The 72,089-nt window shown below is 31.4% G+C and overlaps 5 protein-coding genes across 12 annotated transcripts in view; 3 read left to right on the top strand and 2 right to left on the bottom strand.

Moving 5' to 3' along the window:
* The first annotated feature begins 8,578 nt into the window (after positions 1-8,578).
* On the top strand, positions 8,579-19,009 carry LOC109537973 (battenin). 4 transcript variants are annotated; one of them, XM_019904985.2, is made up of 9 exons: positions 8,579-8,672; positions 14,998-15,285; positions 15,558-15,676; positions 15,733-15,891; positions 15,946-16,083; positions 17,324-17,522; positions 17,583-17,732; positions 18,351-18,491; positions 18,804-19,009. In XM_019904985.2, exons 2-9 carry the CDS (start codon positions 15,094-15,096, stop codon positions 18,930-18,932), a joined length of 1,227 nt encoding a protein of 408 aa, XP_019760544.2. In that variant the 5' UTR covers positions 8,579-8,672; positions 14,998-15,093; the 3' UTR covers positions 18,933-19,009. The 4 variants fall into 4 exon arrangements, with proteins under 4 accessions (XP_019760544.2, XP_019760543.2, XP_019760541.2 ...); XM_019904984.2 differs by lacking the exon at positions 8,579-8,672 and adding an exon at positions 12,375-12,550; XM_019904982.2 differs by lacking the exon at positions 8,579-8,672 and adding an exon at positions 14,737-14,939.
* On the bottom strand, positions 19,004-26,436 carry LOC109537972 (actin-like protein 6B). 2 transcript variants are annotated; one of them, XM_019904981.2, is made up of 7 exons: positions 26,351-26,436; positions 25,881-26,066; positions 21,347-21,659; positions 20,814-21,027; positions 20,236-20,493; positions 20,083-20,178; positions 19,004-20,019 (listed from the first exon to the last, which is right to left on the bottom strand). In XM_019904981.2, exons 1-7 carry the CDS (start codon positions 26,373-26,375, stop codon positions 19,852-19,854), a joined length of 1,260 nt encoding a protein of 419 aa, XP_019760540.1. In that variant the 5' UTR covers positions 26,376-26,436; the 3' UTR covers positions 19,004-19,851. The 2 variants fall into 2 exon arrangements, with proteins under 2 accessions (XP_019760540.1, XP_019760539.1); XM_019904980.2 differs by lacking the exon at positions 26,351-26,436 and having other exon boundaries at positions 25,881-26,214.
* Positions 26,437-26,654: 218 nt separating this feature from the next.
* On the top strand, positions 26,655-35,978 carry LOC109537971. Its single transcript, XM_019904979.2, has 10 exons — positions 26,655-26,746; positions 26,804-27,389; positions 30,404-30,484; positions 30,585-30,725; positions 30,815-30,994; positions 31,942-32,028; positions 32,106-32,237; positions 32,553-32,729; positions 33,113-33,208; positions 34,827-35,978. Exons 1-10 carry the CDS (start codon positions 26,729-26,731, stop codon positions 35,882-35,884), a joined length of 2,556 nt encoding a protein of 851 aa, XP_019760538.2. The 5' UTR covers positions 26,655-26,728; the 3' UTR covers positions 35,885-35,978.
* Positions 35,979-37,749: 1,771 nt separating this feature from the next.
* LOC109537961 (laminin subunit beta-1) lies at positions 37,750-56,934 on the bottom strand. 4 transcript variants are annotated; one of them, XM_019904963.2, is made up of 17 exons: positions 56,764-56,934; positions 45,488-45,558; positions 45,360-45,425; positions 45,109-45,234; positions 44,603-44,855; positions 44,376-44,544; positions 44,039-44,320; positions 43,556-43,976; positions 42,135-43,494; positions 41,801-42,075; positions 41,519-41,743; positions 41,216-41,415; positions 40,992-41,088; positions 40,524-40,715; positions 39,306-40,437; positions 39,106-39,247; positions 37,750-38,847 (listed from the first exon to the last, which is right to left on the bottom strand). In XM_019904963.2, exons 2-17 carry the CDS (start codon positions 45,546-45,548, stop codon positions 38,389-38,391), a joined length of 5,460 nt encoding a protein of 1,819 aa, XP_019760522.2. In that variant the 5' UTR covers positions 45,549-45,558; positions 56,764-56,934; the 3' UTR covers positions 37,750-38,388. The 4 variants fall into 4 exon arrangements, with proteins under 4 accessions (XP_019760522.2, XP_019760521.2, XP_019760524.2 ...); XM_019904962.2 differs by lacking the exon at positions 56,764-56,934 and adding an exon at positions 53,387-53,612; XM_019904965.2 differs by lacking the exon at positions 56,764-56,934 and adding an exon at positions 53,040-53,325.
* Positions 56,935-63,376: 6,442 nt separating this feature from the next.
* LOC109537902 (kinesin-like protein KIF21B) overlaps positions 63,377-72,089 on the top strand; it is a 22,735-nt gene continuing 14,022 nt past the window's right edge. Inside the window, exons 1-2 of the mRNA XM_019904837.2 lie at positions 63,377-63,749; positions 63,811-63,865. Coding sequence (XP_019760396.1) covers positions 63,828-63,865 — 38 coding nt within the window. The 5' untranslated portion in view covers positions 63,377-63,749; positions 63,811-63,827. The remainder of the gene's footprint in view (positions 63,750-63,810; positions 63,866-72,089) is intronic.

Raw genomic sequence — 72,089 nt, forward strand, 5'->3', positions numbered from 1 at the left:
TAATTTGTATGTTGAAATTCACGTATTGCAATAGAGAATTGTATTGATTTGAAAATGTTTACAACTACACTACATAAGATTATGCATTTAAAAATACACTGGTTGTTCTCTGTATATTAAATTTGCTTATCAATTATTGTATTTCTTTATGTAACATTAAAAAGATATAAAACTATTTGATAATATTTGTGTTATTTGAGTTTTTTTGCGCTAAGTGTCGTCTTTTGAAACCTAGTAATGTTCTAAGAAAACTTCGAAGTGACCTTATTAGCCAACCATGAAAGTAGTGAAATAAAAAAATATTTTTTTACTTGAGTTTTGGCTTCTAAAAATGGTAAGTCATAAATGTGGCTTTGCTACCGGATTATAATGTTGGAATTTTCAACATATTTTTATGTTTTTATCGCCTTCACATGTTTGATTCAGGCTTTTTAGCTTTTACGTAAGTGCTTGCGTTTATGTTATTGTTTCAAAAATAAGTATTGGTTTCGTTTTTACATATATTTATGGATAGACATAAATATTTTTTGTTTAAAAATTCTAAAATGCAATAACTCTAGTTTTATATGTATCGCAAACATTTATCGACACTATAATGTCTATAAAAATTATTAACTAATTAAATTAAAATAAAATTCTATAGAAACATGCAAAATAGTTTCTTGAAGGTTTACACTACCGCGAGGACAAATGTTTTTTTGAAGATGCCGTGATTACTAATATAGTATCTGACATTCCTTATCAAGGAACAATAATCGTACAATGATTATCGGGATGTTTTGCAGTAGGTAATGCGACTTTAAATCAGTTTTTTACCTTAGATTTTGTAGTAATATTACACCATCAAAGTTTAAATAATCTTTTAGCGACAATTTTTTTAAATCTCCTTATCTCTTCAACCTCCATATTTTGGGATAATTTTATCCCTACCAACCGAATAGCCACTCTAAGCCATATTCAGCCTGCATCATATTTTTAGAAAATTGGGTTTGCTGTGCTGTTGCTATATTTTTTACCTTTTTTAACAAATAAAAAGTATAAAAAATATATTTTAATACTTAAATAAACCCATGCTCTGAAAATTTTTACTATTGTTATTCTTTTTACTTGAATTAGGACACGCCCATTAGAAACTTTATATATATTTATACAAATTTAAACGATCATATATTTCTTATACTACCCAATTAATTGACAAAATATAGGATAATATAATTTATTAAATAAATTAAATAAATTAGCTAACAAACTTGTATAAAAGTATATATTGAAAATTTAAAGAAGAATAGCAATGGCATTGAGTGGAAGTAGAAATGATTCACTAAATAGTTGAAATTACCGTAATAATTAAAATAACCCTGAAACAAAATGTAATGAACCTGTAAATACCTTTATCTACCAAATTTTATTAATTTACGGTGCCGATAAGAAGGAACACTTCTACCGGCCCAAATCCAAAGAAATAAAACTGTAAACAAATTTGTATAATAGATAATATTTTGTAGGTTACCCTTAAAAACACAATACACGAATTACTACTGGAAATAAACTTCGTTCGTACTCAGTTAAAAAAAAATTGAAAGCAAATAATCCTTTTCAATACTCTACATTGACCCCAGAAGCAGAATCTCTAAAATCAAAAGAAGACCGATTTGTTTCAGCCAAAACGGAGATAATAAGTATAGGTACATCTAGTCTTTAAACTCAATAAAAAATAGAAAGATAATATAATCAAAATTAAAGAAATCCCATAAGAAATTACTCGAGCTACTAAGCGAATACTCCCTAATAAAGCATTATTAGAATTCAATGATTATCCTGCCAATATTAAAGTAGATAGGTATAGACTTTAAATATTGCATCTTTGATAATAATTTAATAGCATGTGGAAAGGCTGTAATAGCCTAAATTGTCCCAAAAAATTTACTTCATCTGGACCTTTTCGAATATGAATATGCCCAGGGTCAGAATGTTCCCGCTTTGAGCTTTTTTGGAACTTTTTACTGAATTTTTGAATGATCGTCTATAATACGAAAGCTTAAGCTTTTCTGGAAAACACATTTTTATTCAACTAAATTTGTTACAGTATGGTAAAAGTATTAGAAAATATAATCATTTTATTTTTTTAAAGTACCTACTAGTGTTGTCCACAGGACCGGATTCAAAGTTCTTCGCTCTTATCAGCTGTGTTCTGCTTATAAAATTCTCATGCAATACCATCAAGCTTTAATGAACGTTTGTGCCGCAAGGCAGTAAAAATTTTCAATACTGTTAATTTTGACACGTTTTTTTCATTTCCAAAGTTATAAATTTGTGTTAATTTCTACCTACACATTGTAGTCTGGCAAACCATTGTATGGCATTTATCAACTGCAGAGATAACCTTAAAAAGTGAGCTACTCGCAATTCTCATTCCATAATAGCCTTTCAACTATTGAGGTGATTCTGTAACAAAATAAAAAGTGTTTAAAAATGGTGCGAATTCTATGTATCCCGTTTGTAAAGAAATCTCCAAGAAAAATTATCTCCAAGTGTAAATCCATCAATAAAGCTGTGCATATTCAAATGGATAACAAGGAAGCTGAAGACACGCTGAAGAAAAATCACAATTTGGGAGTTGCAGAAGTGAATGAAGTTCAGTCCTCCATTCCATTTAAGAAGTGGTTCAAAAACAGTTATTTTATATACACTTTGAAACAAGTTGCTGGGATAATCTACCTTTTCACTATCTTATACATGATGTATTTGGTATTGAACGTGTTGTTTCGAGTCTGTAAGAAGGATATATAAGTTGCTTAATATGATTTCGAAACTTTTGAAATGATGACAAATTCTAGATGTTATAAAACTTGTTTGAAAATTCTGTTTTGAAAAATTCGCTATAGATCGGTTCTCGAAATGTCTACTTATTGGTGATATATTCATTTTGCTTATATCGTGAATAAACTATTTACTCAATTTTACTTGGAAAAATGCCACTTTAGTATTGTATAAATCATTGTTCGCTTTTAAATATTTAGTTGAAATCAATATTTTGCATTATTAAGTTCACTTGCTTCTGGGTCTAATAATTTTGCAAGTTATGTAGTTGAAGTTCACGTTAGATTGCTTATTAATCTTGAATTGTATAAAATAATTAAAAAATCAAACGCCCGTCTGTTCGGCAATACAGAATATTATAATAGTTGTACAACGATTGAATGCTTTCCCAAACCTTAATTGTTTAATTAAAGTTCTTTAGTAGATTTTGGATTATGCATTAAACACCAAAATAGTTCAAGATTACAACAATTTTATTACTGTATATGAATAATTAAAAATACAAATTTACGGATGTTTGGCAAGATATGTTCTTTTATTACAGTTTCCACCCTTCTAAACACTCATATTTCTCTTCATGTGAAAAAAGGGTAGAACAACAGTGTTTTTTGAATATTTAAGGATATTGAAATATAAAACCTTATTTCTCGTTGTTTTAGTTAAAAAAAGACTTACACAATACACAATTAAATTTTTTTTTTGTATATTCCTTATTTGGTCGCACACTTTTAAAGGTTTACACTTTTTTCATTGTTAGAGTACAAAATAGCTATAAACTTCATATCGAAATGTCTGTTATTCAAAAAATTATTTATTCTTAAAGAGCATTCGCTATTTTATAATTAGCTTCGTTTATGTTCAAATTTAGTTCAAAAAAATGTTCAGAATGAGGCAATCAACATTTGCGCTTGAAAGCTATTAGAAAAATTATTCCATACACAGTGACTTCAAAAAAATCCATTAAAACACGTTCATTACAATGATAAGGTGTGATTCTATTTGCGGAAATGCGAACAAAACTCAATTTTTCTTTTAAATGGGGTAGATAGGTAGGTAAGCGCTAATCAATAGGAAAATAAAGATTTTCCTATTGAAATAAAATTTAATTTGGCTGCTTTCTTGAAGAATAGAAGATTAAGACAGTTTTGTTTTACGATTATTATAGAAGAAAAACTAAAACATATTTAAAAAAAATCTTTATCTCTTGCGAAAAGGACTTCTTTATCTATCCAAATCCAAATAAAATGTTATTGAATCGCGTTACGAATGAAAAAATTACATAAACTTGTATTACAACATTTTTCGTAACAGGTAAATTGTTAATTATTATAATGTTAAATTAACCGATTACTATTATAATATTGATTACTGATGAGTAATAGTAAATAAAAGTAAGATAAATATTGATCCGAAAACGTGGACTAGACTTTCTAGAATATCAAATTATCGTTTTCTCTTATGAAAAATAACAATTTAACGGTGATTCTTTATTGGATAAGACAGGAAAATGCACACAAGTTAAAATTTAAAAGCCACTATGACTATTAGATTTTATTGTAAATATTTTAGGCTACTAAGAATTAACTGTTAAAAACACTTAAAATACAATATATTTTGAAGGAACGATATTTATCCAGTTATAAGTATAATAATAAGTATATATATAAGGAATTATTTGAATATTAAGTCGTAGGTAGGTCATAAGGCAAAAGTTTCATAGCGTAGCAAAGAAAATCAAATTCAAAATATTCACTCGTTATCGCATAGGGAAATTTGCGTCATGCATATAAGCCATTAAATGCTTTCCAATAAGGTTTCTATTGTGTTCAATACCAGACTTACGAAGGAAGATAAGACTATATTTTTCTGCTTCATAACAGCTTTATTGAGTCGAATTATCCATTACTTTATCTTCAGTGCCATACATTTGAAAGTTAATGATTCTGCAAAGTTGTAAGGTGCAAAATATTAAATTTTAAGTAGCAAGAAATATTAAATAAGAAGTATTTGGACATGACTTAAACGAAACAAACATCTATAATTTTGGCTTCGCATGTCTTTCAATTCAAAGATGTTTAATTGGATCGTCTGCGTTGTCTTTGTTCTGAAAGTATAATAAATTCATAATTGTGTTGTATTTTGGATATGTTTTTCACATATGAATTTGACGATGTATTTCTACTGCACTATTTGAATACTGACTACACTTTCATATCCCATTTTGTACATATTAATAGGCAGCTGAACATATGCTTTAATTTTGTAGTGGAATAATCCAGTTTTATAGCATTCAGTCTGATTGTCTTACCAACGAGTCATTGGTATACACGAATATTCCTCAGTTCTATACGAATTGATTCGCGTTTTACTTCAATTCTGCAATCGTTACTGCCTTTTAGCATATAAGGGTTGCTTAAATTGCCAAGTAACTGCTTAGTAGAGTAAATGTATAGGTAATTATAAACCGCATCAATTTTTTTGATAGTATGGAATATTGAATATTTTTGATAATATGGAAAGAAATAATTACCAGCTCCGGTTTAAAAAAAATCAATTTGCATGTTCAATGCAATTCGAAGAAATTTTTTATCGAACTTGCACTGAATAGCACTGCTTATCTGCTGAGTACAGAATTGAAGTTAAAGCTCGGTCAGTATCTAGAAAATAACAAAGCGTGAATCAACGGCAAAATCATTCACAGTTCAAAACTTGGAGATTTCGAGAACAATTGGCCATTGAAAGTGAAATCGTCAAAAATGTCGAAACATATTTCTAAAACACTTTTCAAGCTGCAGGTATTCTTCGCAAGAAAGGAATTAGACGAAACGCTCCGAACTCAAATTGAGCTCGAAGAAGGAACCAGAGATGTTTTTCGGAGTCGCCGATCTGAGTTGTCTAACTCTAGGCCCATTTGGAGTAACAGAAGATTCTTCATAATTGCCACCTGTGGTATTTTTGCTACTTTAATTATAGCTGTTGTTCTCCATTATATTAACAATTAAGAAAACAAATTTGTTTACTTGCTTTAGTGAATAAGTAGGATATCTTTAGTGTATGAAATCGATCATCCAAATATTTTATTTTTAACTGAAAAATGTAAACTTATTTTCTATATGTTTTTAAGTTAATTAATGTGCTCACAATAACTAACTGTAATTGTTATTAAATAAATAATTATGTCAATGCCTTTTATCAGCTACATAGAATAATTTAAGCAAAACACCAAATAGTTTAACAACGAAAAGGGAGTAGAATCAAGAATGTGAATATAGAAATTATTCTGATTACAAGGGTCCGATTAATTTTTGAGTGCAGATCGATGTTTTACCGATCGATACCTGCTTTTTGGAGTTCTTCCACAAGAGTTTTGAGCATTTTCAGATCACAAAAACGAATCGTTCTATTCTCAGATTTATTAATTAGTTATATTAATGTCTTTAGTTCTATGTATGCTAAAGATATTCTTGTACTTTGCTGTCTGCGAAAAAAGCCCTATTACAGATACATATTACGCATACATATCTTTACCACAAAACGTCTAAGAAACCCAAAATTTAAATCGATTTGGAAATTTTATGTCAGTGATTGCACCTCAAGTGCTTCTACTTTGTCCAATTTTTATTTTAGATTATTTCTCTCTCTTGTTTTGATCGTGCTATGTTTTGAATAGTCATAATCTTGTTGGCAATGAAAATTATTATTTTTTCGACTTTTTTGTATAATAGAAAAATAGATTGCGATGGTGAACTAGAAAATAGATGTTTTGTTTTTGATAAGAAGATATTATACAGGAAATATTGGGTTTTGGTGGATAAATTCAAAATAGTTTAATTTAACTGTAAAATTATGTTGCATGTTCTAATTATTTTTATTAACAGCCGATATTTTATGCAAAAGTTGTCTGTTGTTGTATTATATGCAAAAGTCAAAAATGCGAGGAGCTCTAAACCATCAACAATGTGAGCATCGAATTAACAAATTGTGGTTTAAAGTGTGTATATTCTTGTGTAAGTAGGAGTTTCATTCAATGTGCACACATCAGTCCCTATAATTTAATTCAAGCATTTGAGAAACAAACATAAGACAAACTATGTCGTAATTGGAGAAAGTTTATATGAAAATCGGCAATATAAGCATAAAAGGCAAATAAAATAAAGCTTAAAAAATACGATTGTTCGATCCAATGTTTATGAAGACCGTGATAGAAAAATATTTTTCAAATAATATTTTTTTGCATAAGAGGTAAAATTATTAAATGATGACATTGTGAATGAAATATAAAGAAATGTTCGAGATCAGATTAGGGTAATCGTAAAGAAACAATCGGGGACTCGACCCATTTGAATCGAGTTGGATTCTTCAGATGCCAACAAGGAGTACATAAACTACGTATCTACGAATTTAAAATACAGCTGTAATTTTCTTAAACGTTCATTCTTATTGTTTTTGAGTATAATAAAATTATTATTTTCGTTTTGTTGATTCGATTCGCTTACATTTTATCCAATATTTATTTTCAGGCAGTAAATGCATTATATTTAATTTACTCTGAATCTGATGTGTTGCTATAATTGTTTGCAGTTTATAATATTCATTTTCTACAAAGCTGCATGTCCTACAAAGCAGTATACTTTTTGCAAATTATTTAAGCAACAACTCCAATCAAAGAAATATATTTGTAATTTAGCTAATGGCTTCTATCACCTTGCCTAGTAGAGATACTGCATAATTCAGTCCTTCGAAGTATAGCGTGGTGCTGACTGATTTCAACCCTTTTATAATTCATTTAAATGGATTGATTTCAGATGTCAAGAGACTCCTTTCAGCCGAACTGGTTAAACGTTTTCAAATGAAATCCATTGCACTGGCCAGTTTGAAATACTTTTGACTTTGATGTCATGTTGAGCCCATCACGATATTATATAATAAATATCTCATTTCTATGTCACGTATAATTTTTAATACAAGTTCATTTGCTTTTGAGATTCAATTTACACATTTGATAAGTGTTCAGTTTTAATTATCATAATCTATAGATTAAATGTAAATTACTATATCAATTTTTATTGATCTATTGATCTTATTAATCCAAAGCAAAGAATGTTCGTGATTTATATCTACCGTGTGTTTCACTGATACATTACAACGGTAATGGCCAAACTGTTCGTCAGCGAAGTTCCATCAAACATTCAAACAGCCTGTAAAAATAATATAGTTGCCATAGAAAAGTTACTTTTACATTTATAAGACTTCAAGTCCATATTAGTTACTTAAAGTATACCAATTATGAACAATTTTTCTGAAAGGCTCAAAAGGAAATTATTATTATTTTTTCGTTCTATTAAAAACTTTTTACTATTTTTTATTGTCCATATCTGCCGAGAAATTTGAAATATCGACGTATCATTTTGTTTGGTATATAAATAACTAAAACAACAAGCTTTAAATGGTCTGAAAAAACTCTTGTCAACAATAGTGGACTGTGGTGCTGAAGAATTCTTCCGACTTTTTCAATTGCTGAAACGTAATTCATCTTATAACACTATGTATATTAACCACCAGGTAAAAAGCTCCATACTAATGCACATTTAAGCCCGGAATAAAGATTTTATTAATTTTATTACAGGTTATATCAAGTAATGCAATTAGCTCACAAACTGATTCACAAATTTTCAATGCCACAAACTGTTTTGCAACTAAATGAAATGTCAAGCATATCGAGCCTAAACTTAAAAATCAATCGAAACAATTGACATCGATTATTTGTTGTTGATCTTTCGTGCCGGAACTTTGGGATCACTAAAATCATAAATTGTGCCATTGTGTCGAGTCACTCAAACAGTGTTCAAAAGGTATCTTACATATCGATTAATTTTATTGATTATGATTAATTGAAATTAATGCCAAATAAGCACGAATTTTAAATAATTTTCACCTGTTTGCTAATATGCCGTATCAGAATTTTTCAGTTTCTACTATCACATACTTCTTAATTATTGCATACAAGTATTTTCAGTAAAGCAGCAAATTTTGAAACATTTCTTAAAAACGCATTAGTACTTTAACTGCTCAGCGTAGATTTAGTTTTGAATCCATTCATCTAAAATTGCAAATACATGATGGCTAATAATTCCGTTGATTAAGTACAGAACAAAAGTTACAAAATAGTAACCACAATAAATTGCGAGATTGTTCCAAATTTTAAGCCTAATTAATGGATTTAATAAAAGGTCTTTTAAAAAAACAGATTCTAAACAATATGCCATGATGTAAAATTCAGCAAACAGCAAGCTCAATTAAACGGATTTATTGTTCTTGAAGAATTACACTTAGTTCTTGTGCCTTAAATTAAATATGCACCTATCGAGCTGTGTGTTTGGCGTTATTCTGCATCTATTATTATGCCGTGTTCTAATTTAAAGTAATTATTAACATTTCGTAATGATTAAGGCAGTCAATTTCTACTGTTCCACTTGCCTTTGCGACTAAAACATACATATTGCAATCATTTGTGGTTTTAACTAATTTCAAAATCATAGCACAGTACCATTACCAATATATTTGAATTGATTTCGTTTAACGCAACAACCTAAAAGGGAAGTACGCGTTTACATTTGCGTTTAAATGATTTGATTAAAAATAACTCTTCTATAAAATTGAATTGTATTTTTTCAAAATAGAAGCGGTTTTTAAATAGAGATGCCTACATTTCGAGGCATATGTACATATTAAGCCAGGAAATTGTTTATAGTAAAATTGGAAATACAGCACAAAACTTACATGATTCTTAATTAACCCAGTTCTCTTGATAATGATTGATTTCATGAATTTACTGTTGCAAATGTTCGATTCTCCTATTTAAAAATTTTCTTTTCCTATTAAATCTTAAATTGGTGCTTTAATATACACAATCGCTTCAGATGAGCTCTGAAAAAGTGTTTGAAAACGTTTCGGTTTTAATCAATGCTACTCTGAAAAATAAAAAAATGGTCAACTCAGTACTACTGTAGTTTTTAACTGTAGTTAATTTGCTATTAAATATTTACTTGCTCCTAAAGCCAAATTTAATTGAGTGTCTGTTACATTAGAAGATATAATTAAACATATGCTCGTTGGCTTAAGACTCCGAGTTACCTGGCTCACATTCTGGTTGCTCAAAACTCAGTTTTTTTAATTTATTTTCTGAATACAGAACTTGATAAAATATTTCACATACAAAATATGTTGCAAAGTGTTCGAATGTCCGGTTGACGAAACCAGTTTCTGTCCCGACGAAAAGTCCCACTATCAAAACTGTTAACAATTTTCATTTGGCATTTGGCAAATTTGAAACCATGAATTTTTTCTCTATTCTAGCAATTGCTTTGCTTTAATCTTGATCAAATATCCTGTGCGATTAACTCGTGTTGGTAATAATCGGTCCATATTTTTTCGAGGATGAGGCTGAAAATGTGAAAATTTAATGTGAAAAAGTGTGTTTTTGAACGAAAACACATTTTTTCAACCAGACAGCGCTACAAGCCACACTGCAAAAATCTCAATAAATGCATCGAATGTTTTGTTTCCGGGACGCATTATTTGTCGCAATCAGAATTTCAATTGGCCCCCGCCTCACACCCTGCGACTTACTTTTTATGGGGGCACCTAAAAAAGTTTTTAAAATTTATCCACCCAGGACAATCCCAGTCCTCAAACAACGAATTAGAGACGAGATTGCAGCAATTCCTATCAATTTGCTGAACAGAGTTATGCAATCTTTCCAGGATCGATTGCAAAAATGTATAAATCGAAAGGGAGGTCATTTCACTGATGTAAAATTCAGAAAATAATGTTTTTCCATTTATGTATACCAAATGGCTATTCTTTCACTTTTTATTAATATCTTAATTAGTTAATAAAAAGAAAATTTTAAGAAATCTTTCCGTTTCATTGCAGGGCCCGGACTGTTCATTTCATAAATATTTTATTTCACGGTCCTATCTATCTGCAGAAAAAAAATGGCACTTGCGTAAATTTTTTATTTATTTGTCGATTGCTTTACGGTAAAACTTAACGATTTCTGAAAAACTATTTTTTAAATAATACTATTTATAAAATAAATAAAAGTTTGTTTTCCTTCTCGTAAGCCATTAGAAGCCACGTTTACTTGGTCATCACATTTGACTTTTCAACTTTTACCTCAAACAGAACTTTTTTAACATAAATAACTTTCATTGACACTGTTTTTGAGTTACTTCAGAGGTAGTTAAAAAGCTCATTTATATGCTCAGCAGGGATAAGTATATTTTCTCAGAGAGAAAAAAATAGACCAGATGCAACCTGAAAATATTTAGTGCTTAAGTTGAATATAGACTACAACTAGAATATTCCTTCAAGACTGGATCTGATCAAGGATTATATAATTAATAAGTAGTTTTTTTATTATTACTAATTAACTGATGTAATGCGTCTTATCAATCAATGTAACTTTTAGAAATATCTATATGGGTAGTCCTTTTCAGGTTTTTTTTAGTTTTTCGATGCTACAATATTTTTTTCTTTAAGAAGATGTATACAATGTATCTATTTAGTGGATCTAAGCATATTTGATAAACCTTGTAAAATTACCTTCAAAAGGTACTAAGGAACAAAAGAGTTAATTTTAATATTGGGACACATTAAATATTTTTTGAATAAAAAAAGGGCATTCCTAATTAAGCATACCATAACAATAAATTAATTAGATTCTTTCGTTGACTCTCTCCTAATAATTATGATAAAGGCCTCGGAATTTACAACCTTTGGAAAACTTAAATACGTCGCACCAGACTTTCGAACATATATTGTACCATATGTATTGAGCATGTTTTATTGCATATCTGTTAATGTTCAGGAGAGCAGTAGAAAATATGTTCTTTACATTAATATAGCATATATTTATTACGTGAAATATATAATCGACTTGAGTAGTAGAGCACCCAATAAAGAAACATTTTTTAAAATATTAGATCGAGTAGATATGAAAAAATGTAGAGCAATTTTGAAAAATTTGTATCAATTGAAAATATTTTATCAGTAATTTTTGCACAATTGCTTACTAGATTGATTTTGATTGTTGCTTTTGCTTGAATAGTCAATCAGCATAGCTTTTTTCATCAACTTCTACGCCTTTATAAAATAGTTCATCGTATTGAAATAATTTGCTGATTAACTTGCTTATCAATTTCACATTGTAATAAAAAATGATGTATTCGAATTCGCTGATTGACCATGTCCAATGAATGGAGTAAGTGCTAAATTATGCATTCATTATTTAGACCTTTGGAGTGAAGTTGTAGGTAAATAAATTGGTTTACTAATTGCTGTTTTGTTTTCACAATTAATACTAAAAGCTGTTAAATGCTTAATTGTTACAATGCTGACTAAGTACTCAATTTATATTAATGTTGAAAGCATTGATTTAAGTTTGAATTGAAGCACATACTGTTATTACCGACACTAACTAAATTGTTAACTATGCAATTTAGCCAGCCTTTTGACAAATCAGCTTATACTCTGCCTTGCTGTTTAAAAAAATTAGAATGAACATCAACTTCAGTATTTGTTAGTGCTTGGGTATCGTGTGTGCTTGCTGAACGTACTGATATTGATAAGTGCAGAACAGTTTTACCATAAATAAGCGTTTACATCTGCTGTACTATGTTTATTTACGGATTATAATTTTCACTTCTAAAGTTTTCGTTCGGAATTGGTAAGTTCTCATTCATATATCGCTATTGCTTCTAATCACGCTTAAAATACGCCGAGTGAATTGTCAGTGATTAAAATTTAAATACGAGATACGGGAACAATGATGATAAGTCAATACCAGACTTTGAAAATAAACACGTATTTATTGCGATTTTTATTGGTATCTTGCGAATTGTGGTTGAGCGCATCAATGTGGCGCGATTTTCATTAATCTGTTATTACGTTGTATTATATAGACTGCGTCATATATTAACTTAATATGTTGTATTTATCTTCAATCATGTATTATATTTTAATACAACTTTTCTTTAATTGCTCGGTTATTATTTTAGGTAAACTTCTAATCATAAAAGATGGATTTTCAGTAAACTTCAAAAAGTTTTTAGTCACATTTTATTTTTTAAAAACATGCAATATTACATGCACAGGATCTAATGCATATGGGAATCCATACTCCATCCATATTACAGCCAAGTTCGAACTGTCGAATAGGGTAATTAGCTCGATTTGAAATGCACAGGACAAACGGGCAAACATGGAACTTCCATTAGCATCATAGAGTATTTATGGATTCACGGGTCATATAAAATTTTAAATATGGTGAAATATCAAACTGTCAGAGCCCATTACGTATAAGCGGTACTTGATTTAAACAAAACGTATAAATTGCATTTATATTTTAAGGGAAGTTTTGAGCTAGCGTATGTTGACAACACTAATTCGAAATGAGATGTGGAATAATAGATGTGTGCGGTCTGCAAAGCTAATGTACTGTCCAGATATATGTTATTTATTGCTTATAGTTAATATTCTGCTGCTTAAATATCAACATCTGTTGCATGTAATTGAGTTATTTTCAATTAGAATTCCCCAATCATTTAGAAAAAAATAAGATCACAGTTATTTTCTATTATTTAATTATTATAATAGTGTTACGCTTCGTAAAATGTAGTCAGTAGGTAGTTGAAACTGACAGTAAGAAGTTCTGGAAGCAAAACCTAAATTGGCATACAGTTTTTTTGAAATGCTATGAAACATTTGGTTAAAAAAATAGAGCGCCGCATATTGTGGTAGAGAACAAGGACATTTTCAACTGCAACCTTTCGTGATAAGTGGATAGCGTGAGGTCCAATGTATTGGCCAGCCGGATCACCAGACTTGTCACCTGTAGACTTGTTTGTGGATTTGGATAGAAACTTGCGGGCTGAATCCAAAAATCGTATAATTGACGCAGCAAATTGTTTGCGCCTCCAGCTGAACGAAATTCAGATTTCAGAGGCAGCATTCCATGTAGTATATTCCATAAGTAGTTGCGTGTATAGAAAACTATGGTTATCACTTTAAACCGTCTTTTAGTTTTTCATCTTTTTCGTTTTTCAATCTGTTAATTAAATAACTTTACTCTCTTTGAAACAAAGGCGTATCAACTTACAGTTGATAGAAACTTTTTTTATGAAAAGTAGCAATTAGGTCATATGGACTGTTATCTCAGTCTCTGCTAAACTTTGTATAGTATATGCGAACTAACTTGGACCAGCATTAAAGTAAATCTGCGAAATGTATTTTAAAAAATGTGTTTTAATTAGTAATTTGATTTAATTAATTTAACTGATCTGAATATATTTAGTTTATTTTTCATTTATTTAATAATAATTTAATTTTTTTAATTACGTATGTTCAAGGTAAGTATGGCGACAAAAAATTAGGAATTGAAAACTTACGCTTACCTATTCATTACTATATCAGAATCTTCAGAACTTGAGAACCGGCCGGCCGCATATGGATTTTAGAAACACTTGATTATACCCCAATTTTTCGGTTTAACCAAGTAACTTCGTAAAGGCTATAGGTACATATGGAAACTTCAACTCAGCTAAGCCGCTGAAAAGATTGAAAATATCAAAGATACGGCTTCTTTTAAATATGAACTTGTACACAAATGTTTTGGTTTTTCTTAAACCAAATAAATTTGGTATTTGAAAAAATTGCAGTTATCATGAAAAATTGACGGGTCTGAGTAATACCTATGTGAGTCGCAGATAAGTGGAATTGCCTTTTACTTTTGAAAATTCGTAACTCTCTCCTCTCTTGAGGTCCGTTTGAGAACCGATTTAAAAGATAGAAGCCAGGCAATGTCTAGACTGGAAAAAGTAAAATCAGATTCACGTTATCATATTGTTGATTATTTAGAAAAGAATATATCGCAAGATAAAAGACCACTTGTCGACATGTAGTTTAGTTGTAAATATAGTAGATGAACAATAGGTCTAGAGTGCTGATTGCAGTTTTCATTAAGCAGAATATCCCGTTTATAAAAATGTGTAAGAGTGAATGATGGTTTATTTAATCCGCATGCAACTTTGCTAAATCAACCAAAACAGCCTTGTCCAGTAATTATAAACTTTTTCCTTCTTCTTTGCTTATAAAAAACGTATTTTGTCTTTTCAGATTTCGCCGTTAATATTGCTGCGATATGAAAGCAGCGGCATTATAAATATACCTAGTTATTGCTTAAATAAAATAAATTTTGTCATTCGACAAAATATGGACGCTCAAGAACAACCGGAAAAGGTGATCCAACATCTCCCCATTGATGATCCAGCTATGGCCCAAAGAAAGAGAAGAAATAAAATTAGATCTTTGGTTGCGTACTGGATTTTGGGATTGTGCAACAACTATGGATATGTAGTTATGTTAACTGCCGCTGATGATATAATTGGAAATACTGAATCTGATGTGAGTCCACAAGTAATTAAAAATGGTAGCAAAATCAATGGAATCGATAAAATCTACCACACGTGTATCAAATTTCATCGCGTGATCAACAAATTCAATGCTTTAAAAGTCGCGTAATTTTGCGCAACCAATTATCGCATTACATTTTAATTAGCCACATTCATTGGCTGGTAAAAGCAAATGTAAAAGCTGTTTTGTTTTGGATTTTTTTACTTTATGAATAGATTTGTTATTTTAAAACTTTTGATTTAATGACTTTTACCCGATTTTAGAGCACAAGCAAAGTAAGAGAAAACTGCAAATATTTGTCAACTGGAGCTATCTTGTTAGCTGATATATTGCCCTCGTTACTGATTAAATCTGTTGCACCTTTTATACCCTTTATAGTGCAGTAAGTACATTTTCAACTAATAAATCAGTTCAAATAAAAGACATACTTTTTTGCAGTTTAAGAGTAGCATTATGTGTCTTGCTTTCTGCCTCTGGGTTTATTGCTGTAGCATTGGGTGGATCCCTTTTTATATCAATTTTGGGAGTGATTCTTACCTCATTTTGTTCGGGACTAGGAGAGGTCACTTACCTTCAGTACAGCTCCTTTTACAAAAAGTAAGTCTTGTGCATTATCCTTTTTTAAATTCCAAAACGTTTTTTTATTTAAAGAAACGTTGTTTCGGCATGGAGCTCAGGAACCGGAGGGGCAGGCGTAATAGGTGCGCTTTCTTACACACTTTTGGAACGAATTGGTATGCAAACTACATTGCTAGTGATGCTGATTATCCCAGCTATGACCGCAATTTCGTGAGTAATGTAGTATTACATTCAAAGTATACAGTATCAAAAATCTCTTTGCTGCTTCGAAAAAATGTATGTAGTAAAAGGTCCTTAAAACAACTTATTTGCAAATTATCGATGTACCGAAGGTATTCATTTTTTTTTCAATAACTTATTTATAGTTATATTATAATATTCATTAATATCTTAATGAAAGTTTTATATTTTTGTATGCAATTTAAATTAATAAAAATGTTAGTAATTTAACGAACCATGAAACTGAAATCTAAATATTGCTGAATAAAATGCTACAATGCTGATGATAGGAGCTTGACAATGCGCCAAATGGGAATAATGTGATTCAGGAATTTACTGCGGAATTTCTAAGATTATTTTGAATATTTTTAATAAATTCGTCAATTATGAGTTTTCTAAATGGGCAATTTTTCGATTTCGTTGTTGGGTACTCATAAATTGTCACTATTAGATACATATTTGATACCTAAGTGGATGCATTTGTTGCAAAATGTTGCAGTTCTAATAATTTGGAAATTATTTCTTTAATATTCCTTATTCCACAAAAGATTGATTTTTATGCGCGGTCATTAAAAAATGTCTAAGTATCTTGTTTTTACTATAAAAACCGGTTCTAATACTTGAACTAAATATTAATGAGTTAAAAAGAATACGTGACTTACAGTAAAAATTAATTTCTCACTTTACAAATGTCGTGAGCACTGTACGTCTTTAGGCAATTTTAAATTAAAAAGTTAGCTTAAGAGCTTAAAAACGAAAAATTTATTTTATTTTAGGAAGTATTACCACTCACCGGTAACTCCCAGCCTTGCAGTTTCTTTATATTTAGTTACAATGGGATCACTTAATCGGTAAATTGAAATGTGCCTAACTTTGAAGATTGAAAGATAAGCGTATTGGACTATATTAAAGAAATACATCACATATGTCTAAATATTTAGAATGCAAAATTTAAAAATTAGCGAACTGATTCAACAAATCCGGAATTAAAAATTTACAAATCACGATCTAAAGTCAACACCCATAAACAGTAGATAATAACAAATAGTTCAAAATAATGTGTTTTTTAATTTAAGAATATTAGAATCCAATCTCCCACATCCATTGATATTTTTTCACTTGCACTTTTACATTTCGTTGAATTAGTTTTTACGTGGGTTTCTCCAGACTTCCCTGAAATTTACCAACAATAACTGGCGAAAAAATAGTAAATTAACACCTTTCTGTCTAGATTCTGGATTATTTTACCAAAGCCATCCGAAGAAGATATAGCTGAAGCTCTAGAAATTCAAACGAAAATCAACGAAGATGAGTTGAAAAGTCCGAAAGAATCTTTCATTAAAAAGATAAAACTGCTACCAGGTCTAATGAAATATATGATCCCGTTTGGTCTCGTGTACCTATTTGAATACTTTATTAATCAAGGAACGGTAAGCATATTCTGGACGCCTATGAAGATGAAAAGGCGACTTTATTGTTCTTGTTTGCAGTTTGAAATTATCCAAATCCCCAATTCTTTGATAGCTGAATCATCACAGTATAAGTGGCTACAAGTGACTTACCAAGTAGGCGTATTTATATCCAGGTCATCTGTAAGCTTTTGGCATATAAAACAAACATGGATTATGGCAGTATTTCAGGTATAACTCATTTCATAAGCAAGGTATAACAGTGTGCATGCACCAAATTCATATCTTCATTTTCAAAAGTGGCCCCTTTTTACCTCAAAAAGAAGAATCTTGTTCACAATTGGTCTTTGCATCCTGTACATCAATGAAGCCCTTTTAGCAATAAGAAAGTCCATATAGCTAAAGGAACAAATAACAATGAATACGAAACATTTAATAACAATCAAAGCGTTGTGAGCATCCGCCATCTTCTCCAAGGTCCATCTTAGTATCTGCAAATCTTTTTAATAGACAATTAATATGAAGGTACTTTTACATATTGGTAATCCATTATTTTTCAGCTATTTGGAAAATTCCGTATCAGGATCACACTAGTACTAAAAAGTATCAATTACGGATTTCCAATAAAGCACAAATTTTAGACAAATAAATTAGCCGTTAATCCGTACAATACACTTCCTGATGCCTTTTACATTAAGCAAAGTTCACTTAAAAATAGATGAAAATCATATATTTGGAACAGACTGTTCAAATACAGTATGTTCAAACATCATGAGAAACTCGAAGCGTCGAAATTTCAAGTTTCCTATTTTTATTACTTGTGTTTCTTTAAAATAATTTTTGTTTCAGGCCATAAATGTAATAATTTTCACAACGGAAGCTATATACTATTATATACCAAGCTTCTATATAGTGGTGGCTTTGGTTTTATGGGAAGGACTCCTAGGAGGCTCTTCTTATGTAAACACCTACTATAGAATAGCCCATGAGGTAAGTTCACTAGTGTTGAATTAATCACTAATTGTGGTTTCCAAATCATTAATTGCAACCGGAAGGTAAAATAAAGGCACATTTTTGACGGCTTCCATTTAGAATGCGTTAAAGTCGGATTTAGATTTTATGGTTTAATAGAGACGTATTTTTTTTGTCGTAGCTTAAAGCATAAATAAAAATAAAATGTGTGATACAATAAAGCGTACTCTTATGAATCATTGCAACTTTACATAGCAAAGGATTTTTCTATTCTACAAACGTTAATACGCAAATTAAAATGTACTATAAATTAAAAAAAATGTTTTTCAGGTTAAACCGGAGGATAAACAATTTTCTATGGCGATAACGGGATTCGCAGATAGTGCCGGGATAGCATTGGCAGGCATGTTTGCTATTTTGGCACATAATGCAATCTGCAATACTCCTCAACCCAGCTAGTATTACATAAGTTATTATCCATTCACATTTTTGTCCATGTTTCACGAGTAGTAGAAAATAAATATACACTATTTTTATTAATTTCTTTATTGGCACATACCGAATTACATTCATACCTAGATTAAAAAATATGGCAAGTTCAAAAAATAGGAACCTTAATTTACCGTAGATTAAAAATATCACACAACAAAAAAAATTTTGAGATCTGGACATATTCAATCCGAGTATTAATATTTGAGAGACTAGTTTTAATTTAAAACATTGCTAACCTATCAAGTTGATTTTGTTTGTCGATAAAAAATATAAACAACAACGTATTAAAACCGATGCAAAACAAAAAATAGAAAAGCTTAGATTAACATTAAAGTCAAAACGAATAAATACAAGCGATTTAACGATTATGTAAATTACATCGCTTTCTATGATAATGATGTAATAAATAATGACGAAGTAGCTAATGCATCCTTATATAAAAGTGGCACATAATTTGGCAAATATGTCGTTTAAGTCTACTAAGTGGTGTTATTTAGATTGTATATATGCTTAATATCTCTCACGTAAATGCGATCAGTCAACGTAACAAAGGCATACGAGATACGTCTTATTATGTTAATACTTAGAAGGAAACGATACCTGAAAGGCATTACTAGTCAAAAACAAAATTGCACAATTCATAAATACCCTTTTAAAATACATAAACATACTAATAAAAATACTAGTAAAATACATAAACTAAACAAATACTGGCTTGCTTCAAATCTACAATAGATCATCAAAAAAAATCAAACATATACAGAATGAAACAAGAATTGCGGCTAATTCGAGAAAATACAAACAAATAGTTATTGTCAGAAAAAATAAAATTGAACAAATTGTGGTTGTACAATTTGTTCAAATTTACTGACTGTTTGCAACTGATCTAAAAACATTTTGTTTGCACTACAGCTTTGCCCCCCTCCTCATATTCTTGCTTGGATACCCACATTTGTTGAAAAGACCCTAGTGAACTTAAAATAGAACCTCCCGTCCAAGCCCCGAATCTTCGTTCTGTTGCTCCTGGTGCACTAATTACTTTTAATCGCATGCTCTGTAATTCAAATACAAAAATGGTTAACAGGAATTTGATTCGTACATAAATTTATCATCTTACAGGTGGTGTTTTTGCGGCAAGGTCTCTGGTTAGTCTTTCGGTAAAACCCTGAAGACTAGAATTTCCTCCCGTTACAACAACATTTCCATACATAGACTAAAATATATTCAAGTCATAGATTTTTAAGATGAATAATATATCTATAAATCTCACCGGTCGGATATCGATATCACACATTCCCACACTAGTCGTAACTAAAGATCCTACTCCCAAAATGGGTTGAATACCAGCTTTCGCCCCATTTGAAGGATTGAAGAGGGGCTCAGGAATTTTAAACCTTTCTATAGCAAAGTCTTTGTGAAACCCATTAGGAAACTCGTAGTGAGTGGTTGGCATTGTTTTTACAATATCTTCATCATATGAGCTGTCGGCAACTTGAAGAATGGTTGCCTGGAAGTCCTGCATCACTTCCTACAAATCCAGGACCGTTTAGAGGAGCTTCGAAATATAATACTTACTTCTTTATCCAAACACTTAAAAATTAATTAATTTAAAAACAGTATGCGTTACAAATGTGAAAGTTTAACTAATGCCAATGATATCGAAACAAAACCAGTAATAATACGATTTGAGAATGTTTAATTTATTAACGACTGAGCAACGTACGTTCTTGATGCAAGGGGATCTGGATACCATTAGACATTAACAAATAACTTTTTATGTATAGTTCAGAAAATCATGAAAGGAATAACCCAAAACTATTTAATTGGTAAGTCAACTGAATGAAGTACCTTTATCATATAGGCAAACCACGAATCCGTTAAATTGTAAGGAACGTCCCGTCTTTGCCAGTTTGGAGCTTCCTCCGCTCTTCCTACTTCTTTCGAAGCGACAAAGCTGGGCGGTACTAACTCCACGCCTCTTTCTTGCAAATATATTCTGCATTGTTCACTTAAGTAGTCGCCTCCAACGGGAGATTTTACAACCGCTTGAGTTAATACATAGCTGAAATTTTGGTTAAAATCTTTCATAAGTTATTAATTAATTAAAACTACACCGTTTATGTGTTACAAGTTAAGCTTTTCCTAGCTTGAGAACATAGCTAGCTGCTCCCTAAATATAATAAAATGCTGCCGGATGAAATGTTTCATGCAGTCTCATAAATAGCAAATAATTCTTAACGTATCTCCATTGATTGCTTACTACTCCATACATTGGAGACAGAAGGATTGTAAAATACACTTTTATATTTACATAATACTTCAAAACCAATAATAAATAAGCACATTTTATACTTGTATCAAACAAATATTTATCTTCTTACCCATCATGAACGGGAACAGCTGAAGTATGTGTGGCCCCACTATCCAATACTAAGCAGGTGGGCCTTCCATTAGCAAAAGCAGCTAAGCTTGCGTTTTTGGCCAAATATGCTGCAGGAACGCCGTATTTCTCGAACATTAATTCAGCCATTTCTTCTCTTTTAGGGGTAGTTATCCAGGGAGGTTCCGTTAAAAGAATTGGGTGGTCTCTAGGGACAGCTCGTAGGGCGGAATAGTAAATATAGTCCAAGAAATTTTCAAACATGTCCCAATTTTCAACCATGCCATCTTTTAGAAATGTACTCAACTCCATTTCTAAAGTGCAAAAGGTCACTTATAGCCGAAATGCGCATTAACATAGTATATGCGAAATGAAAGTATCATATACAATTGATTGTTTCATTTTGCAAAAAAAACATATTTTGAATTGGAAGAATGGCTAATAGTCTAGCCAGATTAGACTTTAAAAGGCCTGCCACTAAATAGATGAAGATAAAGGGCGAAAACCCGTTTTTTGCGCATTACTTTTGAACCGGTCGCGCTATTGGAAAAAAGTTTAATATTTTTTTTCGAGTATTAAAAATTCGTACAATATAAGACACTTTTAACTAAATTAAAATCCGTCCATTTGCTTACTCAAAACGAAAAAAGCCGCCGATTATAGCGTTTTTTTTTTAATTTTCTGTAATACATTTGGTTTTGCTTCAAAAAATCGGACTAAAACTTTTTTGGAGATCTTTGTACACTGGGGAGGTGGAAAGGAGGAATGAACAAAAAGTTACGAACATTTGTAGTTAAAAAAAACTTATAAAGTATACAAAGACATTGAAAAAAAGTTATAGTGATATTTTTTGAAGCAAAACTAAATCAATTATAGAACACTTAAAAAAACGATAAAATTTGGGGCTTTATTCGCTCTTTAAGTAAACAAATGAATGGATTTTAATTTAGTTTGTCTTATATTGCAGGTATTTTTAAAACTACAATTTCTTTAATTATTTCAACAATGTTGACAGCCGGAAATCGCGCTCAAACTTTTGTCCCAATATTCGGACATCCTTCCAAACAACTTCCAATAAACTTTTACCTTCATCTATTTAGTAACCGGAAAAAATCTAATCCGACTGGACTATAATATGTGGTTTATGATCTTAGATTGATCCATAGCGAGTTTACGATGGCAAAACAGTTGATATGTAGCATATAAAATACTCAACATTTAATCTACTACTAAACTAGCAAGAAGGCGATAATGACGAAGAACTGAAAGTTGAAGATATCGTGTTCGAAGAAAGTGATTTGTATGATAATGCAACATATGTGACGAATGAGATAAACAAAATCCATGTTGAGGAAGACATTCTTCTAATGATGGAATTTGGATGTCAATACCGACAAACAGCCGCGAGTTTATAAACCAAGCGTACAAAAATGTATTTCCATCTTCCTGGCTAAGATATAAATTGAATACCAATCAAGACTGGTTCAATTTAGGAAAAACTAAAAAAATGTAATCACAGAACTGAATGTTACACTAAATACACAATAAGAAAAAACCTTTGAAGCCAGAAGAACCCACTTTAGCTCTTATTTTCTTCTTCCCATAACCGAAAATCACTTTGGGGAACTAATTTAAACTCTTTCTGAACATCTTCAAGCAATCTATGCTCGATCTTATGATGTTATGAATTATGAACATTAATTTACTAGTAATGATAATAAATTTTATGACAGTTGTGGCGTTTATATTAATTAATAATTTTTGCAAGATCCGATGAAATTAAAACCACCTGTTAAAAATTAAATTATTATTAGTTTATTCTAGCAAAAATACTATTTTGTCATTAGTCACTATTTGTACAAATCTTCTGCTATACTGTAAATTTCCCAACGATTGTGTAATAGTGAAGCGTTTTATGGGTATAACTTCAAAGTTATAATATGGAAGTATGATAGTCACTACTATGGAAACAACTATGATTTCAATCTAATGCATGTAAATGGTGTGGATTATTTTCCGCTAATGGTTTTGCTTGAATTAGAACATTAAATAGGAAGACGGTTCTAAAAAATGTACCACTGAGAGCGGAGTTCTAGACAGTAAACTGAAGGACTTTGGAGTCATATTAGTGGCACCCGTATATCTCAATAATGCGCGCATTTTATCTTTAGACTGCCTGTAAAAATTGTGTACCAGATTGCAAATTACCGACAAAAATTGTAACGAAGAGAAAAACATCCAAAAGTAACTTCGACTGCAACCCGATGCAGGATGTAGGCACTTTATTTTCAAATCCTTGGTTATATGCTACAATAACAATTACGTATATTCCGGACGAGTTGAAAACGTTTAGTGTCCATTTCGATTTTCCTTTACATTAGTTCTGTTAGAAGTTGAATTACGATATTTTTGTTCGTGCCGTATACGTTTTAGTAATTCTCCAATGAATCAAAAATCTTAATAAATATATAATACATTTTGTCTTTTCTGTCGTATTGTCTAAATGCATGATTCTGCGACATAAAGATAAATTAACTAATATTGATAATTTGTGTACCTTATACAATATATAAATGTAGCTTATACATTTGAAGAATTAGAACAGGGTGTTTCTAAAAAGTGCAGCAAAACTGCTACCACAAATCTCGGAGCTCGCAAAAATCGTTTTCATCTTTCAAATACAACTTTTGTGATATATCAAACAGAAAGCTAACGAAAAATAGAACAATTAATATGTCGCATGTATTGGTTTGGTTTAGTTTCGGTTAAAAGCAGTTATTTTTAATTGCTTTGTGTTGTTGATATATCCCGAAATAAATACATAGTTTAATCCTGATTCCTGATAAATCAAAAACGGCTGCAGAAACCAACTTTTACCAGGTCTACTATGTTCCAGTAAATATGTTGAAGAATAACAATCTTTAGGTAAAAGAGAAATATGGCATGGCTTATAAGTTATTTCGGTATAAATGTAAGCAAAGTACTGCATGAATTGCCCTCCATATTTTATATGGATATTTTTTATATCTTTTACTTTTGGATTGAGATACGTTGGATTAGACTCACATCATATTTCAGCCTCAGGAATTTGTAGTAACATTTTTCCAAACTTTTGGAGTGGTCTAGACAGGGTGTCCCACTCGGAATCACCGCAATTCATATATGGCAAACAATAATTAGGAAAAATTTGATTGGACCGTTTTTGATTTATTTGAGATTTTATGTCCAAAATTACAATTGCAGGCACTAGAACAATTATTAATTTTTGCTATAGGGAATTATGTGTTATTTAAGTTGAGTGGCATTATTTGTTGAAAAGGACTAACTTTAATAGAATTTTGATAACTATTAATAGAAAGTGTAAAAAAATTGTTATCAATTTTTCAAATGGAAATGCCCCACTGTGATAATTTTATCTAATTTAGTATTCAAAATAAAGGTAAGTTTGTGTAAGGTTGTGTGTTTAGTGATTAGTTAAAAGTGATTAGTTTTCGAAATTTTATCAATTTAAGGATTCCATATGGATTTTAAATTTTACTCACTTTGTTAACAAGTTACGCATAACGTATAAAGTTAACTGATAATAATAATTAAAGATACTGCAGTTTCGTCGTGGCAACTGAGAGTGACTGGATTTTTCAAAAACTAAACACTTTTGGAGCAAACAATATTACACAAACTTACACTTATTCTTAATACTTAGGGTTAAAATCTTCAGTCATTTAAAAAAATTGATTTTGGTCGGTTTTCTCAATTTATTTTAGATACATTTTTGTATCAACGTTGCATCAATAGTTTTCAAAATGTTATCTTCAATTTTTTTTTTAGATTGATTGAATTGAATGAATTGAAACCTATTGACTTCCGTATACTGTCCAATTTTCGAATTTCCCTTAGTTATACTTTGCCATATATAGACCGCGGTGGATAAATTCTCCACTAGAAAACTAGGAAACTAGATTCGAACAACTATATATTCGAAACAAATATCCATGTCTGTAATGTTTAATAATAGTGTTTTTGTGTTTCGTCTTTTCTACTATTTTGTATGTATCTATTTTCATTTTTCTATTTCTATGTAGTTACACATATGTATATCCGCAATAGCAATGAAAGGGACGAAATCAGTAGCACAGCCATCTGCACTCTGTTTATTCACAATCTATTAATGCAGCAATATATTAATACAACTTGTCTAACATATTGCCGTGATAATCACGTCTTAAACGTCTTAACGTGATAAAATTGGTGACTGATGGTTTTTTCACGTGATTATCACATTCAGTGTGAGCGGGGTTTCATTTAATTTGGCAGATACGACACTGCTATTGTAAAAGTTAGTTATTTAAATTGTGTCATTTGTATGCATAAACTAATCCTACAGTGATATTCAAATTTTCCATTATTTTTTCCAATATTTGCTTTTTTATTGCTTAGAAAAAAAATCATTTTTTCTCATTGGATAACCATTAGGTACTTCAAAATAACTGCAACTTAGTCATTTTTTTGCTCACCCAGTAGACATAAAAACTCACCTGGTCTCCAAACATGTATTGCACATAGTCCAATGTTATAGTGTGTAACAGGAACTGAGACTTCATCTTCTGAGTCCAGCCAAACACCCACTGTTGTAGGTATGTCCACTTTGGGACTATCTTCACCTGCGTATCCAGCTCGAACACTATTGTGTCCAATATCAAAAACCAACGCTCCAACTTCATCTAAAATAATAATTAACTGGAGTTTCATTTAGTGTGGAAATGTTTATTGTGGTAAAATGTATCTATATCTATGTACAAACATATAATAAAACAAAACTAATTTTCTATGAAACATTCATAAAGCTGACTAAATATAGCGAACCATAACATGTACCTACACACTGTACTTGGAGTAGACCAATAAAAAAATTACCTTCAAATGTTTTGCAATGAAAATACAAATAAGCAACATAAATAAAAATGTTTGGTTATAATATAAATAAATGAAGAATGTTTGAATTTACCACCACCATATACTGCTCCACTCATTTTTATTAGCAGGATATATTTTTTTGTTCCATTTAATACATTTTTGAAATCGCATAAAACGCGCAAAAATACACCGGCGATAGTGTACCAAAACAAGTGCAGATCTATAGCACACAATAGCACAGAACACAATCCAGCCTTTAGAACGTTAATCGAATCTCTACTTTAAATTACATTAACAAACTAGTTGTCGTTTAGTGTGTGAATAATAGTGATTTATAATTTTACTATTTTACTGAGGTTACCAATTTATTCCGGAGAGCAAAGAATAATTTTCCCGAAATGGCCAATCGGTTCTTTCGTGATTATTCGTCGAATCTTTGAGGAGGGACAGTGGCGCGAAATTCAAAGTTATGAACAGATTTATCGAAGTTGGTACAAATCTGATATGGTTATAGGCAAAATGTTAAATAAAACTCAATTTTCAGAATTACTGCCGTTTATGCCCTAAAGCATTTTGCTGCAAAAATTGTCGTTGTAAGCACGAAACTGATTATCACAGCGTTATATCCCAGTGTGATATATGCATATACGGAACATTCGTTTTTGAAAATATTGATGAGAATATTCTTCAACACATCAAGGAAACACATTTGCCTTTAAACTGCCTTTATTGCAAGCGAGTGTTCAGCTGCATAGAAGAAATTATCCAACACAAAAAATGCCCTGTTCATTATAAAAGCGATTCACCAAAAACTCCACTTTTTAAGCCTCCAGAGATCTTAATTTCAGCTGATGATCAGGACAGTCCGATTCTTCAAGAACTACAAAGAAATCAAGCCTTAAATTTCATATTCAAATTAGCAACGAGTACCCCGATGCAAAATACAGAGACAGAAAACTTTCACAAAAGCAAAGATGATGCTATTACACCATCTGAACGTTTTCAAATAAGTAATAAGAGCATAATTAAAAAAACGCAAACGTTAAGAAAATCGGATGAATCTTCTAAAAGAAGGGTTACTTTTAGTGAAACTACTGGAACAACCCATTCAATAGAGTACAACAGCCATGGTAAGGTCATCTACGATTTTAATGCCCTTTTCTTATAATATTTTTATTTTGCTCAGATGGCATTATTAATAATATTTTTGTAACATTTCAAAACTTAAACTGCATAAAGGTGCATTTATTTCGCAAACATATCTATGTGGTAAAATATTCGGATCTTTTGAGAATGATTAAGAAAGATCAACTTAAATACTTAAATGTGTACCTACATTTAAAAATATAGTTTTGTCACAGCTTAAATATCATGATATATAAGCTGTGGTTTTATATCATCCACTCACGATCTACATTTCCATGTTTTTTATAACAAGTCACTAAGCATTTCTTAATTAAAAATTTAATTTTCTGTTTAATTTCGAAAAAAAATATTTTTGCACATTGCATTATATTTGTATACATCTGTTGCATTTTTCGAGTGAAAGATCGAAAAACCCCGTTATGCATTTTGCGAAAACATCAGCATCAATAATTATCAAATCGACGCTGAATATTGATAAACAATCGTTTGACTATTAGTTTTCTCTTATTTATTTTTGAAGTTTCTAAAGTAAACATCGACTAAACTGTGGACACGTTTTATACACAAATAAAACATTTATTTTATTTTATACAAAGTCCGATTTTTTAAGGTTTTGCATACAGATATACTATAAGAGATCAAAATGCTTATAAAATAAGCAGCAAAATTGGCTTGATATAACACAAGCCTTAAACAGTAATAGAATAAGAAATTATGATCCGGTATATTACTGAAACTGTTTAACCTACCGCGTAATAAATTAATGAAAGCTTCATACTCTAACTACCTTCAAGAGCTATAGATAAAACACTGCAACTCTAGAAATTTCAAAAAATGGTCACCCATTTTCATTGTGCCTCAATTATCTTCTAATTATTCAAAAATAGTACAGAATAGTTTCATAAACACGTTTGTTTTGAAGTATGTAAGATGAAAAACACATCCAGAATAAATCATTTATTAAGTACGAGTAGGTACTACTTTGTCATAAAAAGAGACGATTTGAGCTGACTTTTATAAAAAAATTGTTTGCTCCTCCGCTATTAATTATTAAAGATCTGTGGGTTTTGGCAAAATATCTGGCAATTTAAATCGGGCAAATATATCGGGCACATAAAAGTTTATGTTGCTTTCGTAAGACTCATGTTTCTATGAAACAATAGCGTTCAGCCATAAATTCTTGAGTATCTTGGATAAAAAACTTAAACAATTCTTATAGTTGCTGATTCTTTTAATAGCTCAAATCAATTCATTGAAGTTTAATTGACTCACTATTCCTACTAACTACATTATCGACCTATTTGTTAAATATCGGAAGAATCATAGATTTAGCGGAGCGGAAAAATTGTATATTTTGTTACTCATTTACAATGTATTTTTTTAATTATTATTTTAAAGCAACGCTTTTCTTAATTCCGTCGGATAGATGGATTTTTGACCATGCACTTACGAGGCACTCTGTATATTTAAATTTTGTAGCATTTTTCAGATCAGTTTCAAGAATCCAATTTTACATAAAATTCATGAAAAAATTAACAATTTTGAGATTAAAAAGGAGCAGTTTCGTACGTTTCCACACTAACGTTTACTATGGTCGACTGCCAAGAATTTCTAGCAGTTATTTTAGAAAATCAGCGTCAGATGATCCATGTTAATTCATCTTCTAGATGATTTATCTCCTCGTATATGAAATATAGCTAACAATGAAAGTCGAACTTAGGTTTGCATGGTATTTTTGCATTGTCAAATCAGTTTCTAGATTCCTAAATTTCATTAAAAAATAAAACAATTTTGAGAAGGAAAAGCAGAAGTTCCTTACTTTTTCACACTATGTTTACTACTGGCGTATGTAAAATTATGCGAACTGTTATAGGAGAGTATCAAAGTCAGAATTGTTGGCTGTTAATTCAGTTCCGATTTGTTTTAACCCCTCGTATATGAAAATGTAGCTGACCAGATCAACTGAGCTAATGCGAGCGTCGTAAAAAATTGAAACTAAGGTTGAACTGACCAGCTGAAAATGATAAATGGCTCAGTTATTAACTTTTTCAAATACCCATATTAAAATAATTTATGCCTCGTTAATAAAAACTGGAACGTTAAAAACAGTCGGACCTATCTAAAACTCATCTGTTATTTTTTTTAAATGCCGAATTAATTTTTACGAATAACAAAATCAAACATTTCAATTAAACTGAAATATGCAATACTATATCCAAATAACAAATAAAATTATTTGCGATATATTCAACATGCAACAACAGACATTAAATAAGTTATATTTAAATGGAAGAGAACAGTTATTGGATGTTTTGGATATTCAAACGAAATAGTAAAGTTAAAAAGTCTAATCCTATAGATGTAGAATTCGTACTGAGCGTGATATTAATTGGTTTTCAATTATTTAAAAAAGTATTACTTTTTTAAAGACTGTTTCATAAGTACAAAAAGTGCTAAATTAACTAATAAATTAAGCATAGAATTCGGCAGGTAGTTTCAAGGATATATTATTCAACAAATCTAAAAACGATTCAAAACCCTTTCTATTTGACAATGGGATTGATGTATTCCCGTTTTACCTGTAATTTTCGGTTGTTAATTTTGTTATATTTATTTTATTTTGTTTGCCTTTTATCAGCTTCTATCAGCAAATACAATCAGAACTACTTAGATTAAATACCAGCTCTGTTTTTTCTGTATCCTCTCTTTTGTTCTTTCTTCGAATGTAATTAACCTTGATTTATTGTTCTGGAATTACTTGAAAGACCGTAATGAGGAGAAAATGAAGTCGTATAAAAGTATTTATCATATCAGTTATACCTTTTCCTGTTAAGTAAGTGAACAAACTTACATTATTCCTAATACAGCCTATACAGAATACAGCGCTAGAAGCAAACCATGTCAGAACACCAAGAGATGTCTAATCCGAACGAATCAATTTTCTAAATTTATTTTCAAAAATTTAAAACAGCTTCAATATTACATTACATACTTTCAGAAACCGAACAAACATATTCAAGTAAAAATCCACATATTCTTGAGGACGAATCGGCCAACACTAGAAGTCTATCTACCCCAGGTAAGGAATATAATTTCTACTCAATATCTCGTAGTTATTGCTTTTGTTATTCTCATTCAACTGGATATTGGGTATTGCGTGATTTTTGCGCCATTTCTAGATATGGCAATAAAAGCAATTCCTGCTGATGAGTTTTATAGTGCAAAATCCGAAATCAATCAGTCATCTGTAAAAGTACAAAAATCAAGATATGACGGTAACAAGACGTCGGTGATGAATCTAGAAGATATTTCTACTCCGGGTAAATCATAAATTAATTTGAGACAATTGTGTAACTAAGTGATTTCACAAAAATGTATCAATTAACTATGGCTATTAACGATCTTTTAGTTTGCATCCCAAAGCAATCTGAAATAGTGCGTTCACAACTGGATATCTATAAAGATGTTAAAGTAAAAGATGCTGGTGCGTCCAACCAAATACATAGCGAAAGTGATAATGACCTTCCTTCTGAAGTCAAGCAGATAATTAGAAATAATAACGGATCAGAAATGGAAATTTGCTCACCAAGTAAGCCAAGATTATATTAATATTGTTAAATTGCCAATAGATAGTATATTTTCTTTCGTCACATTTGCGGTATAAAGGGTAACAATATAGGTGTAGCACAATATTTTCGAATGTTTTAAGGCATTGCTTAGAATTGTATTTCTATGTTTCATATCGTGTACAGAGTTGGTCCGTACAAATGTAGTCTAATATATAATGTACAAGTCTAAATTGACAGCATCTGGTGAGTTTATTGTTTGAGATACGCAATAACTCCAAATACGAGAATTTAGCGACTACTCTTAAATCACCAGAAAGTATTTTTTGACCCGTTGACAGACTTTTCTCTTGTGATTCCAAGTTTATATACTTTGATATTTGGTTCACGTGTTTTATTATTAAAAAATCGTGATTATAGTCTTACCAAATCCCAGTTGATCTTTCCAATTCTTATTTATATGACCTAACAATTAATTTACAGATTGAAAATTTACAAGTAGAGAACGTGTTCTTGGTCACTTTCGACTCATTTTCTGTAATATTCATCTAACTTCGATAAAGCATTACAAATAGACTGGGGATGGTTATTCAGAGGATCAAAAGTGCTTTGGATTTGTGCTCTTAAATCCTGCAAGTATTCACTTCTTATTTGTCATATTGTTGAAATGCATACAAATTATGCACTGATAAAAAATATTTGGGGTGTTCCGTTCGAAACCCATCAACCTATCAACCAGATTTTTTTTAAACTGTGCCATGTACTTTTCTTTAACCGATTAATAGTTTCTGGCGATCCAAGAGTAGCTATATCTATAATTTTTGCTTAAAGTATTTTCGGCCCCCTAATAACAAACTATCCAAAAGCTGTTTAAGTATACGGACTAAGCCTCTTCAAATCCAAAGAACTTTCTAGCCTAAAAACATCCGAATCACCCAGTACATGTACATGTTGATCAAGTTGATTCCAGTTTCAGAAGAACAGAAAATGGTACCAAGTTTAAGTGCTAAATTTCCCAAAACCGAGCTGTCCGACTCTGAGAGCCTATATACGCCTAGTAAGTGAATAACTTTTACTTTAAAATATCTTGATTGCAAGAATTAAGTTAAATCCATATTTTTTCGGAATCCTTAGAGATGGTTTTACCAACCGAGACGTTTTACAGTGCAAAATCAGAGGTCGACAAGTCCCCTACAAAGAAAGAAAATTCAAAATCTGAACGCAAAAAAAATTCTTTGCTGCAATATGACGATATTTCTACACCCGGTAAGTCAAATTTATTACAGATGCATATACAGGTTTTTTTCATATTACGTGAAAACGTGTCACGCACATTACAGATAAATTTAAACAAAATAATGGGCGCTGTTAGGCTATTTCTCTAACACTTGCAAAACTATCAAACGAACATCTGAAACTATTTTAAAAACTTCGATTCCATAACTCAAGTTTTAAAGAAGTCCTTTGATTATAAACTTATCCTTTAATATTTCAACTCAAAGTGTGCAATATGCGAAACATCGGGAAATAGTTTTCCCAATTCAAGATCTTGCTGTAGAAGCTGCAATAATTTTATTGTAGTATGCGCTCCTAAGTCATATCAAGGAGTTTCCGCTAAAGTTGAAATTAAAGAAGCAGAAGATACCGAGTTAGATATTGCAGACCAAACAAGCTGCAAAAGTAGTTATTTCCTTGAAAAAGAAGCCGAACATGCATCTACTAATATTCACGAAATATCAATGGAATTGTGCTCGCCATGTAAGTATCTAATAATTACGTTTGTTCCAACGCATCATTCAGTACCTAAATGTGAAATTCATACCACATTGTATACTTTCTGAAGCTTGAGAAATGCTGCTAGAAATTTTCTTCAAAGTGAGTCAGTTTATATTTGTTTGCTAAACTTTCAGAAGAAGATTGATATGCATCACACATAGTAAATATCAATTCAAATTATTTTTCTTTATCTTTTTTCATCCTATTCTAGTTTCGAACTTTTTCTATAAGCATAAATGAAACTTTTCTAGAAAAGCTTCAATCAGAAAAAATCAAAAGTAGATGAATTTAGTCACGTGTTATTCTATTATTTAAAAATGTTTACATGTTTTCGTGATTAAATAGACATTGAAATATAATTACAGACCAAACAAGCTACAAACGCAGTAATTCCCTTGCAAATGAAGCCGAAGATGAAACTACAAATAGTCACGAAAAATCAACGGAAATGTGCTCGACATGTAAGTAATAATTACGTTTGCTCCAACGCATCATTCAGTATATACCGAAGTGCCAAATTAATAAAATATTATAAATAATAAAATCGATTATCAATTTATGTCTTCTGTTACTTTTCAAAAGGTGCAAATTAATGTTAATCTTGGACACAAACTTAAATATATAGCAGAAAGAAAATTATTGAGATTGAATGCAAATTTCTATACCTACTCAAAAAACTTTTGAGTAGGTATAGAAAAGAATTTTGATACATAAAATATAACAAAAAAATTAATCACAGATCAATTTTGTCATTCTTTCTCTCCGAAATTGACGCTTTAAATGAGATGTTGAATTTCATACAAAAAATGTTTTACATCGCTTGGAGGCCCGCAACTGAATGTGTCGATAATCAATGTTCATTCTTTTTGTCTGGTTTCTAAAAGAAATAACAAAATTTTAAAAAGAAAGTTAAATCAAAATATATCAAATCGGAACAGCCAGTAGCATAAAGGAACAAATAACTTAGGAATTCTAACTAATTTAATAACCCCCAGGAGACCGACCACTCGAACATACCTCGAACAAACGAAGTGTAATTAATATTAATTCAGAAGATTGATATGAATATCAACTAACATTTTTTTAAATTATTTTATTTTTCTTATTAATATATATATTAATTATCTTATTCTAGTTTCAAACTTTTTCTATAAGCAGAAATTAAACTTCTAGAAAAGCTTCAACCAGGAGAAATAATAATAAAAAAATAAAAGTAGATGAATTTAGTCACGTGTTATTCTATTATTTAAAAATGTTCACATTTTTTCGTTATTCAATGGACATTGAAATATAATTACAAACCTTAATAAAATCATAGCAGAAATTGGTGTGTCAAGATTAATAATCATTCTAGATTCAAAATCAACAAATGAACAAATAATTTTAATAGTCGTGTTCAAAAAGTCTCGCTAAAATGCAAAATATATATATAGGTACCCACGTATATTTCGGCATTTCCCAGGTTGAGAGGAAATAAATTAACTTTTTGATCTCTATTTACAATCTTGCATAACCGTACTAAGATGATTCTAGTAAGAAAAAATTTGTTTTTGCTAAATAAAACAGAAAACATTGTTAAATCTAAGAAGAGAGAAGAAGGAATGAAAATATATAGGTAACTAAAAAAATTAAATAAAACGACCTGTCAGGGAAAAGGCGACAAATGGTTAGTTATTTCATTGATCATAACTACTGAAGCTAAAATGTTTTAAGATTCACGCTAGTTAACTAAAAATTATCTCTTCCTATTGAATAATCCGTCTTAACGGTTGAAATTCGATATTGCAGTTACCTATCATTTATTTCATCTTTTAGTCTCTTAGCGCATCATGAGTCGTTACAATCGGTTGGAAGTTTTAAACTAAACAAAATGTTCTTTATTACAATGTAGGTCATTATGATCTTCTAAACGTCTACATATTATAAGATTATTAAGATGTTATCAGAGCTATGAAATAGTGTCTATTAAAAAATTGTTGCAAATAACACATTTTGATTTTTGGGGATGTTTCAATAAGATATCAAACACGCTGTATGTATACAGGTATTTTTAAAAACATGTCTTGTTCATTTTTCTAGACCTCACTAATGCAGTAACAAAGCAGCAAACTGTTACTACAGAGGCAAAAGTGCAAATATTACATTACACACAACATGCTAAGTTGAAGCTGAACGATGATTCTGATTCTCCTAATAAAATGGAAAGTGATAGTACAGAAGATCGGACTATTTATACACCTGCATCTCAAACATTGTGGCATAGTGCCACAAATCTCGAAGATAATGACTCAGATAAAGAGAACATACCACATGATGAAGACAAGGATGTTAATGTTGATCTAGTTAAAGAAACAGAAGGGCGTAGAGTGAGCATTGTTATGCCAACTCCAGTCCTCAAACGAACGGATGTTCAAATGAAAATTCGGCTGCCAGTTCACTTTGCTTCAACTCCCGTATCGTCGATTGAAGAAGTTAAAGAGGGACCAGTTAGTGCTATAGAAAATGTAGATTCAAGAGTTCCTCCGCGAACTCCATATGAAACTCCTCAAGCAAGTTGCTCACAATTCATTGGAATGAAAACATTTGGATCTAGAATTGAGCCGTATTCAAAAATCGAAGCGGGTCCGTCTAATATTAAAGATAAATTTGGTTCATCATCGGCAAAGCACGGACATAATATGCAGAAAGAAATGGGCGGTTATCACCAAATAAATGGAAAACAAAATATAACTGAAACGTCTGTGAATTTTACTTCCACTAGTTCTATGACGGAGTCTAACTTATGGAGTTCTATGACACGGGTGGTCAGAAGTGTTTTAGGACTTTCCAAAAAGAACGAAGACTGTTCTGTTAGTATAGTCTCAACATCTATGAAAAGAAAGTTGTCGGAAGAAGAAATGGATGTTTTTGAACTACCTCAGAGGAAACGTTTTAAATATAGCGATATTAAAGGCCGAAAACCGATCAGATCCGCATCTCTGTTATTGCCGACTCTTTCCAGCGAAGTGGCAACTTTTGAATTTGTAGGCTCAGTTAGAACATTATATAATTGCGCTAGAACAACGAAGTGTGATAAATATACGCAAACAGATGACTCTCTTATGTATGCTTGGTTTTCTTCCAATGGACTGCAATAAGTGATACATATAGCGGTTAGTTTATTACTCATTCGTTCACCGGAATATTTTATATGTGTTATTATTAATTTATAATTGGTCTGTTTCAAAAATTTTAATATAAATATCTTTGATTAAAAGTACGTTTTGGTTAGTTCACTCCTCCTAGAACCCCTCTAGAGCCAGTGGCGTAGCGAGCTTAACTTGCGCCCGGGGCACAGTACCTTTTTAGCGCCCCCCGCTCCCCTTTCGAAAAACATATAATATATGTAAAATATTCATATATATGAAAAAGTGACATAAATAAAGTCATAGGCTCAAGCTAGGCTTTACATTTGAGGCAAAAAATATAGTTGAGAAAAGAAGGGTAGAGATATGATCACCTAGAATTAGTTCAAAAGATACATATAATTTATTTTACATACTTAAAAAATATGCAGTTTTAAAACAATAGAAAGTAAATGTTCATTATCTCTAAGAAGATATATATATTAAATAATAATATGATTATAATACATTAATAAAACATGTCTAAATTGTCTTTCCAAATTTCTTTGTCTTTTGTTGATAATTTAAAATGTTTCTCTTTCCACACTTAAAAATGTTAGATCACTTAGGCGATCTTGTCCCATCGCTTTAGGTTCAATTTCTTTTCTACTGCGTAGTAACATTTTGCAGTCACATATTTCGATGACGAGTTTGATTCGATTGAAATCTGTATTGCAAAACTCGTTATCAACATTATCCTGGTTTAATAAATTTTCAACGTTTAGAAAAAATCCAAATTTGAATAAAGATCAGTTAATCATGTAAATCGTGTACATATTTCTTGTTGGAGACGATCGAGAACGCTTTTCATAATGCAAGAAATTTTACTTTTTGCGGAAAGACCAACATCTCTCTTCTCAGGTGATTTTGTGGTATCTTCCTACACGTATTGTTGTATCAGTATCCCATTTTTCACAACGAGACTTTGCTTTTTCTATTACCTTATACAAATAATGCTTTATGATTGTTTTCATTATTCTTTGTTGAACGCCAGATGTGCGACCTGCTATCATATCAATAACAAACTAATATTGAAATTTCCTCGAAATTTGAGTGTTTTCGATCGAGGCTAGCATGCATTTCAATTAGACTACTAGTCTTCCTTTTTTTCTTTTCATTTACGAATTAACATTGATTATATCACACTGGCACTGAATTTAAAATATATTTTCCAGAAATCAATAATAATAAAAATAAAAATCATCCAGCAGTTTTTTGTTTTGCGGACCATTTGGAGCCCCTTTGTGAGTTGCGCCCGGGGCATGTTGCCAAAAAAGACGCATGTTTTGCAATTATGAATTTGTCAAAATTTATCCATAGGTTTAGAAGAAATTGATCATTTTGCCTTTGTACAATTACATTTCAGCACTCTGTTAAATTCGTAATGAAGCATTCTTGGCTGTCTTAAGCTTATCTTCGGACTTACAATATGTAATTAAAACTATGCCACTTCTTCATAAAACACCTTGTTCATTCCACAGATATATGTTCATCCAATATATGACACGCAAAGCGTCCGCTGTTTTTAAATGGAATTTAAATGGAAAATATCGAAATATTGGAAATTCAGTGACAAAAATTCTTCATTCTATTACATTATTTCAACTAAGCTTAAATTTTGTTATTTTTATATAAAAGTTCTCAGATTTGATTTATGATTAAATACATATAGATATAATTATTCTGTGAAACCAATTTAATTTCTCTTATATGCGGTCTCTTACTATTGCGTTTTATTCAAAAATATTAACGATTGGAAATGCTACAATTAATGGACAAAATATATTTTATGCACCATTTGCAAGTGCCTCGTGTATCTGGTAAATAAAACTGCGATATTTCTGAAACGTGTAATAATTTATTGTTATTTACAAATTAGCAGTAGCACTTAAAGCACCTGAAGTTCAGTGAATTGAAATAAAAGACATTAATGTTACACCTTATGCATCTATGGAATTACCCGCAGAAATAAACAATGCTATACAAAAACTTAAAATTTAAAAACAAAACTACAAAACCAAGTATTTAATGGGAAATGTCGGTTTACTCATTATGCATTTTATGCTCTATATACCTATTTAATTATAAGGTAGTCGTCATTAAAAATGTAGGCATTATTTTTACTGACAAGGTCAAAATCCTTGTGTATATTTACAAACATACTTGTGACAATTTATGTAGCCATTATTTGATCCTTATGAGCTATAATGAATATAATTAATAAATTACCAACTTTATTTACAGGTATCAAGATCATGCTTTATGTGAAATGTCTTTTCATCAGAAAACTCATTATTATGAAAGTAGGTAGCTGAAATTGGCCAAGTAAATGATAGCTTTTTAATGTTATTATCGCAGCAGCAAAAATTATCAAAAAATCTGTATAAAAATATTATGTACAACTAATTCCTGTATGACTATAATGACTACAGTTTGCAATATCCTAAAGGCAGTGAAAAAATTTGCAAATAGTTTTACTAGGAACAAGTTTTATAAAATCCAACCTTAGTTTCTAAAGTTTCGGTATAGCTATTCATTTGGTCTATTAAACTTTTCAGTTTCTTCTCCAAGTCATCCAAATCTGAATCTTGACTGCTCTCTTTAAGCTCTTGAATTTTGTTTTTATTATTATTTACTTTTTCAACTAAGTCCAACGCTTTCTTTGATAAATCTTTAGCTCGTCCTTTAGTTTTATCAACCTTAATTAGTGTGTCAGTTAAACGATGCCGAGCAGTTTTGTATTTGCCTTGCAACTCCTCAGAATCCGAACGCGTTTTTTCTGCCTTCTTGAGGGTGTTTTCTGATTCTTCGATTGTCCTACTTGCGGAATTTTCACTATCAGTGATATTTTTTTGAAGCGCAGTTATATTTTGCTGCAAATATTCCAATCTGCGTTTAATATTATTTCCTTCGGCAGCTTTCGTTTTTGATCCAATCTAAAATAAAAATACATTTATATATATGAAAATAAGCTGATGGGTGTTACTTTTAGAAATTACTTTAGACAAGAACTATAAAACTCATCAAATAAAACATCGTTACTAAAAAATCACAGTCTTTATATCATAGCATTTTTCATCCGTAAATCTTCATCCGAATGAAATATCAAACAAATTACATTTTGATCGGCATCGTGCTTTTGTAATAAAAATTTATATGCATATACAAGTTGATATATGATGTTTATTTTGTACCTCTTTCAAAATATTGGTTATATTTTCATAGTCACTCCACGCCTTGTCTATTGCATTGATTGCTTCCTGTTGGGCATCTTGCGTTTTATTTAAAGATTGATTCACTGCTTCAGCATTATTTAATAACTCTGTGGCATTTGACCTAGAACAATTGAATTAAGCGAACTTTATCATTGATAATATTTACACGAAATGCTTACTTTGCATATTCAGCGTCTTGTTTCAGGCGGTTAACTTTGTCTAAATCATTTTTAGTTTCTTCTATAATGTGGTCAGTATTTTTCAATCTATGTAGAGCATCTCTAATATTATTCGCCAGTTCTCGAACCTGGTCTTCAGTTTTGTGTACATTTTTACTTAAAACTTCCTCAGCAAGCATTTTAATTTCTTCAGGATTAGTATTATTTTGTCCCATGAATTCGCTCATCTCTTTTATGACAAGGGCAGCTTTGCTTAAGGAATTGTTTGAATCGCCTAGCGTTCTGTTTATAGCATCAAACGATTCCTGTGCCAATCGGCGAGTTTCATTGGTATTAATTTGAGAAACGTTACGAATCAAATCGTTAGCAGCAGTTTCTTTTTCCTTCAATGCTGTCTCAGTTTTCTTGGCAAGAGTAATCGCTGTTTCAGCTAACTGTTTGGCTCCATTTTCACAAGAAATTGAGTTTCCACAACTTTTACAACCAGCGCCGCCACAAATAGAGTCACAAGGATCTCCAGCGCCATCACACACCAAATCATTAAGTTCTGGAATTTGTGCATTTAAATTATGCAATTTTTCTCGGATATTTTGCAACTGATTTTCGTTGTCTTCTGACTGCCTTAGATACGTATCCTTCGTTTGATTTATAAATGTTTCTGTTGCTTTGCATTGATTTTCAGCGTAACTAATATCTTGTTTCGAATATTCGGCTCTATGCGCTGCTCTATCTGCTTTACTTTTTGCTTCATTGATAAGTGTCAAAGCACCAAGCACATTCGCTTCTTGAAGTTTGGTGCCGTTATTCTCTAATTCTTTAGTTTTTCTCATTAATTCAACAATGCTGTCGTTAAAAGCTTTAACTTTCCGATCTGTAAGAAGAATATTTTGTTTTATGTTTGCCAAGGAATTATCAAGAATTTTCAGTTTTTCATTTTCGGTTTCGTTAATTTGGCTTCTGAGAACCTGGAGGTCTTCCTCTATGGCATCAGCATCTACTTCGTTGGTGTTATTTAACAGTTGTTCAATTTTATCCAATCGGGCTTTCATTGAATCGAATTCTTTTGTATATGCACCAGTAGCTCCTACTTTCTTGATGTCTCCAGCCCGTTTAATAATGTCCAATGTTTTATCTAAAAGAAGAAGCAATTAAGTTCATGCCATTTTGAAATGTTACCGGTTAATTTATTCAACGAAATTTTTAATATGTTTGATTTACTTTTGCTTTGCTGCAGTATCCTATCCCAATTATCAAAACATTCTCCACAAGTAATACAATCGGGAACGTTTCCAATAAATCCTCTCTCGCAATGATCACACTTGTGTCCTCCAACTCCCGGTTGGCAAATGCAAGCTCCCGTTCGCATATCGCATTGCTGATTTTTGGCACCAGCAGCATCACACTCGCAATCTAAAAAAATTATAAATCAGAATTAATTCAATTAATTATATTTACATAAAAATCTGTATGTATTTCTGTTTGATCAAAATTGTCAAAAACACACTCCTGCATGCAATATAAGTTTTTTTAATCTCTATCCATTTTTTGTTGAAATTGAAACCATACGTAGAAGTAAAACTTTATACGTAGAGGTATAACAAAATTACTGTACATTATAGTTTATATTTCTAGGCAAAGAGATATGCTGTGAAAAGTTTGCATTTTCAATAATTTTTTTCGTCTTACGTAAGCATTCCACTTTGGGATCGCCATAAAATCTGGGCATACACTCATTACATTGTCTGCCACCAAACCCAGATTTACATTCGCACTGTCCATCAAACTGAAATTGAAACGTTTATTGATACAGTAAAAAATTGCAACGTTTTGATAAAAAACCAGTTAATTTCATAGTGTCATATTAGTATTAATACGAATAGAAAGATAATGTTTTGGAGATTAATACATACCAAATTGCACTGAGTATTCAACGATCCAAACTCATCACAGTCGCATGCTTCGCATCCTTTTCCGCTTGCAATTTTCCAGTGATCGGGTTCACATTCATTGCAATGAATTCCAGTAACGTGTGGATAACAATGGCACTGTCCTCCGGATGGATCGCATGGTCCGGAAGTGAAGTTTGTTCCCAGCATATGACACAAACATTCTAATAAATATGAATTTATAATTATTTACAACTTTGAAAGCAATTTTTTTATGAAGAGGGTATTTTCGTCCACTTTTCATTTCCACGTTTTGAAGAGCATTACCTTGACAAGGAAGGTCTTCTGCAAATCTGAAGAAACCATCTCTACAAACTTCACAGTGGTCCCCAGTGGTTTCATTTAAACACTTAAGGCATTTTCCTGTGTGAGGATCACAATTTCCAGGCTGGATTAAGTCTATCTTCTCATTGCAATCGCATGGTGTACAAAGGCCCCCTGGTACCTCTGGATTTCCATAGTAATTATCTGAACATACGTCGCACCTTGTGCCTGAAGTAACAGAATATATTAAATATGCGACTGATGCGGTTTATAAAAATTGCACACCTGCATATCCCTCTTGGCATTCGCAAATAACATCTTTAGTCTGAAGGTCCAGAGAACATCTGTCTGCATAAGAATGATTAGATCCAGCCGATCCAGGACAAGGACAAGGTCTACATTGGATATCCACGCCAATTTTTGGATTTCCGTAGAATCCTTCAATACATGTTTCGCAGTGATCACCAGTTGTATTGTCCTTACAGTTGATGCATACACCAGTATGGGCTTCGCACGTGTCGGCATGCCCATTGCAGTCGCATCGAGCACAGTTGGGGAAACTGATTAAACAATTTTACTTTAGAAAATTATTTCAACAATACTCATAAAACGGTCTTACTTCCAAAATCCGACTCGGCACTGGTTACATTCTCTTCCATAGGTATTTGCTCGACATTTGCATTGCCCAGTGGTGACATTGCATAAATTATCTATAGCTCCAATGCTGTTGCAATCACAAGTTATGCATCCCTCTGGACCAAAGTCGTAAGTTTTTGGAGCGCACTGATCACATTTTCTTCCAATTACATTTCGCTTGCAACTACACATTCCTCCATGTGACTTACAAAACTTGCTTATTGCTCCTGTTGGATCGCAATCACATGGTTTGGCTCCGTTGAATACTTGTGCCGCAATACTAATATGATATTTTTTACAAACCTCCGGTACTTTAGCATCTTTTGTGAACATTGAAGGGTGTCCACAGTTAAAACGTGTAAATTCTTCCAGTCTCTGAATACCAGCCGCGCCATTAAAGAATGGAATGCTTTCAACTTTTGGTCTAAGCCAAATCGCATCTATTAACACCGAAGCAGTGCGCGGAGTTTGGTAGTTTTTGCTTGTACTGAAGTCTATGCGTATTATGTAGAATTTGTCAGCTTCCAAACATATTTCAGGACGTACTGTTTGCTGTCGTTGATTTGATGGCAAATTAGTATGCATGATATCTTCGCGGCCTATGTCGGCACATGGTCCATTAGGGTCTATAGGGCCAGGTCTTTTAACTGTCACTTCTACATCTTCCATGCTTTCAGATGACGTTGGTTCGTACTTGATGATCAAATCATAGTCCATAGATGTTTTAATTTCATTAACATATATCTCCATGTAGTCACCAGCATATACTTTAATAAATCGACTGCCAGTCGATAAATATTCGTTTTCATCTCTGAAAGGTGCCCTGATCACCACTTGGCCACTAGTATTACTGGCTTCAGCTTCATACAAGAGGAAGTCCAGGCTGGCTATGAAATACTGTTGCTTTGTCGTATCACACTTTCTCCCAGACATGTAATCTCTACATCTGCACTGGCCGGTGATTACATCACAGAAATTGTCATACGATCCTCCTAAGTCACAATCGCAAGGTTGACACCCATCTTGCTTATCTGATAGGCCCCAGTATTGAGGTAGACATTGGACGCAATTCCGGCCGGTGACATAACGTTTACAGGTACATTCTCCAGTATGCACATTGCATCCTTGATTATTAACGGTACCCAAAGTATCACATGTGCAAGACTGACATCCGTCTACATTGCTTTCCGTGAAATTCCAGAACCCATTCTTACACTGATCACATCTGCGACCTTCAACGTTCGTTTTGCAGTGGCAGCTTCCTGCCACGAGATTATTAACCGTGTCGGTGATAGAATCACAAATACCTTCATCAAGGGATCCATGAGGGTCACAATCACAAGCTGAAATGAAAATTCAATTATGAAAGTGAAACAACATTAAAGATCAGCAGAAATGACTTACGTCGACAAACTTCTGGATCTTGAATATCCTTTTCAGGATCTTTAAAATAAAACGGTTTGCATATTTCGCAATTGGACCCCATGGTATTATGTTGGCAGCCATCACAAACCCCTCCGCTCGTTGATGCTTTAGTCTCAAATAGAGCCGCATCGAAATGACAGCTGTTGGCGTGATTGTTGCAATTACATCTTCTACAAGCATTTGATTGTTTACCAATAGCTGGCCTCCACGGCAAGTCATTGAAGAAATCTTCACATTTTTCGCAATTTCTTCCTTTCGTATTGTGAGTACATTCACAACGGCCATGAACCATATCTGGTTTTGGATCAATTCCTTTTAAAGGTAGACATCTGTTGGCGTGTCCATAGCAAGAGCACGAACCTCTTACAATCATATCCGTGATAGCGTAGTAATATTTTTCCTAAATTCAAGATATTAGGGTTACGCAATTAAAAAATCTCATTTGCATATAAGGTACTATACCTGGATTTCCTCTCTTTGGTCCAGCAGGTCATCACCTAGAGTGTGAAGTTTCGTAAAATTTATTCTCAAATTGGTCATTTTCAATAAATTTTGGACTTGCTCTGAATACGGATTATCAACTGGCATAGTCGGAGGCAAAACTCTATAAATTACCTCGCCATCAGTAGCAGGAGCTAGAGCAGAATATCTAGATTCACATACTACGTCAGTTAAATTTCCTGGATGTCCTTGTTTAATATTGGGGAAACTTTCCGTGCAGTTATGAGCAAAATATCTATAAACCTAAAATTTTAATTCAAAAACAGTAACAAAAAATGTCCCAGCTAAATATAGGTACCTGCCAAGTTTGCTTGAAATCATAAGATCGTTCTATAAGCATCGCAGCTGGTCTGAAGGTTTTAAAAGTTATTATCAAATGAGTGAAATGAAATTCTGCTTCCAGATCGAGTTGGATATAGACATTTTCTTTGCCGTTTTCTGATTGCCACCATGATCTAGTTCTCGTTCTGAAAGTTACCGTCTTAAATAAAACAAATACCTGCAACTATTTAAAGCTGAACATACCCTGGATACATCCGATAAACAATATTGCTTATGTTGTGATTATACAAAGGATTCGGTTTGTTGGTAGGTCTTGAGTCGCACCAAAAACACTTTTTCCTTTCTTCATCCAAATGGGATACTATACAGTATCTCTCTCTTTTATCAAGTCCACATGTTGACGACGAATAGAGCTGATTCTCTCTACCTATCAGCAAATTTCCAGTAGCAGGGTAACATGAACTTTGCTCACAAGGATGATGTTTCGGCTCATATCCTAGATTTCGATAAAACAATACAGATTTAGACAAACGCACAGTACTGTACAACGGGGATTAATCAATGCTAATTAGGAAAAATATTAAATAGAAACAAAGCACAAATACCTACACCTTGGTCGAAAAAGATTGTTATATATGTTATGGCTAACCTGGGGCAGTTATCTCTACAAAGGTTGGGTACAAATTGAAAAAAAAGACCAACACCTCGGACAATGAGTCAAGGGCAAAAGTAGACCTGCTAAAACTGACCAATTATAGACTGGCTATTATCTGTATGCAGCTTAGCCAGAGGATGAACCACCTCTGCATTTGGTATATCAGGATTGTTATCTGGTCCCGGTGTTTGATCTCCTCGTTGAACATGATTTACAGATGCTACATAGGATACGTTTTAGTATAAATTTGGAAATAATTTAACAATACTGTTGCGTGGCCCAAATAGATCGTTCTCCTCGCAAAGCAGTATTTTTCAAATATAATAAAGTAATGTGGGGTCTCACCTTTAACAGGATAATTCCTAACTCGTGGCTGCCTGGAGTTTAAGAACTGTGCGTGTACAATAGGAGCTAAAAATTCAGAAAAAAACTTTAGACAAATTCAACACTTTATTGCGACTCATCTCACTTACATGATATTAAAATATAAATTAGAAGCTCCCAAGGTCGGAACATTATTGAGAAGGTTACCATACGAGTTTCGCTGAAAAGAAAGACAAATTATCTACTTTAGAAACATGAATTTACCGGCATTGCAGGCTTTAAAATGTATGGCCAATACATATTGCTGTTTTAACGATTTTGTAATTGGAAAGGTCATTGACCATCAGCACCGTAATTAGACTGTAATGCAAACTTGCAAATCAAATTGCAATGATGTATAATTTCACCAAATCAAAATCCGCTCAAAATTATTAATTTTGTTTCAATTTACTTTCAACTACCAGAAGGAAGGGTGATCCAGAAGGAAGTGCACTGAATCAGAAGATCACGGCCTTGATTTTTTAATGAAACAACCTCCATTAAATTACATGGAGGGGAGGTACATTTTGGAGGAATTTGAATTGAGGAATTGAATTAAGGAATGAAATATAATATTACAATTAGGAATTTTTTTGGAAAGCTTTTTGACACATTATACAGTACGTACATAATTTATTACATTATTCAATAAACCCTTGATTATTTGTTCACTTTATTGTTAATATATTTTATTCCCTTGAAAATGTTTACAATATATTCTAAAATTGGCGTCTTAAAATTACACTTCATGCGTTTCAAAATAAAATTCTCAAAATCTTAAAATAACAAAGTTATATGTAGCATAGAACATTAAAAATCAACAGCTTTGGGGCTTAGATAATGACTATAGAAGTGGTCTTAAATGATTTTCAAATGTCCCACTGTTTAACATTTTTTTATTAAAATTATTCATATTTGGAAGATATATATTTCGACACAATTTAATGGAATTAATTATTAAGTTAATTATCAAACAGAACATAACAGAATTTATAGCGAATATAAAACTTTAGCGCATCTTGTATTGCGATCAGTAATTTTTACATGCAGTAGAAATTTAGAAATTTTGTCCGTTGTATGGTTATATACAACATTGTCTTCTGATACATATGTGCGGTTTTTGTTTCCGAGTATTAAGCTGGAAATCTAAATCTATTAATCATGTGGTGGATGGAAAAAATAAACCGTTCAACACCCGTTCGTTACACAAATATTGTGGGATAAAAATTAATTAGTGATATTGGAGTTGCAAATATTTAGTTGGTATAAACATTTATAGTTCGTATAAACTGTTTATGTCTTCATGTTGAGTTCGCCGAAATGAATAACCTACGGTATTCATTTTGATGTTAATAATTCTTAGTTGATGTTAATAATTCTATAAATCTTAGATTATATGTACTTTTGTAATTCAAAGTGGCTTTATTTCCAAAAGAAAAACTAGATATTAATCAAACAAATTAAATTTTAAAAATATTTTCATTAGTATATATTTTTGTTGTTTCGAATCAGAAATGTTGCTACATTACTCGTTTTAAAAATGTACATAATTATTCAAAAAATACGTTTTTCGTTTTTTTATTATCTCTATTTATAACTGAATTAAAATACATAAAATACTGCCCTGTTGCTCATGGATTAAATTGGTCTGGTTTCCATAAGAAAATGACATCATAAACATGGCTGGTCTTTACTTTAAAATGAAATCAGACATTAAACACCCGCTGTTCGCCACAACACTACAAACTAAACAATCATTATTGAGTTTGATGAAATCATTTATGACAACATTGAAAATTAAAACATCTGCTCTTTGGGTTTCCTATTTCATACATTGGCAAATTTAAATGTTGCTATCGCGTATCTATCATGATTAATTTAAACTTAACAACTGTTCTAAATCATCTGGTTTGATAAAATAAAAGTCTTAAGTTTAGAAGCAAAAGGAAACAATAAAGGAATGGCTTTAATGCTTATGCCATCTGCTAATTTTGTATTCTTCCACAACTAAAAATACATTTTATAGCTTAACAGTTTATGTCCACCGGAAGGTACCTACTTTTGCTAGTCACAGAAATAGCATAAACGTCCGAATGAACATAAATAATTTCAAACGATTTCTTTGTAAAGATAAGTCCTGTTTGAATTAGTATATTATTTGGTCTTATCTGAGTTTCAGAGGTGGTCAATGATATACCATTAAAATTTAGTATTTTATTTATGCAATATTTCACCTTTGACCTGCTTTAATCACATCCCGATTAGTTTTATTACCAAAGATTTAGACTGTTTTAGAAAAGAATTTGAGTAAAAATTATGTACATATGGAATACATTTTACCGTAAGAAGCGGATCCGCATGCTACTGAAACTGATTTTATTGGAAACATTATTTCAGTTTGTTTATACTCATATTGGCTCGTGTCGTCATTTGATACTTGATATTGAAATATGAAACTTTTTAGGTAGTTAACATCAAGGTCCATCTTGTAAAGAATTTTTTTTGAATCATTTTTCTCGATATCAATCATCTAAAGTTGAAACAGTAGATTAGATTGAGATCAACAAGTTTTTGTACATTTTTAATAGTTTAAGATACATTTTAAGTTCCGAAAGAAGAAAACTTACAAACTTGGTTGGTAAGTTGTTTAAGTTTTTACTTTTTTGGCTATGTCGGAAGGAACAATAAACGAAATTGGCTGTAAAGATTTTACTTTGTTTTTCGTGCATATTTCAAGAATTATTTTCTTACAACTGCAAATTATACTTCCTTACGTTTCGCAAGCACGAGTGGCTTGCATCGTCCGCAGATGTGCTTTCAAGTGTAATTGACAACTTTTAATAATTCCGCTATAGAAGATACGATGGAAAATGAATAATATTAATAATAATATTCAATTTTCTTGCTGATAAGATAAGGTAAAATATGTGTTTTAGCACCAATAATTTCCTTATAGTAAATAATGGAAGGTATTTGTGAAGTTAAAGGAAATAAGTAACTGAAAGGACTAAAGGAAACAAGACAGGATCCCAATATATAAATATTATATCGATATTAATACAAAATTAATTATTATAATTACATTAATACAAAAATTCGTTTTCGCTGTAACAGAATCTCTATAAATCAGTTACTGATAAGCCATGTCGAATGTCACGTTTTTCGGGTGGCTGACCCAAAATTATAATTTCAAAATGCATACGGCTTTTCTTCCAGATTATAAATTTTAGAGGAAATTCATTAACTCATAATTGATCGGCCTAAATTATAATAAAACGTTGATAATTAATGGGGTTCAAATTAAGCTTGATATTCGTTTCCGTTGGCATACATTAATGTATCGAGCGGATAATTAAAGTTTTTAGTAAAAATTCGTTTGTGATTGCAAAAAGCATAAACCGTCATCTACGAATCATTAATGAAATTGCATTTGCCTTATATGAAAGGAGTGCATTAAGGAAATAGCTCATACACTTTGGGTATAATGCCAACATCAAATAAAGACGATAAAAATATTAATATCGGGTTTTAGGCATGAGACCACCATACAACCCAGAACCGGTTTCAAACCTGTTATTTTTCATCAGATAAGGGTAGCCTGCAAATTTTAAGTTTAATATTCCCATCTCTTATTAGTTTGCAAACGAAAATTACAAATGCGATTATTGTGTCCCAGATTTCTTCTCAGGGTCATAGAGAAACGGGCTTCTCTTTAGCATAATGCCTCATTCCAAGTTATTATGCATATTACCAGGTGCATGATATTCCTTAATGACTTATTCCTAATGCTTCAGAATGTAACAATTCCGAACTTATGTTCGGAGACGCGTTAACTTATATGTATTTTATTTTCGTTCAGGTAAAACAAATGGCAACTTATCGTAATATCAAATGCTGTAATCAATAACATAAGTAGTCTTAAATACATGACTAGAAATGTCATTAAGTTTAGACCAAAAACTTCCAAAATAGCGACTGAAACAACGAATGCACTGTTGATTTTATTAAAGGCGATTTAAGTACAGCTGTTACTTAACGCTGTTCTTGAACCCATAATAGCTTTAATAGCATTTCTGGCATCGCAAACCTCGTACGTTTTCAAAAGAAAATTTGCGATTTCCTATGTGCTAAGAAATTATTAAGTTAAGTTTAAATATTTTATTATATTTTCGGATAAAAGTTAGAGAAAACACAGGTATTCTGACCTCGACATCAGAATAAATGCTCTAGAGAACCAACCATTTCAGGCTACACAATTCGCTATTCGAAAATGCAAATCCTCTACGGACGCATGCAGACAAATATTCTCGTATAAAAATAAGAATAATTTAGTATGTTGTTTTCAAGGGCTACACTTAGTGGATGTGTACAAGGAGGAAACATTGTGAGGAAGAACAACGGAAAGTCCTGATAATGTTGTTACACAACTTTTTAACCGACTTTATTTCAAAGAAAGCAAGCATTTCTTCAGAATAATTCAGAAATAACGCAAACTCCGCTTGGCTTACAATTGATCTTATTAATTACTGAAACTGCTTAAAACTCTTGGATAAAGTTCAATGAGTAAAGACAAATACATATAAAAATCTGCGAAAAAACAATTGGTTTTTTGTTTTTTTAAAAGTATTGTTTGGTTGTAAGGAATATTTATTTCAAGTGTGCTCATTTTTTCACGGAATTTGTAAACATTTTAATTGCAATGCGATTATTGAAATGTTAAAGTCTATACTTTTGAAACTGGCTACAGGACAGGAAATGTGATGTATGTATATATCAGCATTAAAAAAGCGACAATCTTGACATCAATTGTAGCCCAAAAAAATTAGATGTACTGATTGAAATGCTATAATCTATTTATGGCCTCATAAAAGAGAATCTATTCAGACAGATGTTTTTGGAATTAGCTCTGGGAGCAACGCCAGATTTATCAAATTCCCATATTCTTAAATATATTTAAATAATCATTTAAGACCAACTTTAACTGAGACGTAGTTTTGCAGGAAATTACTACCTACATTTAGTCAAATAATCTTATTTCCTTAAGTATTTATAGTATTTCTGAGCTATGCCTTCCGAAGTTCGAGGCTGGATGTATACAAAAAATGTTTTCGGTAGTAATTAGGCATACAAAATGGACTTTCTTAACCTAAGCACATGAACAGGAATTTCTTCATAAAATTTATTATTTTAGGGATATTTTGCATTTTTGGCTCCGTTCTCTTGGATCAGATAGGAGTAAAATCCAATGATCTGTTCTCTTTATTGATCTTTTCTTTTTCTTATCTTATTTTATTTGATTGGCATGTTATTCCTTCTTTTAGTCGTCATAATGGTTTCATATCAGAAATTTGATTAGTAGACTTAAAAATTAACACGTATGTATATATGTATATGTTTCTTTTATATTTTGTGTCATTTTAAATTTGAGATTTTTTTACACACAAACTTGTTATTGTTCCCTCTAAAAATAACTTGATTCGAAAATTGAGTACACCCCAAAATGTAATTTACTGAAACTGCTTGTAAACTTACACTGGATCGAATTAGAGAAGGATTAATTCGTACTGTTTAAAATACAGCTCATAGACTAAACTTTTAATTATTTTTAACCAATGCCTATAGCCAACGCCTCTAACTTTTATATCCGGAAACTTAAAACATAAAATTTGAATATTTTGCAATGCCATTGTTTCCTATACGAAAAACAAAGTCCACAACTTTTAGATAAAAATGTCATTTTATAATACAAAACAAACATGGTTTCAGGTGCACTTTCATAATAAATATGAAATCCTGCTCATTCTTCGTTTTGTAAAACTTAAAGATATTTGAATTAAGTACTCATTAACAGCTAACGTTGGTAAGGAAACTAAAAAACAAATAGCATAAATAAATAATTAATTACACTAAGCTGAGTTGCCTTATTCTACTCATTTTTTCATCCTAAAAAGCCCTTTTTCTCTAATACGAATATTAGGGGTGTCAACTAAAGGTTTGAAAACAATAGGATTTCAAAATGTGCTTGCAAATAGCCATTTTCCCCAGTGGCGTAGAAGTTAGTCGTAAAATAATTTCGCTCAATTCCGAAAATTTTGATAATAACAAATTAACAAATATCACTTCACAGTTACAAAAAATACAATTTTATAAAATTTGTATTTCGATAACCGTGTGTCTTAGGACCGTTCAGAAAAATTGCAATTTTCTATTAGTAAGTTGCTGGTTTTGGACAAAAATATCCACAATTTTAAGTCAAAATTTTTTGTTAGTTTAAGTCATTTTCAGGCTAATTATCGATGTAACCCCATGTGGTTTGATTGACTTGGAACAAATCAAAAATTTTCACATGGAATATTATGAAAATATTTTGAATTCGCCCAGAAAATTATTTAACATGAATTTGAACCTTTGATTGTGGTTCAAAAATTGAAGTTGTTTGCATATTTTTGTCTACAGCTACAAAATAATTATCATGCGTTCCAATACTAATGTAGAAGCACAGAGAAGTAAAATAACACAGTAACTAACTAAAACAGAAGAAGTAAAATAACACAGTAACTAACTAAAACTGGCTAACGTAAATTGGCCAATATACGTTTAAATAATCATCAAGTTCCTTCTAATTCAGTCTCATTTTTTAATTTAATTAACAACCGTATTTGTTTGTTTAATTGTTGACAATTCATCAGAATTGTGTTAACAGAGCAAAGGAAAAGATGGAAGGAAAAATTAAAGGGAAACATGTAATAGATTTTATTCCAAATTGTAATGATTAGTTTGTAAACGTTTTTATTCGTTATTCTTGTATAATTTCGGTAGTACTTGAATAAATTTAATCGTTTTTTTTACCTAGTTTTGAAGGAACATATACATATTAGTCCATAAGTTGAAATTGCAACAAACAGAAGCTGATTAGTTAATTAATATAAACAATAATACAAAAATAGAAATAATTTTAAGCTCCCGATTTTGTTCTAAAAAGTAGCACTATCTGTGTCGTTCTTGGTTTGATCCGTAACAAAAGTATGAAATACGATGCTAAACGCACTCTAAACTAAGTATTAACTCGGAAATATGAGACAGGTATGTAATATCTGCGATATTTTATTTTACTACACATAAACAATATTTTTTAGCACATGAAGGAAGTTGAATGATCAAAATGTGATACATATGCATTTTTATATTAAACCATAGCAAAATTTGAATTGCTTTCGACTCAACTAGTATACTTTTTGGATTATCTGAAACCACTATTTTTCTTCAATATTAACGTTTATTTAACTGGTCGTATATAAAATGTACTCGAATTAGATAAAATTGTCTTTAAATAATTCTGTTAATTACCAACAAACTTAGATTGGAACGTGAAGGAAAATGAAAAGCTCTAAAAATGTTACCATAAACAGTCATAATAAGTCATAAAAATACAAATTAATTTTGTATACCTAATAAAAATGATAATATCAAAGGGCAATTTTTTTATAAAATTACTCTATAATTCAAAATGGCTGACTACTTAAAGCCACTTTTAAACCCATAGAAAAAGAGCTTTCTGAAGAGATTCAACAAAACCATACATGCGTTAAACTGGGTAAACTTTAATAAATATTGCCATCCAATAAAATGTGGGAATGTTTGGACTGTCCATGGGTTATTTACCTCTAAAATGCACTTCCTTTATCCTTTATTATAATCTCAGCATATGCACTTTCTTATTGTATGAAAACTGCTAAATAGTCATTCACTGAACACAAAACAGCTAAACACAATTAAGATAATAAAACAAATTAAACTATCAGCATGTTATCGCACTGCCAGAGCCAAATGCATTAAAAAACCTTAATTTTTTGTTAATTTGGCTATTGCGGTTATGTTGAGAACCGCTGTTGGTAAGTTTAATGGGCACTGCGTGACACAGACCTACATGGTACCAGTACACAGCGCGGAACTTTCTTCAGAAGACTCGAAGAAACGAAGGAAAATGGCACTACCTGCATTTTACTTACCAGAGGATGGCATACGCTCTCTTTCAAACACAAACTGGTACTATTTCCAGTTCGAGATTTTCTAGCGAAGGCACTCGTAGCTTTTGCTTATAATTTAGCTTAGGATGAAGTTTATATTAGGATTGGACCTCCACATGATACTTCTTTAAAAACACGGGCGAGACAAACAGCGAAACAACTGCAGCACTGGAATGGATCCCGGGGAACATGTGTGGAACACTTGTCATGATTTTTCTGGTTTCCTCTTCCCTCTTCTATAATTGCCAGATTCGGCTGATGAAGATTGATTTACGCTCATTTATTTTTAACCGCTGCACTTATCTGGAGCGTAATCCAAACATTTAGTCATTTTTTACTGCAAATTTATCTAAACCTTAACTTAAGACGCTTTGCAATAACAATGCATGCAGAAAAGTTGAATCTTCGCACAGTAGAAATGCATCTTCTATGAAATTTACAAGCATGTTTGTGTTATGCGCGGTTTTCAAATAATACATTCTCAACTACGGTGCACTTTCTCGTGAACGGACCCTGTACATCATATGTCCACTTAAGAGAAATATTCGCACTAAAAGTAAACAGTTTTATTATCAAATCTCAATACGCCCGAAATTGCAAAATATTATTTGATTTATTTATTAATAGCTAATGAAGAAAGAACAAAAATATATGAAAACTGAATATTACCAAATTATCACTGGTTCGGGAAAGATTTTTTAAACCTTTTTTTAATTAGAGATTCGTAAAAAATAATTCGTATACATATTACATATTTCACGATAGCTTAATTAGTTTAGTTCATCGATAAACTTGCCCGATATTTTTCAGAAAACGTTTGATAACATTTCTTAAAAAGTATGAAATTTATGCTTATTTTTTACGAGACCCAAAACGAGCACAGATGTATGACAAAAAAATTATTGGGTGCAAAATTATCACCTTCTTGTTCTTATAAACAAATTTCCCATTTTATCAATATTCTATCTAAATTGCCTAAATTGGTCCCAAGTGAAAAGCATTAACCAATATTTTTTTATATTAAAAATTTACCTCGAACGTAACGAGGTAAATGTATTCATCAAAAAGCGGAAAAACTTTCTAGTTTCTTGAAAAAAGACCACTTAGTCACAATCACTAAATGGAATGAATATATAATACTGAATCTGTTGTAGCGCGAGTATAATAAGCAATCTAGATACAGAACCCATGAAACAGTTGAACCGATGAAAAATTGTCTGAAGTGGTAGAAGACAAAGCCCATGCCATAAATGGGTTTCGTCATGTAAATGTAAGTGCGCAAATTTATATCTCTTATATGGCCTATTCTTAAATTTTCGGTCAGTATTTCAGATGCGTCCTCTCAAATCATCTTATTAAGTAATAATGAAAAAACGTGAATGGGGTTTAAGTCTTCTCTTGCAATATACGATGAAAATAAAAACATTAAAAACAAAATTATACATTCCCAACTGCGGGGCACTTTCTCTTGAACGGACCCTGTACACGAATGTCCACTTAAGAAAAATATTCGCTCTAGATGTAAACAAGTGGTGTTTATGTATATATCTCAATGCACCCGAGAATGCAAAAGATAATTTGATCTAGAAAACACAAAAAAAACTAAAACTGAAGCAAAACATAGTAGCATATTTTCAAATATCCCCGTTTATGTAATTTTTTTAAATTAAAGATTAATTCAAAATTATTCACGTATTAAATATTTCCGGTTTATCAATATACCTGCCTTGTATTGATTGGAAAATATTTCTTAAAATATCGAAAATTGTATTTTGTTTTTAAGAAAATTATGGTATAGTTAGATGCGCACGTAAAATCCTGTAGATTACCAAATTACTATGCGAGACGCAAAACGAGCACAGACAAATTAAATTATTTTTTATCTCCGTGGAAAAAGCTCGAGAAAAAATCGTTAGAGATTTTTGCACTATCCGATGAAAATTAAAATATTAGTGCTTTTAAGTATATCCTAAACGGCTTTAACTTTTTTGTTCAAGTAATTCGCACACAATCATAATGTAGTCATTCCAAAATGGTGCAATTGACAACCATAAATGCAAGATAATAATTTTTTGATATATAATTGAGCGGGCTTATCAGAAAACATGTCCGCTCGGATAAAAATCAGTAGCGTACCCATTTGTTCGAAAATATGCAGTTTGCTTCTAGTGGGGACATTATAAAACTGTTTTTAAATCAAGTTTGTAACCTAGGTAAAAACCTGCGCCAAATCCCAGCTGCTACGAACATGTAAAATTTCTTCAGAAAGAGCTCACTGAAATATTAACACTAACATTTAATGAAAAACTGCATAATTCAGCTATTTATAAAAGATGGGTCTGCCATTAGGCTGCTTTCTCATTTCAAGGTGAAAACTAAACATTGCACAAAATTGTAAAAACAAAATATTTTTCTTCTTGTTTATACCCAAACCTTATGACTTTGCGCTCTAACAGGAGCGCTCATTCACTCGTTAGAGCTCTTTTTTCGGCTCCCGCAATATCTGATCGATTGATGTTACATTTGTTACTTTGATTAGTACAATAAGCTGAAGTAAAGTACAAATGTCTCTGGTGTTATATATAAATTAGTATAAAAGTTGTTTACGATATTCTACGTAATGCGTTTTTAAAAAAAATTCTCTTTAAACGATAAAAACAGAAAGAAACTTTTTTGTCGCAAATCAACGACTCAAACCACAAAAATTAAATTTTTGTCCTTTAATTTAAATTTTATTGTATTTCTGTTAACACAAATTTGTTTTCACACCGATAAAAGATGTATTTTTATTCCAAACTATTATATAAGTTAGTTAGAAAATATGATAGATCCTTTAATAAATAGGAACATCGATGTAGAGGCGCTCTTCAGCTTTTTAAACACATACAATAAAGTAAATACATTTAAAAACGTTCAAGTACATATAGCTTCATACTATAATTAAATTACAAAGCACATTGGCCCTGGCGTGTTAAAGCGGGCCAAAACGGAGCTTCTACCTCTTAAAATATCGCAATTTTCTTCTTGTAACTTTCCATGTCTCTAGGATTTTACCGGATTCTAGCCAGTTATAAGAAATAATAATTAAATTTTCTAAAGACTTTCTTCCGTCGCTTGAATATTGTCTCTATATCATGTCTCTAATGACTAGTTGGGTCAAAAGCGCTTACTCCTATATTGAATTTAAATTACGTTTTTTGCGCTATATTCTTTCATTGCTAATCGAAATCAACACACTCATTTCTCGTAAATTTATAGTTTCAAACAATCGTTAAATACGGTACCACACATTCAGCTTTCAGCCGCTTGAAAATTTAATTATTAACTTATCTAAGGGTTGCGGATATAATAATTAATACCTTTTTGTAACTTGAAGAAATCTCTCAGGAAATCGGGAATTATCACTGGATTAAAACAGAACAGACACGATAAGGGTAGAAAGGCGAAACGCCGTTGATCTTCGGCACTGGCTTATCACAAAAATTCTTGTGTTAACATCGCGTGGAGACAGCTGAAATCAACTAAAATAGGACATATTTTCGTCTAATCTTCGATGCTGCTTCCTCTTTTCAGTGTGGGGGTCGCTGATAACGGCATCCGGCTGTTGAGAATTATATATTTTTGTTTTTTAATAAAGCGTTCAATTTTTTAATTAAATTCATCTTACTTCATATAAGTTTCAATGTTAACAGTACCTGAGTATATTGAAATTAAATTGTGCAGGTTTAAAACTTCTGTAATTAATAAACCTACTAAAGCTGTAAAAATGCATTTATACATTCGTCACATAATTTAAATGATTTTTAGAAACCTATTAAGCACAGTTTATTTTAAACCTCAATTTTATGAGAGAATAAGAGAACATAGAATTGATTTTAAATCGCAAAAAAGCACAAGAAATCGAAAATATGATACATAAAAATAAAATATAACTACATTTAACTCTAAAATTTCTGTTTCCTTTGACAATATGTTTTTTTTGTTTTATATGCTGACTGAGAATTAAAATATATTTTATTTTACTAAAATTTCCTGATCCTGAGTATCATAGGAATTAACTATATAATCATAAAATGGTTTTTCCCATATGAACTTTGATAATTTACGCCCTATTTTTGGTCTGTTTATAATACATCCTGTACTCGTTCATTTACCATATAACGGTACGAGACAATATGATAAGGTTAAATTTAATTCGGACCTAAAAAAACGCCCTTATCAAGAGGAAATGACATAATTCATTCAAATTCGGATCAATCCAGTGCTAAGTGCCAACGCTATGGTCACACCAATAGCTTTTGCCACTATAATTTGGGTCTACGCAGTAGATAAATGAAATCGATGAATAATAAAACCAGAGGAAAGAAAAATCTCGCGGAAATTATATGAAAAACAAAAAGAATTGCACAGTAAAAATATTATGATTTCAATACAAAGTTTTTAACTATTTTTCGTAACAAGGAAATAATTCTAATTTTAATTTTGAATATTCTGCGTTCATACACAGCTGAATTAGAGAGTTTGCCAAAAAGGTATATATTAAAGAGTAAAGGCTTGTAAGAATGTCCATTAAAAAATAAACATATTATATAAGTGATTTACGGCAGAATTAACATTATTTGATGAAATCACATACGTTTATAAAATCACATACGAAACAGATACAAATCACAAACATACCTTTTAGGAAATTTTGACGAAAAGTTATTGCTCACTACTGACCTAAAATATTAACTGGCCCTGGGTGAATGAATACTGCAAATTCCGAATAATTTTGTAACGTAATTTAAAAATATATATTTTTTAAGTCTGGGCAGAAAAAAGGCAAAATACTCATTTGTGTTACGTTATATTATGTGATAATTGCCTATATGTACATACGCACTCATCAAATGTTTGTCTGTGATATCGTCCGGTTTATAATCGGGAAGTAAAAACAAAGAAACCAACTTTAATAAATGAAACGCATAATGGAATTCCCGATAGAACTTGTCAAAAAGAAAAACATATTTAGATAGCTCGTATCCCTTTCAGGCGCCGTCTCGACGCTGGCACAAGCACACAGAACGTAACAGATGAAACACAGAAGTACAGGTTTTTATCAAAATTTATTTAGATAATCATGAATTTTTATTACTTGTAATTATACAGTTTACTGAGTCTGTACTTGTATTATTATATCATTAAAAATTCATTCACCAATGTATATGCAATGCAACACAGAGGTCGTTGACAATAAATTAAGCATTTTTCAATTTTTGACGAAATACTGAAGGAAGTTTTTTGCCATAGAATAATATTTGTTCTCATAACACCTGAGTATCACTAACTTTCAACAATTTTAAGTGATACCGGAAGGAGAAAGTCAATAAGTTATTTCCAGACTGATTTAAAAATTCATACTGACTAAAGGCTACGGAATATCATTAAGATGTTACTCAAAGGAATAAAATCTTATGTTGTTACATTTCATTTCAGAAGTTCGACTTTCAATAAATCAATTTAGGCAATTTAAAAGCGTTAATAAACTTTTATAAAAGGCAAAGTACCGTAAATTAGGATGTAAGTAATGTTTTCAAGCAAAATTTTTTATAAATATGAAAAATTGCCAAATAATCATATCTAAAAATCACATATCCCAACGCCACAAAAATTACCTTCTAGTATTAAAAATAAAATTGAAAGAAAAATCATACCAAGATATTTTAAAATTAAATATCTCAATATTTTTTGTGCCACAACTGAGTTAAAAATGAGTTAAAAGAAATAAAAAGTAGGTATTGAGACAAAATATATTAATTAATGCAAATAAAAAATAGTGGTATAAAAACACTTGTTCACACCACAAAGCACTATACAAGTACACTAAAATATAATAATAGCAGAAGTGAAGAAGAGTGAAAACAAAGTATAAAATTGCAGAAGAAATTACAATACAATAAAACATATGTAGGTAGTAGATATGAATGAAATGGTAAACTGTTAGATCGCAACTGGTTTAATGGTCACTGGATGTTCGTAGTATCAAAAGTTTGGTGAATTATTAATAATAATAATAATAATAATAACTATATCGCTTCTAGATTAGACTTAAGAATCAGTACAGACGAAGTACAATTTTTTTACGATTATTGAAATATGCAATAAATAATTTTCTAAATGACCAACTTTGTAACTTGCTAAACCAATAAAGAAATCGATCAACTATAGGTTGATTAGTCAGCTAAATACTTTCTCCAGAAAATTATCGATTATGATCCCAAATGAACATCAAAGTCAGAAATTTCGACTTCAAAAATCAAATTTCGACACCAGTCACAAAATTTGGATGATTGATGGAACTAATAATATGAGTAATTACCCAGATGATACAAACTTGCTGGTCGCTGTTGCATCTGTCCCTGACAAAAATGTTTATTATAACTATAAATCGAATAATTGTTGAAAGTGAAATATTTTAATTAATGAAACCCAAAATGAGTAACTATTTTCTAAAAGTTCTGTTGTTCTCAAACAAAGTCGAATACAATTCAACAAATCCATGTTTTCTATTTGCAAAAACAAACTGAAACAATACGAAACACTTTGGGTCAGATTTTCAACGTGTTGCGTCATGGGAGCCCAGCAATGTATTTTTCACATTCCTGGGGCAAATTTTCATCAATTATTGTCAACAATGTAGCTTTTATCTCTGTAAATTTAATAACTTCAATAATACTTTATTATGCACATTTGCCTCCCGCCATTATTTTCTAGATACTCTTCGTAGTTCAGACGCGAACTATTTGTAGAATCGGAAACCTTGGTTCATGCACTATGCGTTTATGAATAACTTTAATTTCAAATCGCTCACATATTCAATACGGCAACATAAATTTTGTGAAGTGTAATCTATGAAAGCTGAAATGAACGAAATTTATTGATGTCCAAGTTGATTATGTTTACTTGAGAGCGTCCTTTTTTTATAGGAACAGGATTCCAAAAATTAGTGTATAACAATTAAACTTTTGTAGAATTCATTGATGCTGCAAGGTAAAGTATATGATCAGCTTAATCACAAAAAATTACTAAATTTAGTTCCTATAGGTAATAATGAATGACCTCTTGCTGTCGGTTAACGACATTTTCAATGCATAATTGAGCTTCTCTTCAGGCTTTTATCGGTCGCGGTGTTTAAGAGTAGTAAATTCGCCTTTTACGCCGACAAGTAATCTTGCTTCATCTAAATGAATACGCTTAGTGGTTCAGGCAACTTCAAAAAACGGTCAATTGAAGAAAATAATTTATCAATTTATTGATACCCAACTGGTTTCTATACCTCTTCAAGTAACGCTTACGAGTGGACGATGCGCTCAAGTCGGTCTTAAAATTGTCTTGTACCACGAAATAAATTGGTTTTTGACATTTTTGCGCCATTTTTAAAGTCCTAATTCATTTTCGACTTTATTTGCACTAATATACCGTATATTATATACATTATTTAAACGCACAGAGGTTTTCTAGGGCGTTACTAGAGAAGATTCATTAATAAAATGCTATAAAATTCTCAGTGTGAACTTGATTTAATTCTCTCCAAGAATTAATTATTTTCTGAAAGCAAATGCTTAGTAATTCAAATAACTACGTATACTTGAAAAGGGTTGAACATGGGTTTTTTTGAAACTGAATCTCAACTATAGTTTCCGCAAAAAATAATAGTTTATTTCATTTACGGTAAAGCAGTAATCGATACACGAAATCTGAAGCCTTCATGAGATTGCGCGGTTGGAAAGTGCATTAAGAATATGTTTTACAGGGTGATGCAGATTACAGAGCAGAATAGAAAAATAATATTAGTTTGTGCTATAAACTTTATTCTAAAACTACAGGGTGTTAATATTTGGTAAACAAAAGTCAAATTTATTACCTGTTTTCAAACAGAAGCAGATTTGGAATTAATAATTGTAGAGTTTAGCTACCGTCAGGAGAGTATGTTTTGAAATAAAAAATATTATTTTTTATGACTTTTTATTGTGCATTTATGATTATTTTGATAGTTAACTTTTTTAAGCAACAGTCTCTAGAAGCAATTGGGCCACTACGACAATAGCTAATGTATCTGTAAAAAAGTCATTCTTGAGTAGCTCTCTAATTGTTACTATTAGTGTCCCAAGAAACCCTTCCCTCTTGAAACAGACCAAGCAAATAGTTTCAAAAATTTTCTTATCGCTGCAAAAAATTTGTTACACGGTGTCCAAAACGTATTTTTACCCAGACCTTTAGCTGACGCTTCAACGGTGCGCGCTTCTGTCGCCTCATTCTGCCCTCACCAGCGTTTCACAAGTACAGGATAGTATAAATACAGGAGCTGCACCAGGTGAAAAAGCCATTAATCCACGGCTTTCTTCACAAGTTTTCATCCGATGTAATAACATTCTGTGTTTTTATAATAAAATGTTTTTCGCATACAGTTTATGACACGAATTCGTATTATTTATCGATTCTCTACTGCAGAACTGCAATATCCCACAACAAAAATTACGCACCAAAAATAAACGTTTTGATTTGAAAATTGAAGAAATTAATCACTTAAACGTTGCTCTAAAATCTAACCCAATCATATTCAAGTCGATTTTCCGCTTATTTATGTATTCTGACGACAAGAGTTCCATTGTAAAATAACGCAATACCCCGTAGAATTTGCACATCACTTTCCAAATAAGCACAACCAGAAAAATTGTTCCAATTTGATACAAAATGTATCCCGATGCAGAAGTACTTCCACGAGACCTTAGATATTAAAAATATGATAGTTAAACTGCAAAACTCCCACAAATGAAAAAATATACACAGAGCGTTCGGTAAATTTTTTAGGTAAGTAAGTAAGTAATTTTTTTTTTGGCGCGGGTACTCAAGGTAGACACCTATAACTAAAGTAATCTAATCAATACCTAAAAATAAAAGAGCTCTAACAACCCTAAAATAAGAATATCTAATTAAATAAAAATATTTATACACATCATCAATCATAAAAATCATTGTGCAAATCGAAAAGTAAGTGTCGTTATAACACGGTATATTAAGAAAACATCTCTACAATTACTCCCAATATATCAGCAGGAAAAGCACTGAGTTATCACTCACCCTGTATACACAGTTTTCACGAGAAACGAAATTCTAAAAACGCATCGGGTGGGATTAAAACCATTTTGTATAAAAGTTTCAATAAAATAGAGATCAAAACATTTAAGTCGACTTTCATTTGATTGTGAAGGGGTCCATTTTCATGCAATCGAATGTCAATCTCCCTGTACAGTTGATTGGGTGTAAATAAGAGGTTTGCTAAAATGACTTTCAGAAAGTGTCGCTGCCGCCTAGTATATTATTAGCTGATCAATTCAAATGACTTTGAGATATGGACGATTTTTTCCACATGAATTACTCACCGCAAATTTTTAATGTCCAAATTTGAACAGGTTTGCAAATATACCGAGAATCGAAGGAATCTACTTAACACAAAAAGCAAAGTAAGTGGCTTGTTGAAAACCTTTAGTCATTGTCCCCAAAAAATCCATTTATTTGAAATCATATACAGGTGCCAAACAGACGCGGAAGCGACAAAAATTTGACGGTTTAAGGGTAAAAAATGACCTTTTTGTCCCGAGCTTTTGCTACCTGAACCGAATCGAACGCACGCTTCAACCCTCTTGTCTAGTTCAGGTCTTTTGATGCTTTATTTTTGAGAATATGAGAGAGGCCTGATGTAAATTTTGCAATCCGAAGGAGTATTTCAAGTATTGTAAAACAGTTTGCAGTTTGTAACTCGATCAGTAATGAAATGTCATTCATTCAATATTGCAAGACTTCGTACAGAACAAAGCAGCACTAATTTTAGCGGAACCCCGGAATCACCATAGAATAGCACCGACATGGTTCGGTGTTCGTAATGTTCGTATCTACCTGTATTAGTGCAGGTAATTCTCTCAATATACAAGTCCCATATACAGTTAGTCACCTTCCAACCGTATTGAGATACGGCGGTTCGTTTAACTGAGCAAGTCCAAAAGCTCCGATCTTTACTTTAGTGAGTTTCATGTGCGGTATCGTGGTCTTCGTCCCTCTCGTCGAAAATTATATTATATGGGACAATATTTGAGATTTTTTTCACTAATACTTTCTCAATTTGGCGGTTATATGTGATCATTCAAGCTCCAGAAGTGCAACTCTCTAAAGATATTCTGAAAAAATGACTGACAACTTGCAATTTCGACATACAATTGGAGATATAACAACATTTATTTGTCGAGATGCGGTAAACATTGTGCCAGAAAAAATATTGTGTGATGTTTAACGTTTAACTAATTAGGTAAGTAGTTGTTACACAGGTGGCTCATACAAACACGACTTAATTTTGAATGCTTTTCCAGAAAAAAACGCAGAGAAAATGGAAGACGATGATATTTCCGTCCGGGTTGCCGTCAGGTAAATTATTGAAACTTTATTAAAAATACATTTTAGTCAATGTTAGCGTTAACTGCATATAGGGAAAGGAAGCTTGCACGTACATGTTTAAGTAGGGCGAAATAGTGCTGCGAGTATCTGATGAATACCCACATTGTACGTACAAAACGATTTTTTGAAAAATTATTAAGTGCGTACAGTAGCAAGTGTGTCTTAATAAACTCTGACTACGTGAAATTGAAAGAAAACGGAAGTTGACTACTTTACTAGTGTGTAATATTTTACGCGAGGTAGATAGATGGTCTGTTCAGGCAGGCTCAGCAATCGTCTAAGGGGATCTATTAAATTAATTAAAATTAAATTTGTTATTAAATAATTTTGAAAGCTTTATTGGCTCAATATTCCACGGGCACAAAAACAATTGGTATCATAAAATTTTTACTAAAATCAGAAAGTGCATTAACTGCTTATATTAAGCGAAAGTCAACTCCTAAGAGTATTTTAGGACTTTTGAGGGTTCACAAAAAATGTAAACACATCCTCCACCCTGCGGAAATGCGTCGGTTTCAATAGTGGCGACCTTTAAAACGCACTCCTCAATCAATTTATGAACATCGATAATTCGTTTTGCGAAAGCCATTTTTGATTCAGATTTCAGAACAGTTGATTGGTCCACTGATCCACTTCAAAACATGTAACTTAAAGTAAATCAAGTTGACTAAAATTCAACTTAAAATACCACAAACAAAATATTTGATTCTAAAGTTTAGATGGCTGGTTCAAAATTGCCTGGTTTCACGGAAATAATTTTTTTGCGTTAAATCGGAAATTCCAGCAGCTCCATTAGAAAACATTTAAAATTTTAAGATTTTTTAGTTTTAGATTCTGGTACTTATTTTCGCTAGAATACAACTATAATCTTCTTGAAGTAAAAATATATGGTTTACAATGGTATTGTTTGGCTACGGAAGTTTTCAATCAAACATTTAAAATTTAAAAAAGATCGGACGTTAATGCAAAGTGGTATCAGTATGAATTCAATTAAAAGCTAATTTTTCATTCGATGTATTATTTATTATTAAGCTGGCATTTAAAAACATACAATTCCACGCCTGAAGATACAATGTGTATATAATTATATAAGTAACACGTATAATTAAATAATTGCCATTCAAATTCAGCTGCATGTAGTTTCATCAAATAGATATTCATCTTTCCATTATCGTGCAATAGGCCGGGGATTTCATGTTTTTGATGCTCTGTGCTATCAGTTATTGACAACAATAAAATTTTTGCAAGCAAAATCTTGGCGCTGCGATTTAACAACATTCCAGCTGATATAATTTGTTTTTACATCTAAGAACTAGCGTTGCTTCATTTGCTTCATAAAATCAAAAAATGTATTTATCACATTTTTAATTTTGCCATATCGAGAAATGATGTTGATGTGATCGTTAAAAATTATATTACGTTGTATCAATTACAAGGTTAATTATTACGTACATTAATTCTGATACCATGCAATTTTGTCAATATTATTAATATACTTAATTGGTCCGCAGTAGAAATAACGATTTAATAGTTTTTCAGTAATTGCTGCGTTTTGCATGTTAATTAATACTTGCCGTTACTTAATTGATCCATTAAAAAACAAAAAAAAACAAAAAAATGCGACCGGCTCCTACATTTGTATCATGTACATAACAAAAATTCATTGCCTTGGTTAATCGTAGAGCATGTAATTCGTAGGAGATTAAACATTCGAGATATGTGTTATCTAATAAATTTCCTGATAAGTTATTTTATTTGAGTCTACATATGTTTGTCGATTTTATAAAAATAACCCATTATTAACCAGTTTCAAATCAGACATTTATCACTATCATGCCTGTTTGAATGCTTCTTAAATCCAATGTTTATAGGAAGATTTAAAAAATATTCTTCAAATCTAAGCACATCTATGGACGTTTTTAAACATCTATCCAGTAATATTTGTATTATACAAAATAACCACTTGTTGACTTCGTGAACTAATGTACCTTTAGAAACGATTACAAAGGCTTTCAAACACTCTTTCAGTCCAAATACAACTCAATTTTGGGTACAATAGGGATAGTTTATCAGTAATCAGGCAAAGTAATCAATTAGCTTAATGTAAAAAGTAATACTTTTCGTTTTTATTGTTCTTGTCAATGTAATCGAACAAATGAACTGTTGATCCATTGAGTTTAAGGAAATGGTATGTTATCATTTACGTGAACTGCAGATGTTTTTAGATGCACATTTTCATTTGTAAATAATCGTTAAATAAATATGATTTGATTCGCATGAGATAATCGGAGTGGTTTTGTGATGGACAAAGGCCAATTGCGGTCATATTAAGACGAATATTAAAAATGGCTAAATAATCTGATTCAATTACTTGTTAAAATAGTGTAAGTTAATTAATTACCCGTATTACGCTGTCACTTTTATTATAACGAAAATAAACCAACTCTTGGTTTAAAATAAACTTTACGCGCCGCTTCTGAGGGGTTATGGCCTCTCAAATACACGGCGGACTAAGCAAGATAACTACACTTTTTTTTAATGAAAATTCGTCAGAATGCTGACAAGTTCAAATTTGAGAAAATACGCTATTAATTAGAGTGAGCGTCCTAGAACTGTTATTGGCAGGATATTTTCGCACTTGAAAAAGCGCAACTGAACATTAATTTTACGACAATTTGATTATAAATTGCTAGTTTGAAAGAATTTGTTTTTTAAGTATGCAAATTAGAATTTTATGATTTGCATTTATACTCAATTCACTATAATGATCCCGCCAAATAAATTATGTGAAGAAATAGTGTTTTAATTGGACGCAATGCGTTTTAATGTGTAATAGTTATTTTTTTTTAAATTAAATTTGGAATGTATTGGTAATAAAAATATTGATTCTTGAAATTTCAAACTTGTCTGCTTTAATAGTTTCGAAACGCTTTGATATGACATCGAAGAAAAAATGAGCACTTTGAAAGTATGTGACAATTTTCTCCAGGATTTAGAACTGCTGTACTTCTGCGGATATTGGTAATGCAATCAATCAATCCTTGAGCTAGTTTATTGCAAATTGACATGTAAATTTGCTTTCTGCTTCAATTACTCTTTCAGTTCATAAATCAGCCGATCATAATATTTTATTCTTGATTGACATTTCAAGTTAGTTAGTCCACTGGGTATACTCTAATTTAAAAAAGAAACGAGGACCCTGAAGTGTAGCCATTGTCTTCATTGACATCCGACAAAAAAGAGAGAGACATGAAAAAAGAGAAAGAATAAAATAAAGCTCGGTAAATACAGGAAATAGGCTCTATTTGTGCGATAGGATGCTAAATTTGTTCAATCTAAATATAGGCAACATATGTAAGTAGACACCTAATAAGAGAACTTGTTATAAGCTGTTTTTATTGGGGAAATATTGTAGTTGACAAATGAATACATCGTCTTATCTGTTCATAAAATTCTAAGTGGTGTTGAGCATCTTCGAATTATACAAGATACATATGTAAATGTATGTATTAGCAAATAGATTACATGTAGACCTTATTGGTGCAGTGGTATACTTTTTGAAAAATCGGTCAAATTTACCAATGTTAAGTGCGGAACTTTTGATTAAAAATGCCACTCAGGTTATTTACAATTGGTGTATTCCTAAGATAAAACTTTTTTAAATTACTATTTAATATGAAAACCATTATTACACATTCAGCAATATAGTAATAAAATATCAATTTTTCGCACCCATTAAAGGTTTTCTTAGTGGTAGTTACCATTTTCAACACCCTTAACGAGGGGGAGCTGCCCTCTTGCTTAAATTTCATAAATATTTATGCACTCGTCTATATTTGAGCTCAATCGAAATTTGCCTACCATTAGGTAAATTTTTGTTGATAAACTTCATCAGCATTAAGCGCAATAGTTTATAAGCGTATTGATGATATATCATCAATGATTTAGCACTTGAGAAATGAATGGTTAATTTCCTAAAACTACCATTGGTTTCTTGTGTTGTGAGCAGCTACTTTCTATTTACATATATCTAACCTTGTGTTTTGTGAAACAATATTTTAGTTAAATTTTGCTCTTGGCCGATCTATATTGGTCAAGGTAAATCAAGTTTGTATGTTTTAAAAGAGTTATCTCATACCATTTGATGAATAGTTCTTAGAATGACTAATCAGTTAGTAAAATATCTGCTGTTTTTTGAGTTTTTTTCTTTAGAATATATAAAAATTGAGATGGAATGAAATGATGGTTTTGATTTATTTCTCTGCCTGTTGAAGTGATACCTTAGCTCCAATTAATGTAAACGAGGTTGCAACTGCAATCGATACAAAGGATTATACGGAATCAAGAAATTAGGCCGTTTATTTCGGTCTATAATAACTTTAAAATAAGACGGATGAGTCATAACAATATACAGGGATAGCCAAGACTTAGTGTCATTAAGCAATCTATTTTCGCCAACCTCATTAACGTTTCGCTTCGGCCAATAAAGTAGTTGTTTCATTTATTTTAAGACCTTCTTTTGAACCATTTATTTCATCTATTCATGCAAATAACAGATTCTTGGGAAAATATATTTACTGATGTTACACAATATTGCAAAATTATCTGTTGGCAGGCATAAATTATACGTACAGCCTACGTTACCTAAGCGTTTTCGTATTAGTTAAACACCATTTTCAGCCATTTAAGCCCGTGATATTTAAATGTTTTCTTCACAACGCCCACAATTAACTAGCATACTTTTTAATGACATGCCAACAGATAAATATGAACACCTTGTTAATTGTTATGCAGCTGGTCGATTCCATTCATGAATCCTGCAATAAAATTTGTGAATTATGTCATATTACCGGCCTTCAATTTAAAATTCACATATTGAAAGTCATATTTGATTTAGTGAATTTTCCATATTTGCTTAATACCTACTATTATCTGAATCGATAAGGCAAATATAAGATGCATGAGAAAACGTGATCAGCATCCGTGCATTGAACTATTTAAATTGCCCATTGAATGTGGGGTTTAAGTTTTGATATACGTAGATTAACTAAGTTATTTTGAAACTTATATATTTTTAAGATATAATGCACAAAGTTGCATATTAATTTTTAAATAAAAACTTATTTATTTTTAACGGAAGTGTTCAAATTTGCCCCGTTTATAAACTTTCCATCACGTCTTCTAAAATGCCAAGACCATATATTTATAGTCAATACTCAGTTCCAACCTATAGAAACCCAATGGAAACACCTACATTAAGTCTTTTGTCGTTTTTTTCGAAACCTACGCTCATATCGCTTTGAATAAACAGAGATGCAAATGAGGTGAAACGTTATTTGTCTTTAATTTCGTGTTATATTGTCGCCCGTAGTTGGAAAACTTGGATTAATTAGCTAATGGGTTTTGCAAAAATTTGAAGGCAAACCAACCCTTACGCCATCAAAATGAAATAAACACACAAATTGCTCAATTCGCGTTGATCCACCTAATTAAAAGCTGACACAGAAAAGTCCAGTTTTTTACGGTATTTTAATGCGTTTAATAATTTTAAAATTTATACCGGCTGTTTATTAATCATTAATATCTCATTAATATTACATCAGTCATTAATAAACATCCAATCACATCTCCTGTGATTGGATGTTTATTAATAAGTGTACGAATCCTCTGGTATTTTTAAAATAAAATTCCGCCGCTAGGTCTTACTTATCGAGCTACAGGGTTTAAAAAATGTAATCATGTCATTAAAATTTTTCTTTTTTGTAAGTAATTTCGCAAATAAAATAGATGTTTGGACGAAACTTGGTTGCTGGAAATTTGTACCCTGCTTTTTTACTGCATTACTTTATCGCTTTTGAAGAGTCCTAACTTTTTCGTAAAGGCTAGTGTCACATTTTTTTGAAAAAAATCAATTCCTCTATCATTTTTGCGAAAAAAAAGGAATTTTAAAAGAAACTGCGAATAGCCGGTTTCGATATATTTTGAGTTAAATTAATGTGATACAAACATGTAGGAAAAAGTTAATACTATTCAAAAAAGAGAAAGACATGTAGCTGGCACCTACCCAGATCAAAGTTAAGGTGCTCATGTTACAAAACCCTTAAATACAAAATTAAAAAATAATTCAGAAGCAAAAATTAAAATTAATCATTTATCACCCTGTAACTCGATAAGTAAGGCCTTGCGAACCCCTGCCCATATGAAGAATATATTGAGGCTCAATATTGCAAATTGTATTAAACTACTTCAAGCGATTTGATTTCTGTTTGAAGCCTTATTTAACCGCATTTGTTTTTTGGTCGTAAATGGTTTATAAGAACTAAGCACCTCAGATAAACGTTCAACAGGGTGAAATAAAGCTTTTTCGCATCTCAACACCAAAACTTCAAATATAAGTCAAACAGCTCGAAACAAACATCAACATTTTGGTCTTGCAGCGATAACTTTTCTGCTCTTAGTCCGATTTTGACGATCTAATGCTCGTGTTGAGCAGGTGCAATTAATTAACAATTTAATTAGGAAATTAACGATTAAATTAGTTAGTTGAGTAGAACTAGAGCCTCATTACACTTTACACGTTACTGCAATATTGCAAACAGCTTATTGTCTACGACAATGGTAGTTTTTGTGCTTGTTAACATCAAAATTACTTTTTTAATGTGTTAATTGAATACCGTCGTTTAGTAATTGGTCAAATTAAACTTGGGCCAATCGATTTCTTTGACTTTGATCAAAGGTTCATCCATCAATCGGTTAATTTGCGTATCAAACAAAAAATCAATTAAAAGCATGTACAGCCAAAAATTGAATATAAAATTAAAATAAAGAAATGCAAATGATTTTTGTGTGTATATTTCGTTATCTTATATTTTCAGTTTTTCGATACTATTTCGATAGTTATAAATCATTAGCACACAATGCACATACACAGAAATAGAATAATAGTTTTTTAAGGATTTCGTGCATGTCAATCATATTGCGCTACTCATTTTTAGACTCTAGTAATAAAATCAGGAACTTTCCAGAAATAATCCCATTTTTATTATTTAGTGCGGGTAGACATTTAGAAATGAAATGCTAACAGTAGGTGAGCATGCCATGTAGGTACCTAAAGATATATGTATCTGAAATATTACACACTCCCGTTTCACAAATATTAATCATTTTAGTTATCAAGGTTATAGCAGAAACATTACCATAATTTCATTGAAAGCATTATTGCAAAACCACCTTAGTCTTCCATAAATATCTCGTTTGGTTTCCTTTTGGAAAGTTCCTGAATAGGCTAATGAATTTCTGTGAATGACTTGCTGAAAACATGATTGTAAAATAAAAATTATGTAAAATGCATTTGAAATACTTAATAATTATTGTTCTATATAAACAATAGAATTGACGTGGGTACATATGTAGATGTTGACAGATCAGATAAGATAAAAATGCCTCACAAATGTTACTAAATTCTCCAAACATCGTTTGTTGAACCATGATTGGCGGTATGGCGCACCATATTGATATGGAAACAAAGATATGAACTTTTATGGCCCGATTAAAATGCTTTGCCATAAGTACAGGGTTGTTTATAAAATGATTTTTACTGCGACTGCTATTAATGGAATTGATAATGATATTTCGTCTATTGATGATCTAGGAAGTGGCTATGCATTTTTACCATATTCATATCACAAACTTCAGACTGGCAAGTGCTTCATTCTCTTATATTTTTCTTTTGTTAATCTTGTTTTCATTTTTTAATAGTTTCCTTTCATAAAGTATGCTATTTTTTAATATTTTCTATTTTCTTGATGCAAATCGATCATTCTTCATTCTGGGCGTAAATGTTGTGTGCAAAGTCACGGTTTGTTCAGATTTAACCTTCATGTTATTTCAGCCAGTGCTGAAAAAATTGCTGCGACAAACCTAGAACTGCAGTATTAAATGTCAGTGCTGCAACTTGAAATGCAGTGAAACCTTTGTTACAAAGGTTAATAATCTTATAAAACTACGCCAGCCGTTTGATATTTTCCTGTGAGAAAAAACCGTACCTTTGAAAGGAACATTCCTTCTAACGGGTTTTCTGTCATTTTAGAATCTAGAGCGTTATGGTTAGATTTTATCAATTATAAACAATTTCCTTAACACGAATTTAACAATGTATTAACAGTTCGCTGGCCATTATAAATATTACAACGTT

Source organism: Dendroctonus ponderosae, unplaced genomic scaffold (genome assembly GCF_020466585.1).
Source record: "Dendroctonus ponderosae isolate FM_Combo_2020 unplaced genomic scaffold, Dpon_F_20191213v2 Dpon_F_20191213_1, whole genome shotgun sequence".
NCBI classification, from domain to species: Eukaryota; Metazoa; Arthropoda; class Insecta; order Coleoptera; family Curculionidae; genus Dendroctonus; species Dendroctonus ponderosae.

Bases quoted from the DNA above. Each gene is read 5' to 3' on its own strand.
- LOC109537973 (XM_019904985.2), top strand. From the start codon at position 15,094: ATGGACGCTCAAGAACAACCGGAAAAGGTGATCCAACATCTCCCCATT. The intron at 15,286-15,557 runs GTGAGTCCACAA...ACCCGATTTTAG, and splicing joins TTGGAAATACTGAATCTGAT to AGCACAAGCAAAGTAAGAGA. The intron at 15,892-15,945 runs GTAAGTCTTGTG...TTTTATTTAAAG, and splicing joins TACAGCTCCTTTTACAAAAA to AAACGTTGTTTCGGCATGGA.
- LOC109537972 (XM_019904980.2), bottom strand. From the start codon at position 26,094: ATGAAACTCCAGTTAATTATTATTTTAGATGAAGTTGGAGCGTTGGTT. The intron at 21,660-25,880 runs GTGAGTTTTTAT...TTTGCACTTTAG, and splicing joins AATACATGTTTGGAGACCAG to AAATGGAGTTGAGTACATTT. The intron at 20,020-20,082 runs GTAAGATGATAA...TTTGAATTACAG, and splicing joins TTGCCGCAAAAACACCACCT to AGCATGCGATTAAAAGTAAT.
- LOC109537961 (XM_019904963.2), bottom strand. From the start codon at position 45,548: ATGGTAACCTTCTCAATAATGTTCCGACCTTGGGAGCTTCTAATTTAT. The intron at 40,438-40,523 runs GTAAATCAAACA...TTCTTCTTTTAG, and splicing joins GATACTGCAGCAAAGCAAAA to ATAAAACATTGGACATTATT. The intron at 39,248-39,305 runs GTAAGCATTTCG...CAATTGTTCTAG, and splicing joins CAAGACGCTGAATATGCAAA to GTCAAATGCCACAGAGTTAT.
- LOC109537971 (XM_019904979.2), top strand. The intron at 32,029-32,105 runs GTAAGTGAATAA...CGGAATCCTTAG, and splicing joins TGAGAGCCTATATACGCCTA to AGATGGTTTTACCAACCGAG. The intron at 32,238-32,552 runs GTAAGTCAAATT...ATTTTATTGTAG, and splicing joins TGACGATATTTCTACACCCG to TATGCGCTCCTAAGTCATAT.